This window comes from Scardinius erythrophthalmus (assembly GCF_964197995.2).
Source record: "Scardinius erythrophthalmus genome assembly, chromosome: 6".
Lineage (NCBI taxonomy): Eukaryota > Metazoa > Chordata > Actinopteri > Cypriniformes > Leuciscidae > Scardinius > Scardinius erythrophthalmus.
Window position 1 is genome coordinate 49,064,892 of NC_138226.1, and position 66,590 is coordinate 49,131,481.

At 40.6% G+C, this 66,590-nt stretch overlaps 1 protein-coding gene across 2 annotated transcripts; it reads right to left on the bottom strand.

Annotated features, from left to right (window-relative positions):
* Positions 1-615: 615 nt before the first annotated feature.
* Positions 616-60,707, bottom strand: LOC308692496 (uncharacterized protein). 2 transcript variants are annotated; one of them, XM_081368548.1, is made up of 4 exons: positions 60,588-60,707; positions 16,083-16,208; positions 14,072-14,155; positions 616-2,243 (listed from the first exon to the last, which is right to left on the bottom strand). In XM_081368548.1, the coding sequence occupies exon 4, from the start codon at positions 2,230-2,232 to the stop codon at positions 1,315-1,317; it is 918 nt and encodes a 305-aa protein (XP_081224674.1). In that variant the 5' UTR covers positions 2,233-2,243; positions 14,072-14,155; positions 16,083-16,208; positions 60,588-60,707; the 3' UTR covers positions 616-1,314. The 2 variants fall into 2 exon arrangements, with proteins under 2 accessions (XP_081224674.1, XP_081224675.1); XM_081368549.1 differs by lacking the exon at positions 16,083-16,208 and having other exon boundaries at positions 60,588-60,650.
* Between the last annotated feature and the right edge of the window lie 5,883 nt (positions 60,708-66,590).

The following is a 66,590-nucleotide window of genomic DNA, read 5'->3' on the forward strand; positions in this document are numbered from 1 at the left end:
AAATATTACAATCTCTTTGATTTCGTTATTTGAAATGTGTGTCTGTGTGTTTGTGCTAAATTGTTTTGTCTCATCTTTTCATCTCTCTCTCTCTCTCTCTCTCTCTCTCTCTCTCTCTGTGTGTACATTGTCGATGTGTCATTGTCACCAATTTATTTAAGTGGTGGTTCTGCATTTTGGATTATTTTATTTGACAAATTATAAGAGAGCAGTTTTTATAGTCTCACAAATGTATTTCCCTGTGTGTGTGTGTGTGTGTGTGTGTGTGTGTGTGTGAGAGAGAGAGAGCATGATCATTTTGCATTGTGGATGTTTTTTGCATTGTTGGAAGTGTGCCACTTCATTTCCATCTATGTGTGTCCTGCGTTGTTTCTGATTTTGAGGATGAATCTTGTCCATTTTCTAAGCGGAGTCTCGGACCTGAGTGTGAATTTTTTACACACTAACATAAAAACAGATCTAAAAAGTGTTGACAACTGTACAAAGTCTCATGCCATTTGGACAAAGATAATAATTTTTTATATTTTAGAAAATGTCATTTGGGGTCAAAAAGACCCAGAAGACCACCTAAGGGTTTTAAAGAAACAGAATGGCAATGAAAACACCCAGACTTTAAAAGCTTTTTTCCAGCTTTATTAAAAGCAAAATCTAAATGGTATATGCCATCAAGTAAAACATGTGGAAAATATGTAAAAAAAATAAAAAAAATAAAGCTTTTAATTAGCCTACATGTATACGCCAAATGCATGAGTACAGAATGCAGCGCTTTTTATACTTGTGAATCAAACACATTAGTAGACATCGATTACACTATGACAACATCTATGACTACATCTACAGTAATATAGACTAAGCATGCATTTTTTTCTAGCCTAACTTTCCCAAAGCCTGATTTAGCCACAATATTGAAAGATCTTCAGTTGGGTTGCATGTGTGAGATTTTAAGAAGGAATTTCATAAGATTTAAAGTCGGATTCTGTCTGTTTCTTTTAATCATAAAGACAAAGTTTCAATAATACCTTAATGAATAGTGTTGTAATTTGTAGTTACATTGACTGTAACTGAAAAATCTCTTTGCTATATTAAACAATTCAAGCCTCATTTTAAGCAATGCATGCAGATCTTTAAATAATTGCTTGAGAAGTTATAAGGTATTTAACTGAAGCACTTGATTATTCTTGGAGTTAAATCATCCTGATATGTTGATATTCATGATTGAGCGGGTGGCAGCGGGACTTCAGTCGGAGGGTTTGGATCATCTGTAATCTTTAAATCACGGTAGAACACCACTGGTTCTTGACCAAGACCTATTTTTTACTGCCACAGATATAAAGACTTGTTTGGCTTCAGCTCAAATGTGAGTTGTTCTTCCACTTCAATCATTTCCTTACAGCTTTCGTTTTTAGTGTTGGCATGTAAATCTCCAAAAAAGAAGAGGTGCATCTTCAAAATTAACTTTGCATGTTCTCCAGATTCAATCAAGTATGACGTGGCTATTTTCCAGTTGTGTGTGATCTGGGTCATCTTCTCCTTATCGTATCCAGCATTTTTATTGATTTTCTTTTGCCATGTCACTGGTGTATTGCTGTCATTAGTTGTTGTTTTCATATTCTCCCAATTGTCAAAGGATGGGCCAATAGTTACTGTCAGTCCACCAGGAAGGAAGTTAACAACATCAGGATGAACAGAATAGACACCAACGCACTCATCATTGCTGAGGTCGGTACCTTTGTAGTACTCGACTCCCCAATCTGAGACTGGCTTTAGGAAGAAGCAGTCGTTTGACAGGCCCCAGTAATAGAGGCCGTTTCTGCAGGTGGGATGGAGCTTGTATTCTTCAGCATCTGAGTCTTCATTCATGTTTGTTGTTTCTCGGTAAGTGCCCTTTTTTTGGAAGATGATGAAAAACTTGCCAGAAGTTGAGAAGTAGTGGTCTCCTCCCTGGCAGTTGGGATGAAGGCTGTGAACTTCAGCACCGCTGTCTGTCGTCAGGTTCTTGACTTTGCGGTAGGAATTGCCCTTGATGATGTAAAAGGAGCCATCTTCATCTCCAAAGTAATGGTCTCCATTTTTGCAGGCAAGGTACAGACTGAAAATAGAGATGTCTGAACCTCTATTGATACTACCTATCTTCATATAGCAGCCTAGATCAGAACGGATTATATAATAGTATTTGCCCGCTCCACAGATGTCAATGCCTTTTGTTTTGCTCTTGGGAATAATGCCGTTCATCGTGCCTGAACCTGCAACACAGAAAGAAAAAAACATTCAATCTCCTAACCAAATGAAAGCTGTTACTTTAGTCCTTCTATAGATTGAGCTCATCAAAACGTATATCCCTTACAAAAAATAAGTTTATTCAAGTGTGCTTTAAGTATACTTCTTTTAAACTAAAAATAAAAATGTATATTTCCTGGAATGTCCAAGGCCATGATCTTTTCATGTTGCTCTGACTTATGCCACTGGCTAGTGCGGTGGACGTAGGCCTGAAGAGCACGGACTGGGCACAGTCTGTAAGATCTCTCCTGTTCCGGCGTTGTGAACGGCAGAGGGCAGAAGGTCTCAAGAGTGACAGGATGTACAGTCGAAAAAGGAACCTTAGGCAGGTAGTCAGGATGAGGATGCAAAATCACTTTCACCATTCCTGGGGCACAGTCTAAGCAGGATGGCGAGATCGACAGAGCATGCATGTCCCCAATCCTTTATAGAGAAGTTATTGCCATAGGAAAAAACATCTTTAGAGTCAGAAGTTTGTCAGACGCTGATTCTAGAGGTTCAAAAGGAGTCTCAACCAGACCCTCTAGGACTATTGCTAAGTCCCATGAAGGGATCATGGTTCTTACGGGAGGCCTCAGTCGTCTGGCCCCACGAAAGGAACGAGCGAGCAGAGGATGTCTCCCAAGTGGCACCCCGTCAACCAAGGGTAGCAAGCCGAAAGAGCAGCCACATAAACCCTGAGAGTGACGTGGCATGCATGCCTGTTGATAATTTGTCCTGCAGGAAATCCAGTACTGAAGTAATCTGGCAGTTGACCCGATTTACATTATGTACAACAAACCACCTTTCAACGGCACCCAATTTGTTGGCATAACTCTTTCTAGTAGAGGAAGCCCTAGCACTTAGAATGGTCTCAACAACGTTAGGCGAAAGCCCAGTGTCCCTTAGTTGGTACGTATCAGGGGCCAAACATGAAGGTTCCACAGGTTGGGCCTGGGATGGACAGAAGTCCCTCCTCTCCGGAATCGCCCATGGCGAGCCGTTGAGGAGAGATATTATCTCAGAGAACCAAACTCTGTTCGGCCAACGCGGCACTATCAGTAAGAGGCAAGACCCTTGTTGGCGAACTCTGGCTAGAACTTCCGGGAGTAGAGCGACTAGAGGAAATGCATACAGGCGCTTTTTGGGCCATGTGTGCGCCATCGCATCCAGACCCAGGGGGGCTGGGTGACTCAGAGAGAAGTAGAGGGGACATTGTTCTGTCTGATAAGAGGCGAAGAGGTCCACCTCCGCTTCGTAAAATCTGGTCCAAATCTGTTTCACTACTTCTGGGTGGAGTTTCCATTTCCCCATCGATAGTTTCTGTCTGGACAGCCCTGGAATGTATATTGTTCTGAGTGACAGGAATTTGTCCTGGGCCCATAGAATGATTTGTCTCAGTTGTGCCCGCATCGTGATCGAATCCAAAATGATCCCGAGATAAGTCGTTCTCTGGGCAGGAGAAAGAACGGTGTTAAACCGTTGTTTTCTTGGTGTTAAACCCCCCATCCTTCTTGGGAATCAGGCAGTATCTGCTGTAATAGCCTGACTCTCTCTGGAAGAGGAACATGTTCTATGGCACCTAAGTGGAGACAAATATATTGGATTCTGTATCCTATTTGCACTGTGCTTAACCCTCTGAGGTCGGCAAACGCGCCGGTGCGTTTTTCTGGATTTTCTTCACATAGTAGCACAATAAACTTAAATTACTCTGTCATTTATGGTCATACAGAAAAAAGAAATATGGAAAAAAAAGTATATGTGATATTTCTACTTTTGTATGTGTCCACTTACAATCAAATCAAAACATTGTGCTTTTGTAAAATACAGAAAATAAACAGGGTGTGCGTTCTGCCTCTCCGTCTCTGTGAACTTTTTTTTGTTGAGCACGTTTATAAACTGAAACAAAACTCAGCGAATACTTGTCACACATTTATGAGCCATATACCTTTATAAACATTTAAGTGTGTACTTTTAAATGATCGGATTCAAACTGAAACCAAATATTCTCTGTTTAAGTAATTTGTATAAAACCAACAAGATTAATTTGACCACGCCCACGCGCGCAAGAGATTGACATGCAAATCGTCCACATGGAACGCGCTCGCTACCTCAAAAACAAAGCACCAAACTTCACAAGTCTCTGCTTTTCGTCGAGTTTGGAAGACACGCCGTGAGCTTACATTGGATTTACCTCAGAAGAAGAAGAACGCGATTGAAGACAAGAAAGATGTAAGGTAAGAAATTCTTAATTATATTATTTAATGTTATTGTTGCATAAACTTCACATTGCAGTTGAACTGTTGCCAGATAGCCTATATGGTGAATATTATAATGTTTAGACCCGTGTTTACTGTTAAACTGTGTTTGTTCTGCTCAAACGTAGATATGTATAATATGGCAACCATAATGTTTCATATTTTGGAGCGCGCTCTGCGTTTGAATGTTTCATATTTTGGAGCGCGCTCTGCGTTTGAATGTATCATATTTTGGAGTGCGCTCTGCGTTTGAATGTTTCATATTTTGGAGCGCGCTGTGCATTTGAAAAGCAAAACGCACCAAACAATATTTCATGTTTTTATATTGTAATCAATATATTTTTCTCTATCGTAGTTGTTACTGAAATCTTTTGGAAGATTTATAGGCTGCTATAGGTTATTGTTATTATTATTTTATGCAGCACTGCGCGTAGCCTATGCCTACAAGGCACAACAAACCTGGTGTTCATTATATATTGTTGGAAACATTTGTGTGTGTGTGTGTGTGTGTGTGTGTGTGTGTGTATTCTGTGGTGAATTTTAAAAAGCAATTTTAACCAGAAAAATCTCAAATCTATTCCCAAAATCGTGCAGCCCTATAGTGTCTCTTGATATCAGCATGTTCACAGGTTGTTGTTTTTTTATACAGGGACCAGATGCCACTGAGTCCTGCTGACTTCAACATTCAGTCTCTGTACATGAACATGGTAAAGTGAAAATCAAACACCTTGGAAATGAAAGGTATGTACAATGTTTTTAGGAATGGCACAAAGGTCTCAGTCTTTGGATCATTGTTTTCAATAATGTGCTTTTTTGTCATTTGTTGTGTATCTTTGGATTATGTTGTGTTGTAAATAAATTCAAACAATCAAAAAGCCATTATTTTTTAAATCTCCTCATTCTTTGTGCAAGGTTGCTCAGAATGACAGGGCCTGATAGCTCCTAATAGGGCCATTAGGGGAGGGTCTTTGTCTTTCTCAGGTGTGAAAATCCATACATATTAATGATGTGTTTACGTCTACTCGCATAAAGCTTTCTTACACAAAACACGTCTTACAAATTTTAAATCAATATATTGTCTTATTAAAATGAGCAGTCAGGGTGATTTTCACATAGTTTTGGAGCAAATATTCTAGGCGACGTGATATAATTTTCAAAAGTCTCGTGAAGAAATAATCAGTATGGGTTTCATGACCTTATTTCAGTGACAATTTTTTTTTGTATTTTCACAAACCACGCATAAACGTCATTATCTCAAAACTACAAACTTTTACATACCTGCTGCTGATATATTATTGTAGCAGAGTTTGTATTAAATACAGTGTAATCAGACTTTAGCCATGAAAATGTCACAAGTAACAGAAAAAAGCACAAATGTCAGAGCATGTCAGAACACCTCCAGGGCCAGAAAACACCTCAGACCCCAGAGGTTAAAGGGACACTTCACCCATTTGCATTAAGCTTTGTATCGTTAGAAACTCAGTCATATTTTTTGAATGGTCTTGCATTATTCCCTCATTTTCCCCTGAGACGGGAGAAATAAGGATTTCAGTGTTGCAGTTCCTGCTTATAATGATGTAAAAATCGTCATTTTGCATCATTCTAAGCAGGAATCCCATATCTTTGTAGTGGGGTTGAGACTACAAACACTCGTTCCTCATTTTTCCAGGGGGTGGGACTCACTCACGCTACAGACCTATGACAGATCAGTGGGTGGGACTTCACTTTCTTAAACTAAAAGCAATATCATCCATCTTGTTTGAAAGCTAAGCTAACAGGCACTGTGGAGCCAGATGTGAAGTTACGACGATAGCGGAAGGCAGAGTCCTGCACGGGTCCATTTTTGGAGACTCGCCCCCGCCCGTACCCACAAAGTTCAGCACCAGATCCGACCCGTCACCCGTGATAATATCAAAATTAAATCCGCACCCGCCCAGACCCGTTAATATTTGGCCTGTTACCCGACCCGTGCCCGCGATAAATCACACACAAGCTAAAATCTATTGAGCGGTGGGGACGCGTTCATAGGGTGCGCTGCCAATAACGCACCTAAAAGCTGTCACAAAGAACTGGGAAAAGTAATGATTATTAATATGTCAAATATATCAAGGAGACATTTCAATTGTTTATTAATAAACAAGTGTTTTCTGTGTCAAAGTTGAAGTTGACGATGCTGACTCGTGATCTTCGCAGTAGTGAACGCGCCAGAGAGAAATTCACATTTCATACGGATTGCATAAGCAGAGAGCAGTCTGTTTTCTTTTCTTTTGAATTGTTTTGTTTAAAAGTACACATTTCATGCTTTCTATTTCTCAGGTCTGTGAGGCAAGTAGCTTATACGCTGAGTTTCGGTTCATTTAAGAGACAAGACTCAAGTTCACGCGCCCGCGCCTCCGTGTCGTGATTATTGCCTGCTATATTTACCTCTTATTTATTAAATCCAGGAAATTGATGAAACATTGATTAAAATTAAGATACAATTAATACGAAACGAAATTCACTTTAAAGAAAGGCCTTCTACAAAAACAAACTTAATAAAATGGTCAAAATCATGTCTGCCCACTGCATTTGTCTCCCTATATTCGGGATCATCTTATCTTATTCATGCTTTTCACTTTTCATATAATCAATATGAAATGTAAAAAATATCTATAATTTTATTTAAACATGAATATGAAACTAAATCGTTTTTAATGACAGAGAAATTTAATGTCGGAGCATTGCCGGTGAGCATGTGGAAGGCCGGGGCTACGATTTCCGATCATTTATCGAATATTATTTTGCTTGATATGCCAATTCTTAATATTTGGTGTTTTTAATGCCTGTTTGAGATCTCTGTGAAAGTTTTAATTGTAGGTTCGTGGCCCTGAGTGTCGCGATTTCAGTTTCATTTCGCATATAGCCTACAGCCCTTATAATCATAGATGACGCCACCGGTTTTTATTTAAAAAAGAAAAACCGTAGGCCTATATGTTTGTATGTAGGCCTATATATGGGCAATTTATATACACAAGACTTACTAAAATATAATTAATATCATTTTATTGCATTTGTATTAATTGTTTGAAGAGTAAAAAAAAATATCGGTCGGACTAAAAAGGGGAAAAAAATTAATTGGGTCGGTCCTAAATTGACAGAGTCGGTCGGGTTACGGCAAACAAGAATATTTTTAAGGACGGCCTGACTAAAACACATATTTGCGTATGAGTAATGGTAATTTAGACATACAAATATTGCACATATTTTTCATCCGCTACCCGCCCGCAAGGAGTTCATTATCCGTCCGCGTCCCCGCCCGTGAATTTTAGGAATGTCACAATCCACCATTTTAGCCGCTTTTATGTGGGTACCCGACCCGTTGCAGGACTCTGGCGGAAGGTACTCAATATGATATGGAAGAAGAGGATTTCGAAAGTCTGATGCTCGAATCAGGTGTTTGAGGCTACTTTTACGAGCCGCAATATAGCTAAGAGCAGCTGAGGCTGAAGGAGGAACAGGAGGCAGCTACTGCGGCTTCCGCAGTCGAGGCAGAAGACCTGCCTGTCGCGGACGAGGAGCCCGGGCTGGCTCGAGCTGGGGCGGACTGGTGGTGCCCGTGCTCTCACTGTGTGCCTACGGACACAGAGATTGAGTCTGTCTGCTGCAAAGAATTTCAACGATGCCAATTTCTCCTGGACGAAATCTCTGAATCAGACGAGGACACGGACACTTGTGTTGTGAACCATCCTAGTTTCGCACTGCATATGTTCTGACTGAACATCCCGGTACCATGCAATAATTCACCATTTCGAAAGAAATACAAACGAGGAGTAATTCACTAATGAGTTCGCCAACTAACTAGAAATTTTGTGTGTAATGAATTTCAAGCTCTGGGTGTAGCTAGCCTTGTAGACGGAAGAGTGATTTCTCTTATAGGTGGATACCTCATATGCGCTGTTCTGGATTAGTGGGAGTGGCTTGCGGAGCTGTACAATGTGGTGCATTGTGGGAGTTGTTGTCTTTCATACAAATGCGCCCTGAAGTTACTTTCTGTCTTTCCTCTGTCAAAAAGGCACCAAATTTGAAATTTATTTTACATTTCGACTACATATATGACCCACTTTCAATAAAGATTAATGTTCCCATGGGTGAAATGCGGGTGAGAAGTTCCCACGCTGCCAGACTCTCTGATAGTGGTACTAGTTTAAACACTTCCTGTTGAGGGGATGTTAGATGTCCCGTGTCCTGTTTGACGACAGCAGGAAGCAACCCAATATATATTTGGACTATACATGCACTCAATCTTTTGATCGAGATATACAGTGCTTGGTTAAAGTATTCAAACCCCTTCGTTTTTGTGTGACAATTTAGCAAATTTGTTAAAAAGGAAAAACTTAAATAAGTACATTGCACAAGTATCCAAACCCTTAACTAAGTACTTAGTTAAAGCACCTTTACAGCTTCAAGTCTTTTTGAGTATGATGTGACAAGCTTTGCACATCTGCATTTGGCGATTTTCTGCAGTTCTTCTCCTCAGATCCTCTCAAGCTCTGTCAGGTTAGATGGAGACCGTTGGTGGACAGACTTTTTCAGGTTTCTCCAGAGATGTTCGTTTGGGTTCAAGCCGTGTCTCTGGACGGGCCACTCACTCGGGACATTCACACAGTTGTCCATAAGCTATTCTTGCATTGTCTTCCTGATGGAAGGTGAACCTTCTTCCTAGTCCAAGGTTCTGAATGCTCTGGACTAGGTTTTCCATTGAGGCTAACTCTATATTTTGCTGTGTTGAGCATTCCTTTTACTCTGACGAGTCCCCCAGTCCCTGCTACTGAAAAACAGTGTTTACTCTTGGGATGTCATTTTTGCAGGTGACACGCAGTGCCTAGTTTCCTCCAGACATGATACTTGTAACTGAAGTTCATCAGACCACAGAATAATGTTTCTCACATTCTAAGAGAGTCCTTTAGGTGCTTTTATGCCAATTCCAAGTGGGTTTTCAAGTGTCCTCACCAAGGAGAGGCTTGAGTCTGGTCACTCTGGCCATAAAGCGCAGATCGGTAGAGTGTTGCAGTGATGTTTGGTCTTCTGTAAGTTTCTCCCATCTCCATATATGATCATGGAGCTAAACTAAAGTGGCAATCAGCTTCTTAGTCACCACTCTAATCAAGGCCCTTCTCCATCGATTGCTCAGTTTGGCCAGGAGGCCAGCTCTAGGAAGAGTTCTGGTTCTTCCAAAATTCTTCCATTAAGGATTATGGAGGCTACATGCTTCTGTGAACCTTTAATATAGCAGATTTGTTTTATAGTATTTCCCAGATCTCTGTCTTGATACAGTCCTGTCTCTGAGCCATACAGGCAGTTCCTTTGACCTCATGGCTTTGTTTTGCTCTGATATGCATATTCAGCTTTACAACCTTTTATTGAGAAGTGTGTGCCTTTCCAAATCATACCCATTCAATTGAATTTGCCACAGGTTAACTCGACTTGAAGTTTAGTAACATATACAAGCGAAATTGGAATGCTCCAGAGCTAAATTGCAAGTGTCCCAGAAAAGGGTTTGAATAGGTGTGCAATGTACTTATTTCAGTTTTTTGTCATTGTGGTATATGGGGTGTAGATTGATGTGAAAAAATAAAGTAGTGTAAAGTATTAACATTTTAAGTAGTTTAACATGAGGCAGCAACATAACAAAATGTGAAAAAATGAAGGGCTTTCACAATCCAATGTACTTAAAAGTATAATTAAGTATTCTAAGTATACTTTGCTTGTAGTTGTGTTTACTTTTTTATACTGTTTTCCACATAGTTTTACATACTGTAATAATTACATTGTTTTAAAATATTGATTTATAAATAAAACAGATATGTCCCTACTTCTGAGTATATGAATTTTTGCGTAGGCTAGTCCACTGGTAGTGTACATAGGAATTTACTTCAAATCTACTTTACTTTTTCCCTGCCACTGACTTAATTTTCCGGCTATCCAGTTTTCACTGTTATACAGTGGGGGGTGCTATTACGAATCTTTTGAAAGAGTACAGAATCTCCGGATATAAATCAAAACTGCCTAAAATTACTGAATGAGATGTCGACCCAGGACGAGCAATAGGACTGTGAAGCTTTGGTGGTGTTGATGGACTCGATCTACTCCAACTGTGTGTTGATCATTCTGAATCCCATCCGGACATATTCTTTGACAAAAATGCGATTTTCTCTGATTGTTGTTAAAAATATTGCTATTTTTAAAGAAACTTAACCACATTGTGTTGATAAAAAGGATGCATGAGGCAAGAATAAAATGTTTTTAAAATGGAAAGAGTTGAAGTGCAGTTAAAGGTATTTTTCAAGTATAAAATAATTAATACCTAAATAGGAACATGTAAGTATGATGTTAAGTACACTTGAAGAAAACTAAATGAATAAAACCAGGCCGTATCCAGATCTGATGAAGGACCTGCGCCTGGACACACACACACACACACACTCACACACACACACACACACACACACACACACACACACACACACACACACTCCAGATCTGATGAAAGACCTGTGCCTGGACATGACGACAACGCAGTCCTGAAGTGTCAACTAGTCTCTCCCCTGTGAAGGCCTCCCTCCCCTCCCTTTACCTCTCTACAGATGAAACATTATGAACATAATTCTGGTTCGCGTGGCTACACGGACGCGATAAATAATTCTGTATCATCAATTTTTATGGACTGACAAGTAGTTTGTTGAGGGTTGATTTGTAAAGAAGGACTACACGCCTGCGCACATTTAAATTAAAACGCGCATACCTATGGACTGAACATGTGATGCGCATGTGCATGACGTCTGCATTTTCACGGGTTTGTGTTTTTGAGGTTTGCGCAGAGATAACTGATAATCGTTTGCACCTTCGAACCTATTTCAGGGAGTGCGTTCTCGAGACACCAGGCACTGTTCTGTGCGGATGGGTGGCCAGAGCGTGTTAAGGGTTTTCTGTTAGAACGGTGAACGGTGTTAGCAGCCCCTAAATTAATAACTAATGATCTTCGCAACGGAAGTGAATCAATCAATCAAAACTAACTTTAGCTGGACTATAACTTTATTCTAGAGCTGCTATAAAGCCAAAACAATCTCTGTTACTGTAATTTCCTATTATTATTATTCCTATTAAAGCTGCTTTGAAACAATCCATATTGTTAAAAGCGTCATATAAATGAAGGTGACTTGACTTGATTTAAACCTGCCAAGGATTTACGATCACCAGTGAGAGTGCCCGGGGTTACCATCAGAGGGCACTCCAACCCGGACAATCACCACACATCCACAGACTCCATTCCCCATAATCCTTTACCCAGACTAATCAGCCATGATCACATTCACCTGTGTCTCATCATCTTGTTTACACACCCTATATAAGCCTGGCTCTTTCTGTCATTTCCTGCAAAGTCTTGTTTAGTGTTTCTACTACCATTCCGAGCATTCTCTCTGTTGTTCCCGCATTCTTGGTTTTTGATATTTGGCTGTTCCTTGGATTCCCCTTTTTCCCTGTGTCCCCTGCCTTTTTGTTAGTTTGTTTGCTTGGACTATTTACTTTGTGTTTATGACCTCTTGCCTGTTATCTGGATTACGTCTGTGGATTACCCTTTCAAATTAAACTGCATTTGGATCCTCAACCTTCATGTCTCAGAGCAGTACATGACAGCACCAGCACAATAACACAGTCAGCAAAATGCAAAATATCATCTAATTATTGTTATCGATAAAATATTGAGATATATCGCTGTGACAGAGGGCTCTGTCACGATCGCGACAGCACTGTATTCACACATGCATATGATTCACTGTTCAACCGTTTGCATGTTTATCCTACCCTTGGGTGCACACTAGGGTCAGGTTAACGTTCCAGTTTCATACATAACGCACTCATGACCACTCCATTACTACATCCTATATCCCTTAATAAACACACACAAACACCAGATAAGTTCAGCAATACATATTTATTGTAATTATCTGCACGTTATCTCGTCATTAGTTGTTTGTTTGTGTTGCGTCTTTGTCCATGTTACCGGAAGCAAATGGCAAACCCCGGTGACGATCCAGAAGGGTGGATATCAGTAAATTCCCACGTTGCGCATGCGCAATCGCTCTGGTAACTGGACTGTCGTAACTGTTTTTTGTTTAGGGTTGAGTTAATACATGTATGATAAGGAATGATGTTTATGTGCATATATATAGTATTATATATACAATGGGTATGGAAAGTATTCAGACCCCCTTAAATTTTTTCACTCTTTGTTATATTGCAGCCATTTGCTAAAATCATTTAAGTTCATTTTTTTTCCTCATTATTGTACACACAGCACCCCATATTGACAGAAAAACACAGAACTGTTGACATTTTTGCACATTTATTAAAAAAGAAAAACTGAAATATCACATGGTCCTAAGTATTCAGACCCTTTGCTGTGACACTCATATACTTAACTCAGGTGCTGTCCATTTCTTCTGATCATCCTTGAGATGATTCTACACCTTCATTTGAGTCCAGCTGTGTTTGATTATACTGATTGGACTTGATTAGGAAAGCCACACACCTGTCTATATAAGACCTTACAGCTCACAGTGCATGTCAGAGCAAATGAGAATCATGAGGTCAAAGGAACTGCCTGAAGAGCTCAGAGACAGAATTGTGGCAAGGTGGGGGTGTTTTTCAGCTGCAGGGACAGGACGACTGGTTGCAATCGAGGGAAAGATGAATGCGGCCAAGTACAGGGATATCCTGGACGAAAACCTTCTCCAGAGTGCTCTGGACCTCAGACTGGGCCGAAGATTCACCTTCCTACAAGACAATGACCCTAAGCACACAGCTAAAATAACGAAGGAGTGGCTTCACAACAACTCCGTGACTGTTCTTGAATGGCCCAGCCAGAGCCCTGACTTAAACCCAATTGAGCATCTCTGGAGAGACCTGAAAATGGCTGTCCACCAACGTTTACCATCCAACCTGACAGAACTGGAGAGGATCTGCAAGGAGGAATGGCAGAGGATACCCAAATCCAGGTGTGAAAAACTTGTTGCATCTTTCCCAAAAAGACTCATGGCTGTATTAGATCACAACTTGCACATGAAGTGCTATTGTGGCCTTGCCATTATTTTCTTGTGGGGGACCATTTTTCTATCACGCCTCATCACAATCGCACTGCTACTTTCCACACACTCTTTTAGCGGTAAAACTAACGCGGTGCGCTGGAATTCACACTCGTCTTCTGGAAACAGTAAGACACCCTTTCTTTGATCTGATTGGCCATCTCACTCATTTTGACATTGACGTTAGACTGTTGAGGCCGAGCAATCTAGAAACGTTTAAATCTTTTTGTCATCCAACTAACGAACAGAGCTACGTGTAAGAATATCAAATAGTGAGGGACCATTTGGTCACTTATAATTTTTGGAGAGACTTCTAAATGTGGTGGTTATAGCATATACTCTACATTTTATACATTTATATGTATCATATCTAATACATTTAAAATGTATAATAAACGACTGCTATACAAAGAGTAAAAAACATCTTAGACCTACCTGATTCAGAGGAAGTTGCCTCTTTTCTGAGTTGCGTAGATGTTGATAGTGGAAGCTTCAGAGTTAGAGCCGCCTCTCCTTTAGCTGGGGGTTAAAAAAAAAAAAAACAATAGATAAATATCTGCTCTTTAGCATAAGCCTAAATTAAATTTAGCGTTAGCCTTAATTTACTCATTCAACTCATTAAAAGGATAAGATAAGACAAATAAAATGAGAATTCTGTTTTTTTTTTTTTATTAATGCATAGCTTCCACAAAATCATTAAAGGCTCTGGTCTGGGGAATGTCTACAGCATTTATTAATCTTAGTTCATATTAATTTCAACATTTACTAAAACATTATTAAAATCAAAGGTTGTATTTGTTAACATTAGTTAATGCACTGTTAACTAACATGAACAAACAATGAACAGCTGTATATTTATTAACTAACATTAACAAATAACAAATGTAACAAATGCATTGCTCATTGTTAGTTCATGTTAGTAATACATTACATTAGAATTCATTAATAAACATTAGTGTTACCAAGGAAATAATCTAGTTGTGGCTGCAGTTAAATTAATACCAATCAAATGGAACTCACTAAAAAATAAACTAGAAAATATGACAAAAAAAAAAAAAAAGATAAAAGTAAGATGTATCCAAAATTCAAAGAATAAAACCACAAATAAACCTAAAACACAATATAATATCCAGACAATACATGCTCTGCCACATGGAATTTACAAAACACTAAATAATATTACAAATACAATCCATCAAAAATAATTACAGATAAATAAACAATATATTTCTTTAACCAGCATGGATGGCCAATATAGTTAAAGAAATGACAGAGATATCACAGAGAACAGCGATAACCCTTCTTACCTTGGCACAGGCCAACAGAACTGTGAATAAACAAAAGCTCCAACCGCAGTCTCTTTTAGACCTGCGAAGCGGACGTGATATCACTATTGGCAAGTATCCACTGCCCTGTCCCAAATGACACAGCACTTTTTCTTTCTTTTTTCCCCCAAGGTTATACTTGTAACAGATACAAATGTTTCACATATACTGCCCTAAATAATTCCATAGCATAATAAGACATTAATAACTTTTTATAGACCTATATGATAAATGTTGAAGACAACATTCATCTCAAAGATATTGAAGAAAAGTATATTCACATATTAAAGAGGAAAAAGAAAGAAAAAAAGAACACAAAAGGGTATACGTGTATAATCAAAATAAAGAGGAGGAATTTAATTCTTTGTAAATGTCCATAGTTCTGGTAAAAGTCCTAAAAGTCCTTGTAAGGTTTTAAAATAAATCTTCATATCAGCCTTGAACCTGGAGATGTTGGGTTTCCTCTCAGATCATTTACATTTGTGTATGTAGAACTTTCAACCAACCAATTTTTTTAACCAAGTTAAATGATAAGATTTAACATAAAAACACGACTCTTGTCAATATATATATATATATATTTTTTTTTTTGTCATAATAAACAATAACATCTCTTTTCTCTATGTGAATTTTAATTCCACATAACATATTCAATAAATATTCCACATCAATCCAAAAGCATTAGCCTTAATTTACTCATTCTACTCATTGATAGGATAAGACAAATAAAATGAGAAAATGTGAATTCTATTTTATTTTATTTTATTCATGGCTCCCAACAAAATCATTACAGGCTCTGATCTGGGATAGTATTAAAAAAATAAAATAATAATTGTATTGTAATATTGCCCACCCCACCACCACTACACTACACCAGTGCAGCATACAGCATCTCATCAGCAGCATGACACAGCTTTCCACAGCTTAAGTTACCAATCAAAATCACAATGCACTGCAAATTATAAAAGTTAATAAGTAGTTGTGGCTGCAGTTAAATTAATACTAATTACATGAATATATGACAAATAACGATAAATGTAAGATACATCCAAAATGCAAAAAATAAAACCCCAAAATACCCAAATAAGTGCCTTAAGTGCCCCTCTTTCTTCAGGTTCTACCTCTGAATCAGCTAGTTGTCCCAGAAGTGGTAGTTGCCTGCACAAAGCTGCATAATATCTGCCTTGGAGTTGGAGATGTTGTGAATGAGCTGATGCAGCATGATGCAGCAGAAAGCAGAGGATCATCTAAAAGAGATAAACAAATAGAAATTGTATATACAATTTGAAAAAACAAAAAAATGATTTACATAATATTTAATTTTGTTTTATTTTAATATATATTGGACGAATGAATCTGTGAATTTTTTTTTTATTAAATGTTAATTATTGTACATACTGTGATGGATTTTATCATTTCAACATTTACTTTTCTTGCAGGAACAACAATCATATGTTTCTGAATGTTTTATGTTTCCAAACTCTTTGGCGGAAACTTGTGACTTTGGTTGTGTGAGTGTAAAAATAACAAATATGGGAAATAATATTATAAACTTCAAAACTTGTGATTATGAAATAATCATTAAAACAGAGTTTTATTTTACCTAGTAACAGAAGGGTCTATGAAGAACCAATCAAATTGTAGGGAAATTATGTAATGTATCATGTCATTTTCGCCCATTCTCCTTTTCTATAAAAACTGTTGTATTCGTGTTTGCTGTTGGGATTCTCTCTGAGAAATTTGTCTGAGAAATTTGTCTGAGATCCTCTGGCCGTGCTTCTTCTTGGGCGAGATTCTCTGAGACCTGCTCGGGAAACTCTCCCGGCCGTGATTAAAGCATTTAAAGGACATTTGCTGAAGTCTGTCTTGTTATTATTGTTAGGCAAACAAGTTAGGGTAAGGAACTTGAAGCCAGTTGTCGACTGTAGATGCAAGAGCTAGAGTATAAAGATTATTGGGGGTCGGTTGTAGACGCCCCATAAATATTTATTAAGTTTCGACTGTAGATGCTTGGGTGTTGACTGGAGACACCCCAGGTAAATTTATTTATTAAGTGTCGACTGTAGATGGACTGGAGACTGAGGCCATAAGAGGTGGGCTGGAGACTGAGGCCATATGAGGTGGGCTGGAGACTGAGGCCATACAAGGTGGGCTGGAGACTGAGGTCATACGAGGTGAGCTGGAGACTGAGGTCATACGAGGTGAGCTGGAGACTGAGACTGAGGCCATATGAGGTGGGCTGGAGACTGAGGTCATATGAGGTGGGCTGGAGACTGAGGCCATACGAGGTGGGCTGGAGACTGAGGTCATACGAGGTGAGCTGGAGACTGAGGCCATACGAGGTGGGCTGGAGACTGAGGTCATATGAGGTGGGCTGGAGACTGAGGTCATATGAGGTGGGCTGGAGACTGAGGCCATACGAGGAGGGCTGGAGACTGAGGCCATAAGAGGTGGGCTGGAGACTGAGGCCATACGAGGAGGGCTGGAGACTGAGGCCATACGAGGAGGGCTGGAGACTGAGGTCATACGAGGTGGGCTGGAGACTGAGGTCATACGAGGTGGGCTGGAGACTGAGGTCATAGGAGGTGGGCTGGAGACTGAGGTCATAGGAGGTGGGCTGGAGACTGAGGCCATGAGGTGGGCTGGAGACTGAGGTCATATGAGGTGGGCTGGAGACTGAGGCCATAAGAGGTGGGCTGGAGACTGAGGCCATGAGGTGGGCTGGAGACTGAGGTCATATGAGGTGGGCTGGAGACTGAGGCCATAAGAGGTGGGCTGGAGACTGAGGCCATGAGGTGGGCTGGAGACTGAGGCCATAGGAGGTGGGCTGGAGACTGAGGCCATAGGAGGTGGGCTGGAGACTGAGGCCATGAGGTGGGCTGGAGACTGAGGCCATACGAGGTGGGCTGAAGACTGAGGCCATAGGAGGAGGGCTGGAGACTGAGGCCATGAGGTGGGCTGGAGACTGAGGTCATATGAGGTGGGCTGGAGACTGAGGCCATAAGAGGTGGGCTGGAGACTGAGGCCATGAGGTGGGCTGGAGACTGAGGCCATAGGAGGTGGGCTGGAGACTGAGGCCATAGGAGGTGGGCTGGAGACTGAGGCCATGAGGTGGGCTGGAGACTGAGGCCATACGAGGTGGGCTGAAGACTGAGGCCATAGGAGGAGGGCTGGAGACTGAGGCCATAGGAGGAGGGATGGAGACTGAGGCCATATGAGGTGGGCTGGAGACTGAGGTCATACGAGGTGGGCTGGAGACTGAGGCCATAGGAGGTGGGCTGGAGACTGAGGCCATAGGAGGTGGGCTGGAGACTGAGGTCATACGAGGTGGGCTGGAGACTGAGGCCATAGGAGGTGGGCTGGAGACTGAGGCCATACGAGGTGGGCTGGAGACTGAGGCCATAGGAGGTGGGCTGGAGACTGAGGCCATAGGAGGTGGGCTGGAGACTGAGGTCATACGAGGTGGGCTGGAGACTGAGGCCATAGGAGGTGGGCTGGAGACTGAGGCCATACGAGGTGGGCTGGAGACTGAGGCCATACGAGGTGGGCTGGAGACTGAGGCCATAGGAGGTGGGCTGGAGACTGAGGTCATACGAGGTGGGCTGGAGACTGAGGTGATACGAGGTGAGCTGGAGACTGAGGCCATAGGTGGGCTGGAGACTGAGGCCATATGAGGTGGGCTGGAGACTGAGGCCATATGAGGTGGGCTGGAGACTGAGGCCATACGAGGTGAGCTGGAGACTGAGGCCATATGAGGTGGGCTGGAGACTGAGGCCATACGAGGTGGGCTGGAGACTGAGGCCATACGAGGTGGGCTGGAGACTGAGGCCATATGAGGTGGGCTGGAGACTGAGGTCATACGAGGTGAGCTGGAGACTGAGGCCATAGGAGGTGGGCTGGAGACTGAGGTCATATGAGGTGGGCTGGAGACTGAGGTCATACGAGGTGGGCTGGAGACTGATGTCATACGAGGTGAGCTGGAGACTGAGGCCATACGAGGTGGGCTGGAGACTGAGGCCATACGAGGTGGGCTGGAGACTGAGGCCATACGAGGTGGGCTGGAGACTGAGGCCATACGAGGTGGGCTGGAGACTGAGGCCATGAGGTGGGCTGGAGACTGAGGCCATACGAGGTGGGCTGGAGACTGAGGCCATAGGAGGTGGGCTGGAGACTGAGGCCATACGAGGTGAGCTGGAGACTGAGGCCATAAGAGGTGAGCTGAAGACTGAGGCCATAGGAGGTGGGCTGGAGACTGAGGCCATACGAGGTGAGCTGGAGACTGATGTCATACGAGGTGAGCTGGAGACTGAGGCCATAAGAGGTGAGCTGAAGACTGAGGCCATAGGAGGTGGGCTGGAGACTGAGGCCATACGAGGTGAGCTGGAGACTGATGTCATACGAGGTGAGCTGGAGACTGAGGCCATAAGAGGTGGGCTGGAGACTGAGGCCATAGGAGGTGAGCTGGAGACTGATGTCATACGAGGTGAGCTGGAGACTGAGGCCATAGGAGGTGAGCTGAAGACTGAGGCCATAGGAGGTGAGCTGGAGACTGAGGCCATAAGAGGTGGGCTGGAGACTGAGGCCATAGGAGGTGAGCTGGAGACTGATGTCATACGAGGTGAGCTGGAGACTGAGGCCATAGGAGGTGAGCTGAAGACTGCCCACACAACACTGCTCACCACCCGCTCCCGCTCACCATACAGACTGCTTCTGCACTGCCTCCGCTCTGCTAACACGTGCAGTGTGAAACCGGCATCAGACGCTGGTTTTCAGGAGCGCGCTTTGGATGTTTGTGTTCATGGAACTTCTTGACCCACAAACATCCTGTAATAATGTAGAGAACCACTCGTTATACATAAATTCAATTCAATTCAAATTTATTTGTATAGCACTTTTCACAATACATATTGTTATAAATCAGGTAACAGTTTTAAAAATGTTTTACTTACATATACAATTCAGTTTTAATCCAAATAACACTTGCTGAGTGAACGATCAGCAATCAAGAGCATTCAACAGAAGTGCGCTCTCTCTCTCTCTCTCTCTCTCTCTCTCTCGTCAGTTAACGATAATAAGCTACATACTTCGTTTTACTTTCTTTGCCATTGACATCCGACTGAACTACAAACTTTCCTCTGACGTCTGTGTAAAGTTATGCGCTCGACCAGCTCACGCGTCTGTGCCGCTGCACGTTTTTCTCTTATCAGCTCGTGCACCACAGCTATATAGCGTGTTATTACTCCATTTAATAATGACAGGTGTCGTTCAGTTCTCAAAACAACTGAAAATTATACTGAGTAAAGCCTGGTTCACATGGGACGATTTTAAAATTGTCTGCCGATTTTCCAAACCTGAGAGACCCCACACACGGCGATAAAAAAATCACGGGTCTAACAGTTTTGGTCGTACAGTGTGTGGTGCGCAGCCACACGGCAAAATCAACACATCACACACGAACCGATTTGACTCCCGAGCATTCCCAGGTCAGACGGGAAATCTCGCAAAATCCCTCGAGATCAAACGTGACTTCAGAGTAAACAATCATGGCGGACGAAGAGGATGCAGTGGCGATAGTTTGTAGTTTGTTTTTAACCGAAAAAAAACGTTATCAAAAGAAAAGGCGATGGTCAAAGAAGTGGAAACAACGCGAGCTGCCACCGGCTGTTTTGATTTTGTTTCCCGGTGCTTCCTCGCTGCCTCGTCACCTCACTTTCTGATTGGCTACACGCCACAGTCCACAGGCTGCGTGCTCGTTTGTCCCCGGGGGACACCACACACGAGGAGAAATCGGGCCAAAATAATCCAACATGTTGGATATCCCCGATTTGAGATCGGAGCGGTCCCGACGTCCTTCCGAGCAGACGAAAGCAGTCTTAACACACCACACACGGCAGGAATATCTGATCAGATTATTTTACGATAATCGGAGCATCCTTAAGATTGCCGGAAGGGGTGAATCGGGGCTAAAATCGGCCTAATTATCCTGCCGTGTGAACCAGGCTTAAGGTACCTGGACCACAGCTGAGTCCTGCTGACGCACACACTCCCCAGTCTCCTCAAAACTCCAGAGAATCACTTTGACCTCCTTTTGAAGTTTTTAAGGAAAAAGGAATACTTTCTTGAGAAACTCGAACAGCTCAGAATGGGTCAGCTGTAAATCAAAGACAAGCATTTATTTATTTATTTTTTAATAATGACAACACACAGTAAACATATTTTCTGTAAATGTGCCAGTGTTAGTCAGCTGGCTAATTTTCAACTGCAGTCCTTTTTCAATATTTTTTTGAAACTTTCAAAACCTTCAAAATAACAGATAAAAAAAAATAGTCTTCTGTAAGAAGCTAAAGCTTGCTGAAAGAAAGCTGCTCTGAGGAAGATTGGTGTCAGGGTTATGTTTGTTTTCGTTTCCATGGTTACCGTCATTATTAGTTCATTGGTTTCAGCTGTGTGTCATTTATTAGCTCGTTTCAGTTTGTTATTTAACCCTCAGACGGTCCTCGGTCATTTCTGACCGATACATTTTCTGTTTTGAATTTCTAAAAATCACAGCTTCATCGGAATGTTATGAAACTTGGTGACTTTTATGGCATTAGGTATGTGAATACAAAAAAAAAATTGAGGTCATGATCCGAGCATGCTAAGTGGTCGTAAAAAAAATAGTGACGATTTTGGTCTTCGGTCAAAAATGACCGACCCATAGGAAATGAATGGGAAATTGAAAAAAAAAAAAATTTCTCCGAATTTTTGTGTGTACAATCTACAAATCGGCCTCAATCCTAAAAAAAAGTACACCGCTGTAAAGGGGTGACACTCTACAACATCAAGAGTACAAAAAAGACACACCCACCCACACACACACACATACACACACACTTTTATACACATAAACACCAATAAATTTTGATTACAAAAAATCTGTTTTGAATTTTTAAAAATCACAGCTTCATTGGAATGTTCCGAAACTTGGTGACTTGTATGGCATTAGGTATGTACACGCGTGAGGTCATGATTCGAGCATGCTAAGTGGTCATAAAAAAAATAGTCACACTTGTGGTCTTCGGTCAAAAATGACCCCCATAGAAAATGAATGGGAAATTGAAAAAAATAAATAAATAAATAAAAAAAATAAAAAAACTTAATATTATTTTACAAAAAGTGTTATAATTGAATGAATTGCATTTTTTGTTACAAATTCTGTACAAAAAAAAAAAGTAAATGTGTCCATAAACAGCTGGGGAATTCACATGCCTCTCCATAGAGAACTGTAGATGCCATCTAGTGGTTACACCATGCTCCTACGCTTTCTCTCCATACTCTCACCAGATGGTGCTAATCTGCTTCAAACATTTTTTTTTTGAAGGCCTAGACTCTATATTAAACTAAAATACTGTATAATTTTTTTTTTTTTAAATACATATATTTATATAAATTTTTTAATTATTTTCAATGGCAAAAATAGACCATAAATATTGCATAAATATTAATAAATTCAATAAAATTATCTCAAAATACTAAATTATAAAGAATAAATATTATAGAACAAAAATAAATTGCATTGGTTTTACTGGGATGGAGGAAGTTTCATTTTTAGGCCTCCGGTCACTTCTGACCGGGAAGGCCCAGGATGTGACTCCGAAACGAAGACCGTCTGAGGGTTAAGCCTCACCCTTGCCTTCACTCTTTGTTCAGTTTCTGTTATGTTTAGATGTGTTTGCGTGCTTTTTGAGTAAAAACTAAATGTCTTAATGTTTTGTGAGAACCTGAGTCTTCTGTCTTCAGCTTCCCTGCATGCATTATTACAATTGGAGCATGTGAGAAGTGTCTTGGATGTCATGAGGGTGACACCGACTGCAGAGACACATTCTTGTGTATGAATAGAGACTACAGAAAAGAAAATGCACTTTATGATAATTTCCACTGTCCAAGAAGAGAATCCATGAGTGGCAGTGAGAAAAGGTCTTTAAAGGATATTAGGATGGTAAATGTGCTGACAGCAGAGCAAGAGGAATGTTTAGCTGAGCTTTCCTCAGAGCTAGCTGAGCGATGCAGAAACAAAGCAGTGACTTGCACTCTTAGAGGAAAGTGGGGTACTATACAACCCACACGGCTGCAGAAAGGTTGAGGTTAATAGTTGGTCGTTTATAGGTGACACAACTCTAAAGTTAATAGAATCACTGTATAAGAAAGCGATAAAAGTGTTGGATAAAAGAACCCTCTCATTTTATACACAATTTGAGTTTTGAAAAAGTAAAAAAAATCAAATATGCCTATTTTATTCATAAGGTCCTGCATAAGCTTGCCTCACCTCTGTTAAATGAGTTTATAAAGCAGAGGACAGATTGTTGGTACCAGGTCTTTCATTAGAGGAGATTGTGAAGTGCCATATAGGCCAACATCTTTTGGTCAGAAAGTATTATCTGTAATATGGAGCAAATATTGGAATGGTTTACTGCAGTCAATAAGACAAAGTTCTACTTATCACACTTTTAAAGATCATCTGAAAAAGTGGCTTATGACGAATCAGTTGTGTAAACATTTGACTTAGAAATTGTACTAATGTGTTTGGGGCATTGTCTTTTATGTAGTGTTGTGTGTATAGCTGAATATTAGTTATTGTGTGTATCTGTCTGGGCTTGTTTATGTTTTGTATTTTATATTAGTGTTCATTAACATGCTTTGTCTAGCCTAGAAATCTAGACGCACCCTAGCGGCAGCAAAATTGATTTTGCAGCCAGGGTAGTCTAGCAACTCTCCGTTGACTTTCGAGCTGGAAAAACCAAACTCAGGTCAGGCCAATCACATCGTGTATAGAGTAGGAGGGGCGGGCTTAACATAATGACGACAGAGTTGCGACGGTTCCCTGCTACTTGAAAACAAAGAATGGCAGCTGCTGCTGGCGAACAGTCTTTCGAATCGGCTTTGGCTGCGACTCTGGAGGACTTGGAGTTAAGTTTTTCTTTCAGAAAAGAGCAAAGAACAGCACTTAAGTCATTCTTAAAAAGGAAGATGTGTTCGTAATTTTTGCCGGCCAGATTCAAAAGTTGAATCTATCAACAAACACTAGCTCCGCTGTTGGGAAAACGCTCTGATTGGTTGAAGCGCTGTCCTATTGCGTGCAGAGGGAATTTGAAAGACAGCCGTTTATCCCGCCCCTCGGATTGAGCCGTGTCTATGGTGAGTTGACAGACCTAACATGTTGGGGCCCGTCCACACGGAGACGCGTTTCGCTGTATACGTATACATTTTTTATCGTATTGGCGTTTCGTCCACACGGATCCGGCGCTTTGGGAGACTGAAACCGCTATTTTTTGAAACCGGGTCCCAAAGTGGATAAATCTGAAAACGACACCCTTGCGGTTTCGTGTGTACAGCCAATCCGTATATTTTGTGAAACGATGATGTCATCACATCACGTGTCGTCTGTGTCACGAGTAACAGCAACAACAATAAAGGCGGACTTATATGATTGTATTCGTGCTGCAGAAGCTACTAAGCCTACTAGCTTTATTACAGCAAAATCTATATTATATCTCTGCAACTGTGGTGAGCAAAAAGCAATAATCTTTGTCGTCTTCTTCTTGGTTCGTATACAGCGCGCAAGGTTATGCGCATGCTCAAAGTCTTCTTCTCCGTGTATAGCGTATCTCTGTGGCAGAAATACAGCGCCCCATACTGGCCTGGCATATATACTACACCGTTTTCAGTCGGTTTCAGTGGTTTCGTGTGTACGCAGATATTTCTTGAGACGATGCCGTGTTTACGGAATTTTTTTTTAGAACGAGGAAAAAAAAATATCGGATTGGGAACGCACCGGCTTCGTGTGGACGTGGCCTTGATGTAGGTCTGGCTTGCCAGACTATGCTTTGTCCCTGTCAAATAAATAAACAGACAATGAGTGAAAAAGAACAACTGAGAATGAGGCTTAGAAAATAGTGTTTAAAATCTAACAGCTTTGGAGGCTCGTCCGGGATTTCTCCAGATAGATCAATTCATTCTCAAGTTAATCTTAACTGTCTGTTGAGAAAGTAATAATTATATTTCCGTGCCACGATTTTTGCCATATTTGGTAAAAATCGCATAGCCTTGTATTTTTAGGAAATACGGGAAGAACAATATAGGATTGATCAACCTCTGTTTGTTATTAGTGTTTTCCTCACAATATTATTTGTGGGAAGAAGAAATTAATGATTTTGAGATGATAGAGACTCTTGTTTTCTCTTAAAGCCTATTTCATTTTAGGGTTCTCTCAGTCCTTTTTCACGATTGAATGAATTTCTAATGATTTGAAAGAATTTATATTGTGAAGTCCTTGCAAGGCATTAATACTTAAACTGCTAAATTTCTATTCTTAAAGTTGCCTACAAAAATTGATCTGGACGGATAGATGGAACAGTAGAGCTGTGAATCAGCAGATTATTCTAGCCCAAATTCACTTTGATTGCGAATCCTGTTCTGTCCCTGTTGTGTTAGATCGAGGGCACTGCTAATCTTAAAAGCATGCGTATATCAAGTCCATGGTGGACTTGTGTCCAAGTCCATGGAGTGTACTCTGAACACTTCTTGCGTTGTTGTTGTCTTTTGCCTCTTCATGATGACTCGCTTAATTTAGTCCTGATTTGTAAGTCGCTTTGGATAAAAGCGTCTGCTAAATGACTAAATGTAAATGTAAATGTGAATCATGTGATGTGTCAGATACCAACTGAGCCAAAATCAGATCAAAATACTGTTGATTAGATGCATGACAATGAGGGATAGAGCAGACATGTATTTAGAAACTGTATGAGATTTGATCTGATTTATGTCTTGGCTCAGATCAGTTAACCCTCTGGGGTCTAAGGTGTTTTTGGGGTCCTTGAGATGTTCTGACATGCCCTTACATTTGTGTTTTTTTCAGTTGCTTATAAACATATTAATGGCAAAGGTATAATTACACTCTATTCAGCACAAACAGGGCTACCATAATATGTGAGCAACATGTACTGTATGTACATGTTTGTATTTTTGAGAAAATAATGTTTATGCATGGTTATTGAAAAAACAAAAAATGAAAATGTCTGAAATAAGGCCACAAAACACATACTATGTGTCAATAAGACTTCTGAATAATGCATTTTGTCGCCTAGAGTTTTTTCTTCAGAATGATGTGAAAATCATCCTGGCTAACCATTCACATAAAACAATACACTGATTTAAATTTTGTAAGACACTTTTTGTTTGGAAAGGCAAAAGGTGGGCGTGATTCACACCTGAGGAGACAATGCCCCCGCATAATGAGGCTGCATACTTAATGAGCCTTTCATTCAGGTGTGTGACTGAGCCACAAGAAAGAATGCAAGGACAATATATATATACTGTGAACTGTTTTGGTTGACAGTTGTTGTTGTTTTTTCCGCAAATTGTGCTTGCAAATTGTATAATATGCAAGGTAAACATTTCTAGTAATTGTGCAGTTAATTGTTCTCATACTGTATTTTCAGATTTGGAATATATTCTCTACCCAAATGTGTCACTAATAAAGCATAATCAAATTATTTAAAGAGAAGATTTTGTTTACATCTATCCTTGTGTATATATATATATATATATATATATACACAACACTTTGTTTTTATTGTGAGTATACACAAAAATAATTCACACTTAACAGGATCGATTGATGTATGAAACGTGTATGGAAGATCAAAGTCAACAGAGTTTTTAGAGTCTCTATTGCACTAAGGAAAAACGCGATACCGCCGACCCCAGGGGGTTAATCCAATACTGGATGAATGTGGATTGGATTTTGATGAAGCATGATGATTGGTTGACGTTAGGCCTGTTGCTCTGAAGACCGTAAGCTGGATCACGAACAGTTGTACTAATCCATCCTCGAATAACAACGAGAGTAAATGAAGATTGCTATGTTCATTCTTACATCCAACAACAAAACACCTCAATCGCTTAGGAGACATTCTTGTCTACAGCTGCTCCAGCGTCGAAACAATGGCGGACTGTGTCCAGCTCACTCAGGGCGGGTCTATGCTCAAACTGCAATGTCCGTCAACAGTCGTGGGCGGGGCCTGTTTTACAGCTCACTCAGGGCGGGTCTATGGTCAAACTGCAGTGTCCGTCAACAGTCGTGGGCGGGGCCTGTTTTACAGCTCACTCAGGGCGGCTCTATGGTCAAACTGCAGTGTCCGTCAACAGTCGTGGACGGGGCTTGTGTACAGCTCACTCAGGGCGGGTCTATGCTCAAACTGCAGTGTCAGTCACCAGTCGTGGACGGGGCTTGTGTACAGCTCACTCAGGGCGGGTCTATGGTCAAACTGCAGAGTCAGTCACCAGTCGTGGGCGGGGCTTGTGCAAAAGTACGTCACATTGCCCTGAATCTGAGCACGGCTTGTTCTGAGACAGTGCTTATGAATTATGGGGATTTTAAAAAAAAGCATTGGATGGATTTTTATTATTATAGGGTAGTTGTGTACACACACTGCCAACACACATTTATGTTCAAACGCCATGTAAAAGTGAATTTTGCATAATAGGTGCCCTTTAAATTAATAACTAAAGATTTTACAACAGAAATTAACTCAGACTTAACTTGAACTTAACCCCCTGGGGTCGGCGGTATCGCCGGCGATACCAGCTCGCTTTTTTTCTTATCAGTTCAAAAGAGATTAATTTTGCTCTGTTGACTTTGATATTACAAACAAGTTTCATACATCAATCGATCCTGTTAAGTGTGTATTATTTTTGTGTATACTCACAATAAAAACAAAGTGTTGTGCTTTTTGCCAAATAAAGAAAAATAAACGTGAAGCGAGTTCTGCTTTCTCTCTGTCAGTTAAGTCCATTCTGAAACGCGTCCGAAAATGAACTGTAACTCAGCGAATACTCAGTCAAACAGGCATACAGACACACAGGCATGAAACTTGAATTATCTTCTTTTAAATTAAGTAATTTATATAAAAAACAAATATTCTCAGCTTGTGAAATCTGTATTAAAAGAGAGCGATTCCAGTCGAGCTCATTAGAGCTCATTCAAATGTAATGTGACCACGCCCCGGAGAGCGCGCGCTTTTCAAATGCAAACGAATGAGGCAATCCATGCAAACCTGTGAAACGCCCACACATCAGCTGTAAACACAGCGCGCCGCGAGTGAGGCATAATATAGCCTACCTAATAATCCTGGAGAAAAGTTTCCTCAGAACAGTGCTGATATGAGGAGCAATAGATCCCGCTGAGGAGTGAGGTAGGCTAAGTTATCTTTTCTCAAGTGTTAATGTGGAATAACGTTATGGAATAACGTTAGTGTAGGCCTATGTAAACCGCGTTTATGAATCGCGTTTCTGTGAGATGAATGAAGGGTACATATTTGTAAAGACTGTTTAGCCTAAATATGAATCGCGTGTCTGTGTGTGAAAGAATAAACTGCTTTAATCAACTAAAATGCTTTGCTATACTGAGATGAGTAAAAATCGACTGAAATATGTTGAAATAAAATGTCTTTGTATAAGCAACGTATTAAACTGCAAATTACCATTTATATGCCCTAATATTTTATAAAAACAACGTTACAGTCAGGCAAAATATGAAAGACAACATTTTGTTGACTAGATTTGGGTACAGTTTTTACTGTAGAATATACTGCCACATCAAATAAGCTTTTGTTTAGCAATTTCTACTCATATGTTCTATATATATAATATTATTTGAGTCAAAAATAAAGTCATAAACTAAGATGTTAGATGTTCCAATGTTGGCTATATTCAAACTAATGAATACATATGATAAAATGTAGGCCTATAATCTTTTTTTTTTTACAAAGAAAGAGTACACTTGAAATATTGTTGAAATTGTAATTATTGTTGTAATTGTAAGCTTTTTAATAAAATAGCAAAACATATTTACAAGATAGATGTAAGCAAAATCTTAAATGGTCAAGTCTTCTTCTAAATATATCTTTTGTCCTTGCATTGTGGCTCAGTCAGTGTCACACCTGAATGAATGGCTCATTATGCAGAGTGGGTGGGACATTGTATTCTCAGGTGTAAACTACTCCCCCTTTACGCCCCCCTCGCATATTGGCTTTCCAAGCAAAACCTGTCTTACACAATTTAAATCAATGTATTGTTTTATGTGAACGATAAAGCAAGACTATTTTCACATAATTTTGAAGCCAGAACTCGAAGCGACAACATCCATTAGTCAAAAGTCTTGTGGACACATATTTACTATGAGTTTTGTGGTCTTATTTCAGCAACTTTCATTTTTATTTTTTTCAATAACCACGCATAAACATTATTCTCTTAAAAATACAAACATGTACATGTTGCTCACATATTATGGTAGCCCTGTTTGTGCTATATAGAGTGAATTTACACCTTTTCCATTAACATGTTTATAAATAACTGAAAAAAGCACAAATGTCAGGGCATGTCAAAACATCCCAAGTGCCCCAAAAACACCTTAGACCCCAGAGGGTTAAACTGGACAATGACTTTCTTCTAGATCTGCTTTACGGCTAAAACAATTTTGTTACATTATTTTCCTGTTATCACTGTGAAGCTTCTTTGAAACAATCTGTATTGTAAAAAGCGCTATATAAATAAAGGTGACTTGACTTGACTAGTGGTATCGTGGCGTTGTAAAATTAATTACCTGAATGAACTGAAATCGAATCTAGCTATAGGCCTACCTGTGGAATTATTCACAGACAGCATGTTCAACTAATAAAGATCTTCATCGCAGGCATACAAAAGGATGCATTAGCATATTTGCTTGCAATTGACTGTATCAACAGAGGTACGGCCCTGATTGCTACTGTTTTGCAAAATGTCCCTTTCCGCCATCTGGCGGTCATTTCGCGAACGACTTTGAAATGCGACTGGTTTATTTTTGCTACGGTGGCTTTGCCGTGCTGGCTAGTGCAGTGGTAATAGGCATTCTGGTTGACTACCTACTGTATAAAGCTGTTTTGGTAATTAGTGAGCTTAATCTATAGAAGGGCTAAAGTAACAGCATTCATTTGGTGTGGAGATTGAATGTTTGGTTTATTCTGTGTTGCAGGTTCAGGCACGATGAACGGCATTATTCCCAAGAGCAAAGCAAAAGGCACTGACATCTGTAGAGTGTATTACTACTATTATATAATCCGCTCTGATCTCGGCTGGTACATGCAGTCAAGCAATTTAAATAAAGGTTATGGCACCACTATTTTCAGTCTGCACCCTTCCTGCCAAAATGGAGACCATTACATTGGTAGTGAAGACAGCTACTTTTACATCATCAAGGGCAGTTCCTACCGCAGAGTCACCAACTTCGAGAAAGACAGCGATGCTGAAGTTTACAGCCTTCATCCCAATTGCCGGGGTGGAGACCTCTACCTCTCAGCCTTTGGCAAGTTTTACATCATCTTCCAAGAAAAGGGCACTTACCGAAGAACAACAAACCTGAATTACGACTCGGAAGCTGTAGAATACGACCTGCATCCCAACTGCAGAAACGGCCTCTATTACTGGGGCCTGCCAGACCACTACTACTTCCTCAAGCCAGTCTCAGAGTCGGGAGTCGAGTACTACAAAGGTACCGACTTCAGCAAAGATAAGCGCACTGCTGTCTATTCTCTTCATCCCGATGTTCTTAACTTCCTTCCTGGTGGGCTGTCCGTAACTAAAGGCCCAGCCTTTGGCATTTGGGAGAATATTAAAACTATAACTAATGATAGCAATAAACCAGTAACATGGCAAAAGAAAATCAATAAAAAGGTTGGCTACACTAAGGAGAAGATGTCCCAGATCACACACAACTGGAAGATAGCCACGTCAGCCTCGATTGAATCTGGAGCTCTTGCTGCATTAATTGTGAAGTTGCAGTTCTCCTTTTCTTCAGAATATGGAGGTTCACACGTCAGCACTGAAAACGAAACCTGGAACGAAGCAACTGAAGTGGAAAAACAACTCACATTTGAGCTGAAGCCAAACGAGTCTTTATATTTTACATTTACATTTATCTGACGCTTTTATCCAAAGCGACTTACAATTGCTATATATGTCAGAGGTCGCACGCCTCTGGAGCAACTAGGGGTTAAGTGTCTTGCTCAGGGACACATTGGTGTCTCACAGTGGATTCGAACCCGGGTCTCTCACACCAAAGGCATGTGTCTTATCCATTGCGCCACACCACCCCTATATGATATTATATCTGTGGCAGTACAGACTGGGTCTCGGTCAAGAACCAGTGTTGTTCTGCCATGATTTAAAGATTGACAATGAGCCAAACCCTCCAACTGAAGACCCACAATCTTTTAATATGGTGGCTAAATCAGGCTTTGGGAAAGTTTTGCAAGAAAAAAAAAAGTGTGCTCAGTCTATATTAGCATATAGAAGTAGTCATAGATGTTGTCATAGTGTTACTCAAGTCAACTGAAGTATCTGATTCACAAGTCATAAAATGCGCTGCATCTTGTACTTACAGTATGCACTTGTCATAAACATGTAAAAGCTTGTTGTTTTTCACATATTTTACTTTATAGCATATACATTTTGATTTTGCTTTTAATAAAGCTGGATACTGCTTTTAATCAGAAAATAAACATAAACAAAACCATAACAGGAACCACTAATGTTGCTGTTTGAGCATAAACAACATATGAAAGCAACACTCAAAGTTCAAAGCAAATGGAGAGATTTTCTTTTACGGAAACTGCTTTTTAAGGACTGATAGGGACTACACGAGCTTCCTCTCGGGTTAGTGACATCAACACAACAAAGGAATACGCAATAAAGGGGGTGCGTCCATGCGAAGAGGAAGAGTTGTTGTAGTCGAGCACATTTGGGAGTCTGCTCAATCTGCCGCATCCGTCTTTTCACACAAATGCCACTCTGTAGGCATCTTACAACAGTTCCCACTTGAGCGATTTATAGGTTATTATGACAGAATATGCTAATCAAAGACTTGAAGATCATGGAGGATGGATAAAGGGCAATGAAGTGGCTGATGGGTCACAAACATGTGACTACCATAGTCACATGTTTGCCGGGAGCCAGAGCGCCTGACATCAAAGCAAATTTAAAAGTGCTGGCTAATGCTAATCGTAAATTCTCTAAGATTATTATTCACATCGGCACTAATGATGTTCGATTTCGCCAGTCGGAGATCACCAAAATTAATATTAAAGAGGTGTGTGAACTCGCAAGTACGATGTCAGGCACCGTAATTTGCTTTGGCCCCCTTCCTGTTCGCAGGAGTGATGAGATAGTTAGCAGACTATCATCACTCAATGGCTGGTTGTCTAAGTGGTGTCCGCGAAATAATATAGAATTCATAGACAACTGGAAAAGTTTTTGGGGCAGACCTGACCTGTGAAAAGAGATGGTATTCATCCCTCCTGGGATGGTGCTGCTCTTCTCTCTAGTAATATGGCACATAGTCTTAGAGCTCAAACATGACAATCTGGGGCTCAGGTCAGGAAGCAGACAAACTGGCTAAACCGACCGTCTGCTAGCTGTCTCACGTCACCAAGATCAGATAAATCACATCACATAGAGACTCTTTCATCTAGATATTATCAAATAGAGACTATTGAATCTGTCTGTTCCCCAAATTAGGAAATACAAAAAATTTCCAAACCCATCTAAGGGGGAAAAATGTAATTGATGTTCAACAAATAAAAAAACAGATATAATACGGATGAACAAATGATAAAGCTCGGGTTGCTGAATATTCGATCTCTTACTTCAAAAGTACTTATTGTTAATGATATGATTACATACTATAACCTAGATGTGCTGTGTTTGACAGAAACCTGGCTAAAACCAAACAATTATATTACTTTAAATGAGTCCACCCTGCAAGATTACGGTTATAAACATGAACCTCGTCTAAAAAGCAAAGGAGGTGTTGCTGTAATTTATAGTAATATTTTCAGAATTACTAAGAAGTCTAGTTTCAAATATAATTCTTTTGAAGTGTTGGTGCTTAATATAACAATATCTAGTGTAAATGATCAATCACGTTTGAGATTTGTGCTGGCTACTGTATACAGGCCACCAGGGCACCATACAGACTTTATCAAAGAATTTGCTGATTTTCTATCAGAGTTAGTACTGGCTGCAGATAAAGCCCTAATTGTTGATGATTTTAATATACATGTAGATAACGAAAAAGATGCATTTAAGGACATTCTTAACTCTATTGGTGTTAGACAACACGTGTCAGGACCAACTCATTGTCGTAATCATACTCTAGATCTAATATTATCACATGGAATAGATGTTGATGCTGTTGAAATTCTGCAGCAGAGCGATGACATCTCAGATCATTATCTAGTCTCGTGTAAACTTCATTTAGCCAAGGCTGCAAAGCCGACTCCGTGTTACAAATATGTGAGACCTATCACTTCTGCCACTAAAGATTGCTTTATTAATAATCTTCCTGATCAGTTTCATCATCTCAGCACCCCAGATGGCTTAGACCAGGGTTTCTCAAAATCGGTCCTGGGGGCCACTGTCCTGCACAGTTTAGCTCCAATCCTGATCAAACACACATATTTTTACAGAATTGAATACAGATATTTAATAGTGTGTGTATGCAGTGTTAGAAACTGAGTTCTATCTATTGTTTAAGTGCACTTCACTGTTGGAGTATCATTGTTATACTTGCATCATAAATATTGTGCATATTTTCAATATTTAAATGACTTCAGGAAAGATGTCAATAAAACAACAATAAATCTAAGAATTGCACTTAGTGTTAGGTACGTGCCACCTAATATGGCCTAATAGTCCTAGGAAAGCAACTATCTGTCATTTTACATTGCAGTCATTTAAATGTAAGTACAGTATTTATTATAGCTGTGTGTCATAATACAGTAGTGAAATATGGTAGCCTACTGTTGTGTATTGGGGAAAAGGTAGAGGAATTACTATGATTAAAAAATACATTTTCGACCCTTCTTTAGCAAGCTAAACATTTTATGACCATTTTGTCATATATTTTAAATTACATGATATAAATGTAAATATATTTCACACTTAACATCATATATTTTTGTTATATTTCAGAATATATTTCAAAATGATAAATATAAGTGGACAACGTCAATGTATTTGGAATATATGCCACATATATTTTTGACACTTTAAAATATATTTACATATATTTCTTTTGTGTATGGGTTACAAGATTGATAATATCAGGGAGAAAATTATGTTGGAAACTTTAGTCCTTCATCGAAGCAAGACCAGGAGACTTGAGATGGATCTTATAAGCAGAAGAGATGTATTCTTCCAAGTCTGTAGTTCATCAAGTCTAATCTAAATACAGTATTCATGGTAGTTATACACATTCAAAGAGGGGAGGGATTACATAGAGGCGGAGACTCTGAATAAAGCATGTTTAGAAAACACACCCTAGACTGAGGGTGTGGCCAATCGGCTCCAGTTCCAAGAGCCATCCAAGACAAAAGGGTGAGAGTCTCACCTACCGAGAGGTGGAGACACGCGTGTAAATTAGGTATGCAAGTTTAGACTGCCTGCCCCAGACTGAGAGAATCATAACAGTCATTGCTAATACAATCAGCCTAACCATTCAACGTCTGGGTCAGGGGCTCAGAGAGCCATTAAAGACTTACAATAGAGAAAAACAGGACTGGCAGAAACTGTTGATACCATTATCCTAACCTAACCTTAAAATGCTAACTTCAGTGTACTCAACTTTTACTGTTGCAACCTAAATTAAACATTTAATACATTTGTAATACAACAATTATAACTATGCAACCGTCTACTACAGTTTTGCATCAGGCAGTGCATTGTAGTCTCCCTGACAAAAAATTCGATTCATTCATTGCTATAGGAGAGGAAGAATTTTCTAAACTCGTTAAATCATCTACATCGACAACATGTATGTTAGACCCTATACCGACTAAACTAATGAAAGATATGCTTCCAGAGGTCATAGATCCTCTTCTTAATATCATTAATTCATCTTTGTCTCTAGGATACGTACCAAAAGCTTTTAAGCTGGCTATGATTAAACCGCTTGTTAAAAAAACACAACTTGATCCTACAAAATTAGTCAATTACAGGCCGATCTTGAATCTACCTTTTCTGTCAAAGATACTAGAAAAGGCAGTATTCTCACAACTATGTTCCTTTTGTCACATGCCTGTCCTGTCTTGTGCTGCACATGGGTGTTTTGTTATTTTGGGCCATGTGCTCGTGTTATTGTCTGATCCCTCCCCCTTGTTATCTGATTATTGTTTGAGTTCATCCACCTGTTTCCTCCTGATTAGTTTCCCTTTATTAGTTCCCTCTTGTTTGCAGTCTGTGTCGGTACGTTGTCTTTTGTTTCCTGTTCCCCGAGATCTTCCAGAGTGTTCATAGTCTGTTATTGTTTTTGTATTTACTTAGTTCTATTTTCCCCCTCGTGGGTTTTGTTTTGTGTTTTTGTTAATAAATACTTATTTTCTCCAGTGTTTGAGTCCTCACACCTTTTGTTCTTAGTCTGCCGTGATACCTTTTTAGAAAGAAATTATATCTGTGAGGAATTTCAGTCAGGATTTAGACCATACCATAGTACCGAGACAGCTCTCATTAGAGTCACAAATGATTTGCTCTTATCATCCGATCGTGGTTGTATCTCTCTATTAGTGTTACTCGATCTTAGTGCTGCATTTGACACTACATCCTTTTAAATAGACTTGAAAATTATGTTGGCATTAGTGGAATTGCACTAGCATGGTTTAAATCATACTTATCTGACCATTATCAGTTTGTAGCAGTAAATGAAGAGATGTCTTATCGACCTCAAGTTCAGTATGGCGTACCACAAGGCTCAGTACTAGGACCGCTGCTGTTCACTCTGTACATGCTACCCTTAGGAGATATCATTAGGAAACATGGCATTAGCTTTCACTGTTATGCTGACGATACTCAGCTCTATATTTCTTCACGCCCCGACGAAACTTACCAATTCATAAAATTAACGGAATGCATAGCAGATATAAAAAATTGGATGACTAGTAATTTCCTACTACTAAATTCTGAAAAAACAGAGATTCTAATTATTGGACAAAAAACTTCCTCACGTAATAACCTAGAATACTGTCTAACACTTGATGGCTGCTCTGTCAAGTCTTCATCATCGGTTAGGAACCTGGGTGTGCTCTTTGATACCAATCTTTCATTTGAAAGTCAAGGTGTCTAGTATCTGTAAAACCACATTTTTCCATCTTAAAAATATATCTAAATTACGCCATATGCTCTCATTGACAAATGCGGAACAATTAGTTCATGCGTTCATGACCTCAAGGCTAGATTATTGTAATGCTCTACTGGGTGGTTGCCCTGCACGCTTAATAAACAAACTACAGCTAGTTCAAAACGCAGCAGCTTGAGTTCTTACCAGAACCAGGAAGTATGACCATATTAGCCCAGTTCTGTCAACACTGCATTGGCTGCCTATTAAACATCGCATACATAATAAGATAAGATAATTATTCCTGCTCAGCTACTGTTCGGACGCTCTTGCTTACTACTTGCTTAGAGCTTTGCTCTATCGCTTTTACATTTTATCTCCTATATTTCTATATTTTATTTGCTTTTATCACCTAATTTTAACTTCAGCAAATCAGCACAGTGCTCATACGAGAAAGTTTGGAATACTACAAAAACGCAGAATTCTTTTACCCGACCAGCTTACATTCCGGGAAAGGAAAACTCAACTGCCTACAAGGATAAGAGAAAATGCCTCTTCAAGAATCTACTTGCTGCACTAACTGCCACAGACTTTTACAAAGGATTGCAGTTCTTGAAACAAAGTTACTTACGGGACCACCAAACCAGACGGAGCACACAACAGAGCTTCTTCATGGACACCCTCAGCATACAGCCGGTGAGTCCCATGAAACTAGTGCTCCTCGACAGGTAGAGAAACAAGCCGATCAACTTACAAATCGATGGCACAAACAGGGAGCGAGACCCAAAGGCACTCGAGACATCAGATTGTCACGAGCATCACATATTACCGCAGTAGCATCCTCTACCCCAGGTACAGCTCTGACAAGGATTGCAAACACTGGTCTCCTACCACCGCCTATACATCTTGAGAACAGATTTGAAGTTCTAATGAATGTAAATGAGGAATCCCCAAATGTGATAAATGTGATCGAACACAGTCTGAATCAGCCAGTAGCTAACACTGATGCTAACTGGCGCTCAAGGTCGAGCAGACAGCGGCACTCAGCTCAGAGCGCAGCCGAGCCCAGGACTCTGATAGTGGGGGACTCCATAATCAGAAACATTAGCGGCAGGGATACAACTACGTGCTGCCTTCCACAAGCAACAACTTCTGATGTAAACAGGGAACTTCAGAACATTCTGATGAAACATAAGACTGCAAATCGACTCATCATACATGTGAGGAAGAATGATATTCATATAGAGCAGTCAGAACTCATTAAGAAGGATTTCAATTAACTTTTTGAAACACTTAAAAGACTGAAAGTTCAAACATTCATCAGTGGACCACTCCCAACAAGAGGAACAAACAGGTTTTCACGGTTGCTTGGGCTTAATACATGGCTGCAAAAAACCTGCAATATAAAAGGAGTAAACTTCATTGACAATTTCAATCTTTTCTGGAGTCAGAGACAACTTTTTCATCGGGATGGCCATCACCCAAACAAACTTGGTTCAAGAGTGCTAAAGGACAATATCTACTTCTCCCTCAATCATCCTTCTGCAGTGTGTGCCAATCCACTCAATCTGAACGGCACACACACACCTGGACACAGTATGAATGACCACGGGACTTCACTTCAGCAGAAAAATGGACATGCGGTTGACATATCACACAAGGACAATGATAACACCACTGAGCCACAACAACCTCTGCTCACGGACTCAATCTCAGCTGAGCCCTGCCCACAGAGCTCACCACAGACAGACATATTAGAAATGCTCCAAGATTCAGCACCCAAGGACGACTTCCTGGAAAACAGCCAGGGAAGCCAGGACAGCATATCACAGCCTCCTTTAACACCAGAGGAACAGCCCCTCTCACCAGACACTTTCTCCCTCTCTCCAGCATCGCCACATCTGTGCTTCTCACAGAAAATGGAAGAACTGGTGTATGCTGGAACCAGACTATCCCACTCTTTTGCTGCAAGCCCCCAGATACCAACCAAAAAAAGACAGGCTGCCACAATGCCAGGGCCCACACCCTCCTCCATCTGCTCGAGGTGAACCAAAAACAACTGATACCAGCTCTCAGTGATATGTTTTGGGTCCCTGCTATGATAACAGTAACTCTCAAATGTTTACAGAACAAGCGGGAACCCAGTGTGCCTGTATCTTTCTCTATTGCTGTTCTATTACAAGATAGAAAGTCTAAGGCCTTCAATAGCCGTACAGCAAACCCAACTAATCTGGTGCCTATTACACGTCAAACTAAGCTTGATGTGGGGGCAAACAGTAAGACTGTTAAGTTAGCACTTTTAAACATTCGTTCACTTAAAAATAAATCACTTCTAGTCAACGACTTAATAACCACAAACAACCTGGATTTTATGCTTCTAAATGAAACCTGGCTAGAAGACAGCTGCAGTGCAACAGTCCTCAATGAAACAGCCTCTCCTAACTTTACTTTTATGAGTGTCTGCAGAGCTGTAAAGAGAGGTGGGGGTCTAGCTGCTCTTTATAAAGATATCTATCAATGTAAGCAAATATCATTTGGGAATTACCCGTCTTTCGAATATCTGGGTATTGTGTTAAAAGGTGCTCCACGCATTTTACTTATCATTATTTAGGGGGTGGTGTGGCGCAATGGATAAGACACATGCCTTTTGAGACCCGGGTTTGAATCCACTGTGAGACACCAATGTGTCCCTGAGCAAGACACTAAACCCCTAGTTGCTCCAGAGGCGTGCGACCTCTGACATATATAGCAATTGTAAGTCGCTTTGGATAAAAGCGTCAGCTAAATGAATAAATGTAAATGTAAATTATTTACAGGCCTCCAAAATACTCTCCAGCCTTCGCTGAGGACTTTACAGAACTGTTATCAACAATTACCTCAGAGTTTGACTGTTTTGCCATTGCTGGAGATTTTAACATCCACATAGATAGTGCAGAGAACAATATGGCAAAAGAAATCAAAACTGTTTTAAAAACTTTTGATCTGACTCAGCATGTACATGGACCCACACACAATCGTGGACACACTCTAGATTTACTTATCAGTAAGGGTCTAAACATTTCATTGATTGTTATTAAGGATGTAGCACTGTCTGATCATTTCTGTATTTTCTTTGATATACTGATCTCTCCTGCCACTGAAGCGAGATCTGTGTCTGTCAAGAAGAGATGCTTAAATGAGAACACTAGTGTACTATTTATGAAGGCTATTTCCTTAACACCAAGCATATCTGCTGACTCTGTTGATTTTCTCCTTGATTCTTTTAACTCAAAAGTTAAAAGTGTAATTGATGATATTGCTCCTGTGAAAGTCAGGGAGAAGAATGGTAGACAAAAAGCACCTTGGAGAAACTCAACAGCAGTGCAAATTATGAAAAGACAATGCAGAAAAGCAGAGCGCATGTGGCGGAAGACAAAACTTGTAGTCCATTATAACATCTACAAAGACAGCCTTCATGCTTTCAATATGGAACTAGGCAAAGCTAGACAGACTTTCTTCTCAAATATTATAAACAGTAATTTAAACAACACACACACTCTTTTTGCTACTGTAGAGAGACTGACAAACCCCCCAAGCCAGATTCCCAGTGAAATGCTCTCAGACAACAAGTGCAGTGAGTTTGCTTCTTTCTTCTCTGAGAAAATCAATAATATCAGAAAGGTGATCAGCACATCCTTGAGTTGCGCTGGGGTCAGACAGATCAAACCACCTGAGAAAGTAGAAACTTTGTCTGATTTCAAAGAAATTGATGGCAACATTTTGGAAGAAACCGTACAGCACCTTAAAACATCAACCTGCGCTCTTGACACACTTCCCACATCGTTTTTCAAAGGTGTATTAAACAGTTTAGAAGCAGATCTTCTAGAAGTGGTAAATGCTTCACTTCTCTCTGGGAGTTTTCCAAACTCCCTGAAAACTGCAGTTGTCAAGCCCCTCCTGAAAAAGAGCAATCTGGATAAGACCATATTAAGCAACTATAGACCGATCTCAAATCTTCCTTTCATAGGCAAGATCATTGAAAAAAATTGTCTTCAATCAGCTGAACAAATTCTTATGCTCGAATGGATACTTTGACAATTTTCAATCTGGTTTCCGACCGCACCACAGCACAGAGACAGCGCTCATAAAGATAATAAACGATATTCGCATAAATACTGATTCAGGCAAATTATCAGTGCTGGTGCTACTCGACCTCAGTGCTGCATTTGACACTGTCGATCACAACATACTTCTGGACAGGCTGGAAAACTGGGTGGGGCTTTCTGGGATAGTCCTAAAATGGTTCAGGTCATACTTAGATGGGAGAGGTTATTATGTGAGTATAGGAGACCATAAGTCTGAGTGGACATCCATGACATGTGGAGTCCCTCAAGGCTCAATTCTTGCGCCACTCCTGTTCAACCTGTACATGCTCCCAATGAGCCAAATAATGAGAAAGAACCAAATCTCTTACCACAGCTATGCAGACGACACACAGCTCTACTTAGCCCTATCGCCTAACGACTACAGCCCCATTGACTCCCTGTGCCAATGCATTGATGAAGTCAACAGTTGGATGTGTCAAAAAGTCATTGCGTTTGGAAACAAAGATGAAGTTCTCAAGGTGAACGCATACCTTTACTCTAGGGGTCAAACAACTAAAAATCAAGTCAGGAATCTTGGTGTGACACTAGAGTCAGACCTTAGTTTCAGTAGTCATGTCAAAGCTATAACTAAATCAGCATACTATCATCTGAAAAATATTGCAAGAATTAGATGCTTTGTTTCCAGACAAGACTTAGAGAAACTTGTGCATGCTTTCATCACCAGCAGGGTGGATTATTGTAATGGACTCCTCACTGACCTTCCCAAAAAGACCATAAGACAGTTGCAGCTCATTCAGAACGCTGAGCAGAACCAGCACATATGAACACCTCACACCAGTCCTAAGGTCTTTACACTGGCTCCCAGTTAAATTTAGGATTGATTTTAAAGTATTATTACTGGTATATAAATCATTCAATGGCCTAGGACCTCAATATATTGCAGATATGCTCACTGAATATAAACCCAACAGATCACTCAGATCATCAGGATCATATCAGCTAGAAATACCAAGGGTTCACTCTAAACATGGCGAGTCCGCTTTTAGCTATTATGCTGGAACAGCTTCCAGAGGAGATCAGATGTGCTCCTACTGTAGTCACTTTCAAATCCAGACTCAAAACACTTCTGTTTAGCTATGCATTTACTGAATGAGCACTGTGCCAATGTTCGTCCGACTGTTTGTACTGTATTTTATTTAATTTTTCTAAACTGTTTTAATTATTCTTATTTCTTTTTATTATTTTAATTTCTTCTATGTAAAGCACTTTGAATTGCCATTGTGTATGAAATGTGCTATATAAATAAACTTGCCTTGCCTTGCCTTGCCTTGCCTTGCCTTACATTTTAAAATATTGCTGATTACTTACAAAGCACTAAATGGTTTAGCTCCGCAGTACTTGAGCTAGCTCTTAACACATTATAGTCCTTCACGTCTATTGCGATCTCAAAATTCCGGCCAGTTGATCATACCTAGAATATCAAAATCGACTGCTGGCGGTAGATCCTTCTCCTATTTAGCACCAAAACTCTGGAACAGTCTTCCTACCATTGTCCTGGAAGCAGACACACTCTGTCAGTACACATCTCTTTGACCTAGCATACACATAACACATTATAGACTTCTATAATCCAATGTTAGGCTGCATAGATTAGGTCAGCTGGAACCGGGAACACTTCCCATAAATCCTGATGTACTCGTTACATCATAAGAAGAATGGCATCTACGCTAATTTCAGTGTCAATTTCAGGCCGTATCCAGATCTGATGAAGGACCTTCGCCTGGACCCGATCCAACGCAGTGCTGAAGTGCCAACTAGTCTCTCCCTATGGAGGATCCCTTTACCACTCTACAGATAAAGTGTTGTCGGGAAAATTCGTTTCACGTATCTACCCCGAAGTGACAAAATTAAATTAAATTCTGTATCAAAATTTATAAGGAAAGACCAGTACTTTATTTAGGCTTGGTTTGTATGGAATTACAAACCTGCGCACATATATTCAAACGCACATAACTATAGAACCAATTCTTAATGCGCATGTGAACACCATCAGCGTTTCTCACAGGTTCGCGTTTAAAGTCTGTATAGAGAGAATGGTGTCATCTTAGTGGCCCCTAATTTAATAACAAATGATTGTTGCGACGGAAGCAAATCAATCAAGACTAACTTTAGCTGGAAAATAACTTTATTAAAGAACCGCTATACAGCCAAAACAATCTCTGTTACCTTAAAGTGTAAGTTGCAGGTTAAATTTTTCACGAAGTAATGCAATGTGTTTATTAAACATAAAGATAAGAACCGCCCACCATTGTTTTTTATACCAAAATGTTGATATAATATGAAAAGTTGGCACTTTTAACAGTGGTTTTAACCGCTCCCGCTCCCTTCCACTAGATGGGGCGTGACGTCATAAGAGGAACTCACTAGTAGAGTTACCGTACGCTAGCAGCTATAGATGCCTTACATAACTTTAGAAAAGTTGGTTGTATGTTTTATTTGATAAAAAAAAATTTGGGGATAAAATAACTCCATTGTAAACATACTCGTGTGTGCTGACTTCAAGGGGACCGTGATCCTGCCTGAAATGAGAATAAGCTATTCGCAAAACAAACGGGTTCAGGCACCGCGTTCAGGCACGTCAGATCAGCCGGTCACAGGTCGAGCTGTTCCACTAAACTCCAAAACGCGTTCACCTCACGCGACACACACTCTCCACTGCTGATTAGCCCACACAAACAGTGATGGGGACATCGATCTCTTTTTCTTTTCTGACAATAAAAATCGCTAATTAAATCGTGAGAAATTGATAACGTGTGGATTGAGGAAGGGTATTACATGACGTTTGAGGCGTCGATGAGACTAGCGATTGGTGCCTGTGCAGTGTGTGCATCTCTACACAAGTAAATAATGTCTTCAGTCGTTGTCCCTCCTTGCTATTCTACATGACGGCAATATTTTGAAAAGACTTGCTTGTTCTGTTATATTATCCGGGTTAAGTTTGCACCAGGCTAGACTAGCTCTAACGTAGCTAACGTTACTCACCAGGACACCTGGCCAACCCTCCACTAATTCTCCTCACACCAAGCATTAATAACTCTTTGAGTGCCATGGCTCCCCTCGCTCATGCCTGACCGGTTAAAAAGTGTATGGCTGTGGTCCATAAAGAATTTGATGGTTTCCCACATCCTCAGTCGTTCTCCAAATAGCCATAATACAGTGGGAATCTAGCAGAGTATGGGTTGCGAGTTCCTCTTGTGACGTCATCACCCAGTAACTGAAAAAACACGCTACCTTTGAAGAAACCCCAATAAATGTTATTTTAACGCATTTTAAGACAGAAATAATTAAATATATACATATAGAGCACTTTAACTTACACATTAATTTGCTGTGGTTGTTAACCTGCAACTTACACTTTAAATTATACGTTTATCTCTGTAAAGCTGCTTTGAAACAATCTACATTGTTAAAAGCGCTATATATGAAGATGACTTGACTTGACTTGACTAAAAAACGTTATATCATCATCATTAGGCACACAGTAGTTCACACAACACTTCATGTTTTATTTTAATTAAACAACATACAATATAACAAAATATTTATAATTAAATTAATCATTTTATCTTTATTGATTAAAGTGCATAATATCAGCATTTTATCATATGCATACATGCAGTTATAATAGTCATTACAATTCAAGTCTTATAACTGGTAAAAACCTGGAAGCCAAAAAAAAAAAAAAAAAACTTTAGACAATATACACTCAATATTACTATAAATACTATGGTAATGCCATAAATAAGTCCTGCCTGTCGAGACATTCCCTACTCTGCCTTCCCTTAATAAATAACCCTTTTTAACATATTAAAATCTACATATCATTCCCAACAAAAGTATTGTTTACCGTAAAACATGTTGAAGATTAGCGAACAGGCTGTCGATTACTTAAATGATAAGGTGTTTTTTCACAAAAGCGGTTTATTCGGTGTAGTAAAACATTCTCTCCATTGACATCCATTCATAAAAAACGGCCTCTGCTCTCCTTTACTGCGTACCGGCGTTAGCATTAGCTGTTATGCTTTTAATAAAATAGCTTCGCTACTGAATCGCTACATTATATTTTTCAGCAACCGAGGGGGTTATTATGAAGTAATTAAGCTCACAGCTTCATTGATAATAAAGAGAGAGACGCTGAATTGACGCAGGAACGAATCTCTCTATATCTTTCTCTCTCTCTAATTAATTCAGATTAAAGCTATAATTATGTCATTCAAATAAATGTAATCTTACACACTACTTTATCTCTTCAAATCGAGCAGAATGCTAGCTCTAACTAACCGTAACTGACGAAAATCGTCAGTTTTACCCTTCAGGTTAAATATTGCACAGCAAACAACAATAGCAGCTTTAAGTTGTCAATGCTGGCAAATGACCATGGAATAAGCAGGATAATCCACGGCTAGCAATGTCTCAGTCTTCAGCTGGTGTGCCCAGGTTGACCACTAGAGGGCGCACCTTCCCTGACCATTGCAACTCAGCCATGAACTTCAGTTTCCACAATCCTTTGCCCAGACTCATCATGAATGATTGCACTTAGCAGTTGTTCATTACATTGTTAATCTCAGCCTACTTAAACCATGTTTCTCTTTTTGCAAGAGTTAAGCTGCACATCTGAGCACTCTCTCTTGTTCATGTCTCTTGGTTTTGTGGATTGTTTGCATTAGTGATGGTGAAATTAAGCTTTTTGAAGCTCTGAGGCTTTTCCATCAATAGTATTGTAAATATTCAACATTAATAATAGTAAGAAATGTTTCTTTAACACTAAATCAGCATATTAAAATGATTTCTTATGGACCATGTGCAGATTGAAGTATTGCTGTTTTTACTGTATTTTTAAAGCAAATAATACAAATAAACAAATCTTACCAAACTTTTTTTAACTATATATACAGACCCTTTCCAAAAAATTAGGATGCAGGCCCTTTTAGGAATCCAATTAGGCCCTGCAGGGCCACTGCTTTCAACACTGTGCACACTAATGACATCTTGTGGTCAAAATGTGGAAAAGCTGCATCCCATACGACCCAGACATTTTTTTTTTTTATGTTTCATATAATAAATCAGTTTGTGCTATGAAAAACATAAAGGCAATACAAATAATTAGTCTATATAAATACTCTTTCATATTTCATCTTGTCATTGTACTTACACAATGTATGTGTCTGTGAATGAATTTATGAAAGAATTAATAAATGGGATGAATTGACTTGTGTACTGTAGTGTCGTACGCGGTAACACTTTAGGATAATTCATTAATCTGCTCCGGGCACGCACACAACCGTATCTGGAGCGCATTTCTGCTCCGGGCACGCACATAACCGTATCTGGAGCGCATTTCTGCTCCGGGCACGCACACAACCGTATCTAGAGCGCATTTTTGCTCCGGGCACGCACACAACCGTATCTAGAGCGCATTTCTGCTCCGGGCACGCACACAACCGTATCTGGAACGCATTTCTGCTCCGGGCACGCACACAACCGTATCTGGAACGCATTTCTGCTCCAGGCATTTCTGCTCCGGGCACGCACACAACCGTATCTGGAGTGCATTTCTGCTCCAGGCATTTCTGCTCCGGGCACGCACACAACCGTATCTAGAGCGCATTTCTGCTCCGGGCATGCACACAACCGTATCTAGAGCGCATTTCTGCTCCGGGCACGCACACAACCGTATCTGGAACGCATTTCTGCTTCAGGCACGCACAGCGCATTTCTGCTCCGGGCACGCACACAACCGTATCTAGAGCGCATTTCTGCTCCGGGCACACACACAACCGTATCTGGAGCGCATTTCTGCTCCAGGCATTTCTGCTCCGGGCACGCACACAACCGTATCTGGAGCGCATTTCTGCTCCGGGCACGCACACAACCGTATCTGGAGCGCATTTCTGCTCCAGGCATTTCTGCTCCGGGCACGCACACAACCGTATCTGGAGCGCATTTCTGCTCCAGGCATTTCTGCTCCGGGCACGCACACAACCGTATCTGGAGCGCATTTCTGCTCCGGGCACGCACACAACCGTATCTAGAGCGCATTTCTGCTCCGGGCACGCACACAACCATATCTGGAGCGCATTTCTGCTCCAGGCATTTCTGCTCCGGGCACGCACACAACCGTATCTAGAGCGCATTTCTGCTCCGGGCACGCACACAACCGTATCTGGAACGCATTTCTGCTCCAGGCACGCACAGCGCATTTCTGCTCCGGGCACGCACACAACCGTATCTAGAGCGCATTTCTGCTCCGGGCACACACACAACCGTATCTGGAGCGCATTTCTGCTCCAGGCATTTCTGCTCCGGGCACGCACACAACCGTATCTGGAGCGCATTTCTGCTCCGGGCACGCACACAACCGTATCTGGAGCGCATTTCTGCTCCAGGCATTTCTGCTCCGGGCACGCACACAACCGTATCTGGAGCGCATTTCTGCTCCAGGCATTTCTGCTCCGGGCACGCACACAACCGTATCTGGAGCGCATTTCTGCTCCAGGCATTTCTGCTCCGGGCACGCACACAACCGTATCTAGAGCGCATTTCTGCTCCGGGCACGCACACAACCGTATCTAGAGCGCATTTCTGCTCCGGGCACGCACACAACCGTATCTGGAACGCATTTCTGCTCCAGGCACGCACAGCGCATTTCTGCTCCGGGTACGCAAACAACCGTATCTGGAGCGCATTTCTGCTCCAGGCATTTCTGCTCCGGGCACGCACACAACCGTATCTGGAGCGCATTTCTGCTCCAGGCATTTCTGCTCCGGGCACGCACACAACCGTATCTAGAGCGCATTTCTGCTCCGGGCACGCACACAACCGTATCTAGAGCGCATTTCTGCTCCGGGCACGCACACAACCGTATCTAGAGCGCATTTCTGCTCCGGGCACGCACACAACCGTATCTGGAACGCATTTCTGCTCCAGGCACGCACAGCGCATTTCTGCTCCGGGCACGCACACAACCGTATCTAGAGCGCATTTCTGCTCCGGGCATTTCTGCTCCGGGCACGCACACAACCGTATCTGGAGCGCATTTCTGCTCCGGGCACGCACACAACCGTATCTGGAGCGCATTTCTGCTCCAGGCATTTCTGCTCCGGGCACGCACACAACCGTATCTAGAGCGCATTTCTGCTCCGGGCACGCACACAACCGTATCTGGAGCGAATTTCTGCTCCGGGCACGCACACAACCGTATCTAGAGCGCATTTCTGCTCCGGGCACGCACACAACCGTATCTGGAACGCATTTCTGCTCCGGGCACGCACACAACCGTATCTGGAACGAATTTCTGCTCCGGGCACGCACACAACCGTATCTAGAGCGCATTTCTGCTCCGGGCACACACACAACCGTATCTGGAGCGCATTTCTGCTCCGGGCACGCACACAACCGTATCTGGAACGAATTTCTGCTCCGGGCACGCACACAACCGTATCTAGAGCGCATTTCTGCTCCGGGCACGCACACAACCGTATCTGGAATGCATTTCTGCTCCGGGCACACACATAACCGTATCTGGAGCGCATTTCTGCTCCGGGCACACACATAACCGTATCTGGAGCGCATTTCTGCTCCAGGCACACACAAAACCGTATCTGGAACGCATTTCTGCTCCGGGCACACACATAACCGTATCTGGAGCGCATTTCTGCTCCGGGCACACACACAACCGTATCTGGAACGCATTTCTGCTCCGGGCACGCACACAACCGTATCTGGAACGCATTTCTGCTCCGGGCACGCACACAACCGTATCTGGAACGCATTTCTGATCCGGGCACGCACACAACCGTATCTGGAACGCATTTCTGCTCCAGGCATTTCTGCTCCGGGCACGCACACAACCGTATCTGGAGCGCATTTCTGCTCCGGGCATTTCTGCTCCGGGCACGCACACAACTGTATCTGGAACGCATTTCTGATCCGGGCACGCACACAACCGTATCTGGAACGCATTTCTGCTCCGGGCACGCACACAACCGTATCTGGAACGCATTTCTGATCCGGGCATTTCTGCTCCGGGCACGCACACAACCGTATCTGGAGCGCATTTCTGCTCCGGGCATTTCTGCTCCGGGCACGCACACAACTGTATCTGGAACGCATTTCTGATCCGGGCACACACACAACTGTATCTGGAACGCATTTCTGCTCCGGGCACGCACACAACTGTATCTGGAACGCATTTCTGCTCCGGGCATTTCTGCTCCGGGCACGCACACAACTGTATCTGGAACGCATTTCTGATCCGGGCACGCACACAACTGTATCTGGAACGCATTTCTGCTCCGGGCACGCACACAACCGTATCTGGAGCGCATTTCTGCTCCGGGCATTTCTGCTCCGGGCACGCACACAACTGTATCTGGAACGCATTTCTGATCCGGGCACGCACACAACTGTATCTGGAACGCATTTCTGCTCCGGGCACGCACACAACTGTATCTGGAACGCATTTCTGCTCCGGGCACGCACACAACTGTATCTGGAACGCATTTCTGCTCCGGGCACACACACAACTGTATCTGGAGCGCAAGACGTTCCCTTTCGTGGTCACTACGAGTTACGCCAGTATATGGGGTTCCCAGTCTAATCACGCCACCTCGGCTGTCTTCCAGTGCTCTGCGTAAGTCTGAGCTCCCTGTCGTGAGACTGGCACGGACGAAGGGCTCCTACTTAAAGGAGAACTCCGGTCAATTTTAACATTGAGCTCATTTTTTTGTACATTTGGAGTGCTGTCAATACAGAGAACAACGACAAAAAACGGTGTTGCCTACACCGAGTTATCCTCTTTTTAAAATTTGCACCCTGTTGACTTCAATGGTTGAAGTCGAGTTCACGCGCTTAGGCTTAGTACCTATGATCACGCGCGTGAACTCGACAATCGACTACTGTGGACTTCGACCGAAAACAGGATGTAAATACAGGTATGTGCGCTGGCTGAATAAACATCATTTTTATTAATATCTTTCACATCTACTGCAGTCAGATTCACTCACGTTCACTCCGAAGGAATCACTCACATGACCTGTGCACTTGTAATGACACATCAAGGATGTTAAGAGCTGAAAAGCAGGTTTAAAACTTGCCCCATTGAAGTCAACAGGGTGCAAATTTTAAAAAGAGGATAACACGGTGTAGGCAACACCGATTTTTGTCGTTGTTCTCTGTATTGACAGCACTCCAAATGTACAAAAAAATGAGCTCAATGTTAAAATTGACCGGAGTTCTCCTTTAGCACAGGAATACCAAGGTACACTGGGAAGCATATCTCAGTGGAAATATGCAATCATGCCCAACCCGAAGGGGGGGACTTGGAATACACATATGACCCCGAGGGGCTGCATATGGAGTATCACTTGGGTGTCCACCCGCAGGTGGAACATTTCATCCCCAGGGGTGGCAAGGTGGCTTGCCGAGGGAAAGACACATGCTCAGAGAGGCTTACAGTGGAAGTACACATGTGGGGGTCGCCCAGAGGGGGAACCATGCACATGGAGGCACCTAGCCAAGCGCGAAAGCTGCCGGTGGCATAACTCTGACGTTGACGTCAACAGTGCTGGAGGAGACTCAGGGCTTATGATGCTCACCTGAGGAAATATCGCACGTATCCCGTCCATGGAGAGGAATGGCGAGCAAGCGAAGACACCTGAGCAGAATCTAGTACTGGCTGGTTGAAGCGAGTACATGAGAAGAAACTGGCTCCACTCGGAGATTGTAGAATCTTGCGAATGTGTTGGGTGTCGCCCAGCCTGCAGCTCTGCAGATGTCTGTTAGCGAAGCGCCATGCACTAGAGCCCAAGAGGAGGCCACACTCCAGGTGGAGTGGGCCGTCACACCAAGGGGGCACCTGCCGTTTAGCGGGCGCGGGGCAGGAGAGGGCTGTGGCGCCTTCCTGCGGCTTCCTCCACGATGCAGCCCGGGTGAAGGCTGCTGCTGGGGCCGTGCGGCAAGGCACCCTCAGCGGCGAGCAGACTGAGGCGCCTGTGCCGACGGCTGAGTGGAGGCAGCAGCGGGCCGTCGGGGCAGGACATGTTTTAAAGCCTCAGTCTGCTTCTGGGCAGTCGAGAACTGCTTGGCAAAGTCCTCGACTGCTCCGCCGAAGAGGCCAGCCTGGGATATGGGGGTGTCGAGGAAACGGGTTCGCTCGGTCTCCCACATATCGGCCAGGTTTAGCCCCAGGTGTCGCTCCTGGACCACACATGTGGACATCACCTGACCCAGGGATACGTTAGTGTAGTAGATTGTACCTTGGGGGACAGAAATGGACTCCTACTGTACCCCTATTTCTGACAGTACACAGCTAGCCGTGGATTATCCCTTACATCTATCCTTTAAAACGCTCCGCTCACAGCCAGGATCTGGGTCGACGGTCAGCAAATATTTAGCTATGTACAAACATTTGGTTTCAATATATTTGGCACAAGAAAAAGGGCCAAATACCAAACACTCTGACATCAAATCAGTAGAACAAAATTATCGTAGAGAACCATGTAGCTCAGCTAGGCATGTGACGGTTTCAAGTTTTCATGTTGTGATAATTGCTGAAGCTTTTATCACGGTATTCGGTATTATCATGATATTGAAATAAGTTGCAAAAAAAGTGTGGTCATACTGGCCCTCATTTATCAAAAGTGCGTACACCAAATTTCCAGCGTACACCTGCCGTACACCCAAAACCACGGTGACTTTGAGATTTATCAATATGGACGTTGGCGTACGGCACGCTCAGATCCTACGCCAGCTCAGGAGGTGGTGTACGCACGTTTTGAGTTAGTGTGGAAATGCGCAGAAAAACAATTCCTAACACCACAAAACGCACTGACAAATTAAAAGATATGATATATTATGACCCACTGTAAAAAAAACAACAACATAGTAATTATAAACTTCAGTGTTTATTTTTGTGCAACATGGACTTAAATGTTTAATTTGTGTGACTTTACCAAAGCATTTGAATTGTAGGCATATGTATTCCTTAAGTTGCGAGCCTGTGCGCTTTACCTGACGTTTCAAGCCTTGTTAAATACTTTCGCCTGGCTCCGCAGTGCGAGTCTCCGCAGACTGCGCGCGCACCTCCCCAAACGGACGAGGCGTTTATACTCGACGCGCTCACCGTTGTACTATTCTTTAAAACGATGGTTAGGCCAGGGTTAGGCCCGGCAGGTGTGCACAGACTGGGTTCAGTAATGAAAGGCTTTCAATGACCAAAAAATAATTCAGACTGACAAAATAATAAAAATTACATTCTTCTTCTTTTAAATAATATAATAATACAAATAATAATAATAAAGACATTCTTCTTCTAAATAACAATAAGCGTCATTAATAATAAAAATCTAGAAATCAATTTTGTTTCTTTCCACTTCCCTGGTTTCTCTTTCTTTCTCAAAGAAGTTTCTCTTCTTTGCCGTCTTCCGTGTGTCCATGGCGTAAAATGAGGGCGTGGGGGGAGCGGAGACTTGAATATATAGGGGCGTGTTATTCTAATGACGCTCGTTTTCGGCCGCGGCATTTATCAAGGGCAGGTATTGCGTACACCTGGATTTCAAAGGTACGCACAGCTTCATAAATCAGGCGGTGAGAAGAGTGTAAGCATAATCTTACACCAACATATACGCCCGTTTCTACGCAAGAATGATAAATGAGGGCCACTATAACAGACTCAATAACTTATTTCCTTATAACGAAGAGAACTGAACATACAAACAGAATTTATAAAACAAACAAATGTTTCAAACAGATTAAAGTGCAAAAGAATGATAAAGAACAATAGGCAACACTTTACAATAAGGTCACTTTAGTTAACGTTAGTTAAGGCAACACATGAACATTTGTTACTGAAGTTATTAATCTTTGTTAACGTTAGTTAAAATACAACTGATCATTGTTAGTTCATCATGTTAGCTCAGGTCAATCATATTGGTTATAGTGCTCACAAGCCTCTTCCTTATAGCCGTGTGTAAAACACGTCAGAACGTTTTTATAAAAGTTCCTTAGAAAGCTCTTTAAGATATGATAAAAGCCCCCGTGTTAAGAGTCTGCTTTACAACCAGTCATTGAGCTCCAATCAGACTGAATATATTGCTCACAAGCCTTTTCCTGAGCAGTGTATATGGGTAAAAAAGAATTCAGACTATGAACAGGGAAATAAAGATCATATTTGATATGATATGATACTTTATTATCAGACAAGTCTGATTAGACTGTCTTGCGAGACAGTGTCTATGTTTACAACATTCAACATCCAATAAACTTCGACATACAACTTGATTCACACCAAACAATTTACACTCACAAAAAATCGTACACATTATACATTACACTCTCTTAAACTTTATATTACACCTTAGACTCATATACTATGCTTATACAACACCTCCGCTTACACTCCCGATTTTTGACCGAGTGTCTTATTCAACTCTAAGACAGCCTGATGCACTTCAGCTTCACTTCTGGGGAATCTGGGGACTCTATACCTCCGGTTTGATGGTAGTAATACAAACTGATTATTCAGGACATGATTAGGGTCAGAAACTATATTATTAGCTAGCCTTAACAAATTGTTATAAGCTGAATCATATAGCTTCTCCAGAGTTGGACATACAATACTTGAGCAACATTTTATTTGATTAAACAACTGTATTTTTAGCACAACAGACAAACTCTTTTCTCTTCTGTCTGATGAATAAAAACAGGCATTATATGAGTATAAGATGTAGACCCAAATATGATCTCCTCTGTTTTACTCGAATTAATGACAAGATCATTATTCTCGGCGTGGTGTGCCAAAACACTTATTATAAACTTCAACATTTCATTCAAAACAATCTCAAAACGCTTTGTGACATTTCTAAAAGCCGTGCATGCATAAGGCCACTGGAACCAGGAACTGAAACACGCTGTTATTATCTCTCAATACAGGAGCAGAAGCGCTGGATCTGATTTATTGTTTGTCGTTTAAACGTGTGTGTTGCATATCTTTATTTTATATATTTTATATGGTCTATTGGTGAAGTATAGCAATGATTACTGTGGATGGGAGGATATTTAGACCAAATGGTAATCCCCGTTCCCCTTAGCAAATCACACTTGCTTACAACCATGTTTTTAAAAACTCTTTCTGTAGTTTTCTTCTGTTTTTTAACAGAACTGCTTTTGAAATTACGATTGGGATTATTATACAGATGTAAATTCAGTCATTCTGTTGGATCATATTTGTTCCTCAGTGTAAAATGGAAATACATGGTAATTTTATTTTATAAATATAAGCAAATAAACTATATGGTGTAACAGAGTTTTAGAACTAGACAAATCTCTCTGCATTACTGATATCAAAATTACAGTAGTCCATGTTTGAACCCGCGTCATCTAAATCATGGAAACTTAAGTTCTACCCCTCGACCACGACTTTACTAGAGCGCAGAAGTGCGGTTGTCCAGCAGTCAGTGTGTGCGCGCACACGAGAGAGAAGCTCTTCATTCGTCTCATTCCTCAGTGGAATAGTAAATATAATCAGCTTCATTACATTTACACTGACTGCGTGATATGATGGTCTTTTGGTGTATTTTTTGTTTGTTAGTTATCGCGCTGCTTCCCTGAGGAATAGGCTTCTGTTGCCCACCAACATCTACAATATGAAATATAGGCTATATTGTTGCCTCTGTTTTTAACTTTTGATTCTATTTTTCTGTTCTAAAAGTTTATTCTATTCTGTTTAAAATGTACTTTTACACATTTCATTTTTGCTTTCTTTAAATATAACCAATTCTGTTGTAGCCTAATAGGCATATCAACAACAAAAAAAAAAGTTGTATTATTTGTTTTGTTCTAAAAGTTTGTTCTATTCTATCTTTTTTTTATTTTTTTTATTTATTTTTTACATATTCAATCAGACTCATTCTTGATGAAATGATGAAAAAGGTTTTTTACAAGACCTTGTGCTGTTTTTAATAAACAGATAGCCTACAGATATATAATAGCTCACTGTTCGTACAAATAATAGTCTATATGTATCTGTAGACTATAACTTGTATATGATCATTTATTTAAACAACATTAACCAAATTTTCTTTATTTAATAATAAAATTATTACTTTATAACATGCAGTTTCAACTCCACCAAATCAAAGGTTGTTTCATTATTGTACAGCAAATGTCAATAGCTCTTTTTTTGATTGTTCATGTTTGTTGTAGGCTTATTTGGAAATTACCATAGTTGTAGTATTTCATCCTTACTGTTAATAGGGGTTATGCGGAACATACTTCCGGGTTCTACAAAACGGGTATAACTACTTCCGGTCGTCAGCTACTGAGGTAAACACAGCGTAGGAATGGCGACCTTTTATAGCCGGTGTTTACAGGAGCTACCCATTCTATCCATTTCAGATGTACATCGTATTGCCAAACGGACGTCCAGAGCCTCGAGTACTCCGTTAGATAAAGGATTTAAGTTTTTACGCCTCCTCATTTATTCATGATTATGAAGGTATGTAAGTTAGTATATGTAGCTTTTGCTAATGGCACCCGATGTAGAGTTAGCTAACTATCAGTAAGTTAGTTTAGACTTGTATGCTATCAGTAGTTTAACCTTTTATATTTGATTGCAGACGATTAAAACAATCAAATGAAGACTGCAATTTATTTTTTTATAAAAAAAATTTTTCTGATACTTAAGCATTCGTGACATTTTAATTAAAACAGAAATAAGAATTGTATTCTAAAAAAGCGCAAAATAAGTTACCTCAGAGATCATCTACCGCTGCAGATGCGTACCGAAGTGCAAACCGGAAATGCTTATACCTGTTTTCCGGTTCGAACATTGGGCGTTCCACATAACCCCTATTGACATAGACCTTTCTCACAATAACCGGAAATACGTAATCGTTGTGGAAGCGGAGTTCCTGTCAAGCGTTAACACACCAGAAAAACATAAACGCGGGCAAGTTTAAAATGGATCAAAGAGTCTACACAACTTCATTAACGGATTTGCCAAATATTACATTTGCTGATGTGACGACTCGTAGAGGAAAACTCTGTCACAAAAAAGAAAAAAAGAAATAAAGGGTAAAAAATTTTCCACACGGAATTTGGCCATAAATATCAAGGTAAGTAGAGAGCGAGGCTAACTGTTACTGACCTGTTAACTAAAATGACACATCATTAGCGTGTCAATAGTTCTTGCTAGTTACTTGAGCCATGTGTTTATGTTGCCTTGACTGCGGAGGAAGTAGATTACCACGACGATTGCGTATTTCCGGTCACAAATACGGAAGTTGTGAGAAAGGTCTATTAGCCCCACTTACGTTTCAAAATGCGGTAACGACGGCGGTAATAGGGATTCTGGTTGACCACCAACTGTATTTCGTCTTGGCAGAATAGATTTGCTATGCTGCTCCTGCTGCTGTGGTTGTAGATTATTATTGTTCGAATGATTGTTCGTCAAGTTTGAATGAACTCGGACTTGTCAGCCACTCGGGGGAATTTGTACTTGGACTTGACACGGACTCGGACATTTTAGACTCGGAAAATGTTCTGAGTACAGTCGAGTCCAGGCACTGGAGGACATAATATATTATTAGTCAAAAACTAAACGAAACTACTTGCATTGTGTTGTTTCAGTGTTGAGCATTGTAACCAATCATAGACATGTATATTAAGCGCATGAATGCAGTGGCCAATCAGAGGCGTTTTAGAGTCACCATGCGGAGAAGTCGCTCAAAATGTTCAGCACGAGTTTTATCCTTTCGCAAATCCCCTCATAAACAACATTGTCTAGACACTATCAGAGAATGTCTAATATGGCGAGAAGTTTCACTCTCACTACACTTCCGGCTTCTGAACTGGTTGCAGTTCCTCTCTGATTCCATATGAGGGCGCTCACAGGACGAGTGCAGAATGAATGGAGGTCAATGGCGCTATACCAATAAAAATCCACTTTTCTCAGGATATAATTTTTTGTCTAGTAATTTGAATGTTGAATTCGAAAGGAGATGCAAATAAATTACACATTGCTGGGTGATGGATTTTTTTGAGTCACTTATTTGCTTTAAAAAGTCTTTTAAAGTGTCAATGACGTCATACACATCGAACGACCAGAGATACTGCTTTATGGCAATCCTTCAGTCACTCTGGTGCTTTTCGCGCTCTGCACTTTCTTTTCACTCGAGGCATCGACAACACAGCTGACACAGGTAAACACACGTGCTAGAAGAGTTTTTGTTTTGTTTGTTTCTGGTCCCGCTGCGGATGACACGATGCCATCAAGCGGTATCTCTGGTCGTAATCAGTCCTTCACTGACCAATCAGTGTTCATTAGCAGAATGCTAGCGTGTTATGGGCAACAACAACTCAACCTGTAAGAAATCAAAAGGACATAAGTACTCCTTCATTCAACTTTCGACCTAAAACCCATGTTGAACTTGCAAAATCTACAATCAGATCTGAGATTTCTCAACGGCAATCGGGTGAAAGAGACAAATTTAGCTGTCTAGCCCCATAGACTCCCATTCATTTTGCACTCATGGCCATCGCCCCCAGTGGAGCTCTGGTGGTACTACAACCAAAATTCGGTACAATAGAGCTTAATAGGGAGTGGGCAGGCTCTCCGTAGACGGGCTCTGGACACTATTTAAACATCACTGTGCAGTGCGGACAACTTCAGTGTTTATGACGAGAGTTTTAGTGAGAGTGCAGAACGCGGTAATGGCTTAAAGGGAGCGCTATTGACAGTCTAAATAATAGTTTTGTTTTTCATGCTTCTAGAGAACCAGTGGTTAAGTTCACACTGTAAATTATAAAGAGTGATAACTGCATTTAAATGTGGGTTGTGGATCCGCTAAATTAAAGTCCTGCGAGTCATGACATTGCGACATAGTAACCATAGCAACATGAGAATGTGATAATCATAGCAACATTTTGGCGTCTAATGATGTTATGATTTTTGTCACATTTACACTTTAGTCATAAGTTTACATACACCTTGCAGAATCTCCAAAATGTTTATTTTAATGTTTTTTTTTTATAATAAGGATCATAAAAACGTTTTTTTTTTTTTTTTTTTTTTTTGCTGCCCTGAAAAAGCTTTTTTACACAACAGATTAAGTATATAGTCCACAAGACAAAATACATACACAAATTACAAGACAAATTACATAGGCCTACACTTGATTTTTAATATTGTGTGTAATTATCTGGATGATCCACAACTGTTATTTTATCTTATTTCAATGGTTGTCGATGAGTCCCTTGTTTGTCCCGAACAGTTAAACTTCCCAATGGTCTTCAGTAAAATCCTCCAGCTCCTGCACATTCTTTGCTTTTCCAGCATCTTCTGCATATTTGACTCCTTACTAGCAGTGATTGAATGATTGTGAGATCCATCTTTTCACACTGGTGACAACTGAGGGACTTAGTTAATATTAATATTATTAATGATTAATAGCGTGCAGTTATTATAAAGTGTTACCCAAATACCTTTTCACATCAATGGACCAACTGTTAATAATTACCGAGCTGTTTCTGACTGATCTGACTGTGGGTGTGTTTGTCCAGCCCTTTATAGAGCTTTATATAAGACAGAAATCTGTCAGATAAACATCTCTCAGACTCGATCGAGGAGAAGCTGCTCTTCTGACTCCGGCTACAGTCCAACAGGTTAGTATGTTTCTAATACTGAGCACTTGTGGACTCATAGTTCATTTGAACACCTGTTTTCTGGAGCCAATGTTATTTTGTATTACAGACCTTATAAATATGCTAACTAGTAATTAATCAAATACATAGAAATTGAATATTTAAGTCAGAAGAAGATATTGAATATAAAATACAGAGGATAGGAGATAGTAACCATGAATAACTGCAGTGTTAATAAAATATTGGATTAAAAAACACTTGCTTGTATGTTTGTAAAATCTGTCAGAAATGTTCTATAAAGTTCCTTAGGGGACCATAAGATATGATGTGTTTGGGGTTTGCTTTACATCCAGTCATTAAACTTCAGTTAACTATTTAGCAGACTCCAATCAGACTGATTACATTGCTCATAAGAGTCTAAGTGCATCTGTAAAACACAGTTTCTATAGAAAGTTCTTTAGAATTTTCCCTAAAGAAAGAGAGAGTGATTGGGGATTACAAATATAAAATATTGTCTTATGATACTGTATACTATAGGCGAAGCCAAAAATAAGAATAAATGAAAACGGTTGGCTTACTTGCTATACTGCAAAATAATATATATTTTTTTACTTTACTTTTACTGTGTCTCGTTCCCTGTTCTCAGTCGTACCCTGAGCCGTTTTCACCAGAGCTGCTATATATATAAATGAACTAAACTAATAACTTGTTTAAAACAAAAATGAACCATCACTGAACTTACTTAAGCTGGACTGTGACGCTATTTTCTTCTAGAAACAAACTTTGTTGGATTATCTTCCTATTATCTCTGTAAAGCTGCTTTGAAACAATAAAAAGCTCTAAGTGTGTGAATCTGTATTATTTAGTTGAATGAGGACATCCTGTATAAGCTGATAAGTTAATTGAGAAATGGCTACAATATAAATTTGCTTATATCATCTAAACAATTTAACAAATTAAAATTATGTTGCTATCTTTTTGTAAGGTATTTTGGTAATGAGTGAGCTCAATCTATAGAAGGATTAAAATATTAATTTGGTGTGTATTGCATTTTTTTTTTTTAAGAATTGCATTGCGATTCGATATTGCAATATATTGCGAAAAAAAAAAAAATATTTTTTAGCACTAGACCATGGGGAAAAGTTATATCATACACTTATACAGACTGTACATGATGCATAGACCTTATGCGGCAGAGAAACGAGTGCGCCGCCATCTTCAGAATATTGTCTTTGAACTTCCGTTGTTGCGGTCGCTCTGTATATCTCTATGGCATCACTGTCGAGGAGTAATTAGCTTGTGAAGTGGATTTACTTATTGTAGAGTTAACAAAAGTTATCATGAGGGTTGTAATGTTTAAAGCAGATGTCTTAACAAATGTCAGTAGACTGAGAACATTTTAAAACGAGCCGTTCATTCATAAATACGCAAGATCGCTGTGAAAATACAGACCGGAAGTCGAAAGGGGCGGGGCTACATAAGGTCTATAGCAGGGGTGTCCAAACTCAGTCCTGGAGGGCCACTGTCCTGCAGAGTTTAGCTCTAGCCTGCCTCAACACACCTTCCTGGAAGTTTCTAGAATGCCTAAGACCTTGATTATCTGGTTCAGGTGTGTTTAATTGGGGTTGGAGCTAAATTCTGCAGGACAGTGGCCCTCCAGGAGCAGGATTGGACATCCCTGGTCTATAGGCTGAGTCATATTTACATATAAAACAAATACATTTTTTAAATGTCACTAGTCGCCAAACAATGTAATTGATAAATGCGTTATTTTATGGTCTAAATTTCTATCAAAAGCTGATTTACTCTATTTTGGCCAATATCGTAGACATCGTTGTTTATATTTGAACTTTAAACTTTAATCCAAGTATTTCTATGATAATTTGAACTATATATCACAGAAATAATGATACTATGAGGTTGAAAAGTCTGTTTGTGTTTTGTTTTGTGAAGCTGTTATATGACAGCTGTCCCAGGGGCAGCGCCAACACAGATCTGAATAATGCGATATGATTTTGTCAAAGGTTTAATCGACTGACGAAATGGAAGAAGATCGTGTGTGTGTTTGAATCGAGATCACAGTCTTCTAAAGATGAATCGTAGCTCTACTGTCTTAACTCTCTCTCAGTATAGGAGCAGCGCGAGGGCTCTTCAGTGCTTTCAGTCTCACGTCTCTTCCACGCGAACACTTGAAGAGGATATTATGTCACTAAACACTCATAGATAACAACACATTTCATCCACTGTTGGCTCACTTCTGGACAAAAATAAATCAATTTAATTTGAATTAATATCGATTCTGTAATAAAACAAATCGATTTTAAAATAGTCTTTTTATAGCTAGGTTAATCGATTTTTTTTTTCTCAGCCCTAGTGGAGATTGAATGTTTGGTTTATTCTGTGTTGCAGGTTCAGACATGATGAAAGGCATTATTCCCAAGAGCAAAGCAAAAGGCATTGACATCTGTTCAAAATTCCCCTACTATTATATAATCCGCTCTGATCTCGGCTGCTTTATGCAGACAATGTATTTAAATCAAGATACAGACATCTCTATTTGTAGTCTGCACCCTGCCTGCCAAGATGGAGACCATTACATTGGTGATAGTTATAACTACTTTTACGTCATCAAGGGCAATTCCTACCGCAGAGTCACCAACCTGGAGAAAGACAGCGATGCCAAAGTTTTCAGCCTTCATCCCAACTGCCAGGGCGGAGACCACTACCTCTCAACCACAGCCATTGACGGGTCAGCAATCACTAACTATTTTTACATCATCTTCCAAGAAAAGGGCACTTATCGAAGAACAAAAGACTTGAATGAAGACTCGGATGGTGTAGAATACGACCTGCATCCCAACTGCAGAAACGGCCTCTATTACTGGGGCACATCCATGCCTGGTTGCATCTCATATGACCAGTTCTGCTTCCTCAAGCCAGCCTCAGTCTGGGGATACGAGTTCTACAGAGGAAACGACCTCAGCAATGATGAGCGCACTGCTGTCTATTCTGTTCATCGTGCTATTCTTGACTTCCTTCCTGGTGGACTGGCAGTAACTAAAGGCCCATCCTTTGGCACGTGGGAAAAAATTAAAACTATAATTAATGACAGCAATACACCAGTGACATGGCAAAAGAGAATCAATAGAAAAGTTGGATACACTAAGCAGAAGATGACCCAGATCACACACAACTGGAAGATATCCGCGTCAGTCACAGCTGAAACTGGAGATCTTGCCTCGCTAATTGCGAAGGTTCAGTTCTCCTTTTCTGCAGAATATGGAGGTTCACACGTCAGCACTGAAAGCGAAAGCTGGAACGAAGCGACTGAAGAGGAAGAAACATTCTCATTTGAGCTGAAGCCGAACGAGTCTGTATATCTGTGGCAGTACAAACTGGGTCTCGGTCAAGAACCAGTGTTGTTCTGCCAGGATATAGAGGTTACTAAGAATTCAAACCCTCCGACTAAAGTCCCACTGCCACCCGCTCAATCATGAAAACATATCAGGATCGCTGAATTCCAAAGGATAACCAAGTGCTTCAGTTAAATACCTTAATTATAACTTTTCAAGCAATTACTTAGCAATTATTCAATCAAGAGATTATTTAGTTAAAGATGATGTAACTACATTATGATATTATTTGGGGGGGGGGGGGGGGGGGTGCATCAACAAATACTTGACAAATGCATCCACAACCTTGCAACTATGTTATTGTACCTTAATACATAAAGTAATACATCCTTTCCATTCACATTTTGGCCCGCTACAATAGAATAGTAACAGACAAATAAAAAAATAGTTCAGCTTTTACATAACACTGTTTCTTTTCATGGCCATAGTTTAAAATAAAACAAAATCTACAGCACTATTTCAGTAAAAATGCATTTCTGTCCTCCTGATGTTCTCTTGTATATGAGGGCTTCTAGGTCACTATAGCACCTTTATTTGACACGTACGTGCCAGCGTTGCAGGACATGCGTTCTGCTTTACACAGATCCAGACTGAGACGAAAGCACAGGAATTTTCTCAGTAAATCATCTGTGAATTCACATTTGGGCTTTCTTGTACGCAGTTCCGGATGTGCCACTGTTGACAAGCAAGCGCTGCTCTGTCTCTTGTGCTCTCGTGTGCTGAGGGCGAAGATTAAGATGCAGTTTAAACAATGTTTGCGTTACGCACGTGACCGACCGGCGGGACCTAAAGCTAAGCAAAAACAGCGACTGTAGAAAGCAAAAGCCGAATCCCGGACATTTTGGGTGATTTAGAAAAATCCCGGCCGGACGCATTTTTTTTAGGTACTGTACTGTTTCTTGACAAACCTCAAGGTCGTGTGGTAATTTGGCTTTGGGTACCTCATGTAATTTTGTATTAATTATTACTTGGCATTTGACAGACAATCATGCGACTGACCACGTGAGCCGTGCGTTCCCGGGTTCATAGGATCACAAAACTCGCTCTTCCATCGTCAATAAATCGCCATCCGAATGCATGAGTTTATCACTGAGGTGACATGCACATTTATTTTTATGGACGTCCACATGAGAAACAATTACCGTCCGGATAGGGCTATAGTGTATCTGAAGTCGACTGAAGTGTTTGATTCATTCTGAACTCATGCATTTGGTGTAAACATGCAATTAAAAGCTTTTTGGTTTTCACATATTTCACTTTATGGAATACAATTTGGATTTTGCTTTTGATATGCTAAATAAAGCTGGATACTGCTTTAAAGTCCTGGGCCCGTATTCATAAAGAATCTTAATGCAAAGAGTAGCTCCTAGTGACAAAATTCTAAGAAATGTGGGCGTTTACTCTTAAAATGAAAGAAAACCTCCTAGTAAAGAAAAAAGTAATTCAGAAAGCATCTTAACCCTTAAAGGAGGTCTTAAGGTCAAAATTGTTAGGAGCACGGACGAGGACTTTTAAGAGGCTTAAGAGTTTCTTTAGCAGAGGAGAAAATGGCAGAAAGACGAAGAGGAGAAGAAATGTGTTGCAGACAATGGATGACAGTGAGTTAATAAGACGCTATAGATTAGATCGTGCAGGGATCATGTTTGTGGCTGATCTTATTAGAGACGCGCTAATATCTCCGACACAGTGCAGAAATGCCATAGCGCCTGAAATGAAAGTAATCACTACATTACGATATTTGGCAACTGGGAAAATTCCATGTTTGATTCATTAAAACCAACATTCAAACCACCACTTAAATAGACATGCCAGGAATCAGTGTAACTGGAAAGAGTGGAACAATTTTTATCATTCTAAGCCAAGCAAATACTTTATAGGAAATCAACAGCATGGTAAATAAAAAAAGGATGTATATACACATTTATAATGTGTGTGTGTGTGTGTGTGTGAGAGAACGATCAAATATGAAAAATTACGCATGTAAGTTCAAAGTGGAGGCTTAGAATTGACCCTATTCTTAAAATCACTTTTTTTTTTCCTTCTTGGACAACCAACCAATCACAGTCTTCAAAAGATAGTGTCATACATAGCAACGGGGTCAACCCCGCCTCCTCACTAAGATAAAAGTTTTTGTATTTTCCTTACTCAGAGTTGCTCTCAGATCGGTCCCGAATCGCTCTTAAGCTAAGACTCCTACATAAAAGTTTTTAAGCTAAATTAAGAGTTTTCTGAGAGGATTCTTAGAATCTTTATGAATACGGGCCCTGGTGTTTTAATTTTTAGTAATTTTTTTACCAAAGAAAATGTTGTGGTGTATGTTTCACAAATCTCCACTCCCACATAGCACACACACACACACACACACACACACACACACACACACACACACACACGTCTGTTAGGTGATTGGTTTTCCAGCATCTTCTGCATATTTCTAAAAACAGAGTTGCAGGATTTTTCTGAATTGTGATGTTCAGTTTAACTGTTCAGGATAAACTAGGGACATTTCTGTAAATGCAGTTATTGTGTCTTGTGGACTACATCTAGGAAGACGTGCAGACTTTCATGGTGGAATTTAAAGCTGCAGCATGGAAGATGTTTTGGTTAAAAATGAACAAAAATCAATTATTGAATTTCAAAAACATGATCAAAATCAACACCGTCTCCTTGCTTTACCCCGATTCACAACAGTAAGTTTATACTAATGATTTCAAATTTCATGGATTTCACAGGAAGTGTCAGTTTCATGTCTTTTTCTTTAGGAGAGATTCTTCCCAGCCTCTCCGACTGTAGACACACGTCTGCCGTTCTCATACAAGTCTCTAACTCATAGCTGATGTAATAGTCACTAGGTTCTTTCAGCTTAATATGAATCAGCTCTGGTGACCTTCATCCACCAACACTTCACTACAACGTACACTGCACTTGTTGTGGTTTGGTGTGTGTTCCTTATTCTAACCATTACCAAACTAACTTAAATGCCAAATAATTGGCCCTTCTTTTCAATTTGACTCCTTTAATCTTTTAATATCTCAACATAGTAGACTTTTTTTTCTCTATTATTTTTATTTTACCCCAGAGGCAAAGCTTTAACAGTATGCCTGTGCCAGTGCTGAGCATCAGTCGCTCATAACCAGAGCCCGGCCGGGTTATTGAAGCTATTACTGTATGGGAACAAATGTGGAATGTCATTTAAAAAAATTAAATAATGTAACATTTCTTTTCTTTGTTTTTATATATAAATAGGTGAATAAAACATTTAAAATAAGCAACAAAATCGGACATGAACTGTCCCAAATGCTGTTTCTTATTCTCCATCAGTGTTGTTTTTCAGGTTGGACCAGCCAATGCACATGTGCAGTCATAAGCTTCTCAGAACACTGAGTTCCTGTAGCAGTGCAGGAGCTTCTACAGCAGCGCCAGTGACACAATGTGTTACAAAGGTAGAGCAAAGGCGCCATCTAGTGGCCATTGGCAGATGCGCTGTAAGTGATCGCTGGAGAAATGCGCATGACATAAACAGCTGGGTAGGGTTGCACCAGCCGTTCGTAAGTTCTTACTTAAACTGGAACGTAAAGTCCAAACTAGAGGTTTAGTAACTACTAGCTAGTTTGTAACTAACTCTGTACTTTATTCGGTTGCACCATTTGTACGTAAGGCAGAACGTAGCTAGTAGGTCATAAGCTCTCCGTAAAGTAATGCGTAGTCGCATAATATGACGTTTAGCCTCGATGATCCAATAGCAGCCTTCAAATACGTGAGCAGATGTTGTGTTGAAATGCTGTGAATTTCAGTTTATCCTTCATTCTAACTTCTTTTGCCTCACGTTACTAACGGTAAAAATAAGTTCCCATTAAATACGATAGCCTGATCATTAATAATAACATAAGTGTTTTTATATGTAAATAACATTCAGAAACTGTATTTGAAATGAAATGAATAAGGATCAATAAATAAATATTGATACAAAAACATAAGAAATTACGTTTATTGATTATGACTGATATTTGACATGCACAACATGGACCGATGCACACAGCGGCGTGCTGTTTAGGATGGGTTCGTGTTAAAGAGCCGCTAACAAAGTAATCTTTTCACATAATGTTCTCTCTCTTAAAATGTAAGCGAGTGTAAATGTCAACATTATCATATATGTCTAAAGAATTGAAGAATTGTCCGGTAAAAGAAGAGCTTATTGATGCAGTTCAGTCTGTCTGATATTTTATTCCAACCGTTACTCCTGATCGGAGGCTGCCGTAAATATTTAGTTTATACGTAGAGTTACGCTTCAACTAAGTTTAATGGTGCAACGCAAAAATATTTAGAAGTGCGTAAGTCGTAACTTAATGTCCATTTACGTCAAAACTAGGCTAAGTTATAACTTACGCACAGCTGGTGCAACCGGCCCCTGCACTCTCCACAGCAAGACTGTCACAGAAGTCACAGTGCAGTGTTTGTGTTGAATATGAATAACTGTGTACGTCCTTATGAGAAAAGTGAGTTTCATTTTATCCCTTACTTGTTTAAAATCGATTAAATATGTGAATATCAAGGAATAATCGAGTATTTGGGTCAGAAATCGACTCGAGAGAAATGAGTCATGCCGTGTAGTTAGCAAAGAATGAACGTTATTGTAGAATGCTTATGCATGTTGTTTGTAACTGATTTAAGTGTTGCGCTTGTATTATTCAAACATGTATATCATTATTTGTTCTGAATCTGTACAGATTAATACGTTAAGGAATGGTGACTCACAAGTTATTAGTCACCTGGTTAAGCTGGTGTATTGTGCTAGATATGATGTTAAGCTGATGGACTTCATCAATAATGCTACTTTATACAGTATATGTAACATTTATTACGGTTCTGTTTATTTGCAGCTACACACACACACTCAAGTACATAATGTAAACCCACCATTTCCATCAATATAAGCTGAGAGGCAACTACTACATTCAAATCTGCACCTGTAATGTGAAAGTGTGGCATCGCTGCTGTCTAATGCATGTCTGTGCTGCCGAAGAAAGTGCAGTAAAGTGTTCAGACTGATTCTGCCTCCTGTCCTGCGTCTGACCGACGCTCCAGGGAGAGAACTATAGCCTCCTAAGCACCTGTGGTCCTTTCTCTCAAACACAATGACTTCACCAACTGGCTCTGTTATTTAGAAGATGATCAAGCTAATTAATAATAAAAATAATACAATCCATCTTTACCATTCCTTTCGGTGTGCATCATCTCGTAACACGGACA

Bases quoted from the DNA above. Each gene is read 5' to 3' on its own strand.
- LOC308692496 (XM_081368548.1), bottom strand. From the start codon at position 2,232: ATGAACGGCATTATTCCCAAGAGCAAAACAAAAGGCATTGACATCTGT.